The 72089-nt window shown below is 34.3% G+C and overlaps 5 protein-coding genes across 6 annotated transcripts in view; 2 read left to right on the top strand and 3 right to left on the bottom strand.

The window, feature by feature from the left end:
- Nucleotides 1-2921, top strand: part of LOC132700080 (putative inorganic phosphate cotransporter) — an 18789-nt gene extending 15868 nt beyond the window's left edge. Inside the window, 2 exon segments of the mRNA XM_060667199.1 lie at nucleotides 2441-2685; nucleotides 2740-2921. Of these exon segments, the coding sequence (XP_060523182.1) occupies nucleotides 2441-2685; nucleotides 2740-2913 (419 nt within the window). The 3' untranslated portion in view covers nucleotides 2914-2921.
- Nucleotides 2922-23471: 20550 nt separating this feature from the next.
- Nucleotides 23472-32509, bottom strand: LOC132699665 (putative inorganic phosphate cotransporter). 2 transcript variants are annotated; one of them, XM_060666509.1, is made up of 9 exons: nucleotides 32401-32509; nucleotides 28100-28189; nucleotides 27906-28045; nucleotides 25365-25677; nucleotides 25095-25315; nucleotides 24894-25043; nucleotides 24704-24836; nucleotides 23761-24005; nucleotides 23472-23698 (listed from the first exon to the last, which is right to left on the bottom strand). In XM_060666509.1, the coding sequence occupies exons 2-9, from the start codon at nucleotides 28128-28130 to the stop codon at nucleotides 23519-23521; spliced, it is 1413 nt and encodes a 470-aa protein (XP_060522492.1). In that variant the 5' UTR covers nucleotides 28131-28189; nucleotides 32401-32509; the 3' UTR covers nucleotides 23472-23518. The 2 variants fall into 2 exon arrangements, with proteins under 2 accessions (XP_060522492.1, XP_060522493.1); XM_060666510.1 differs by lacking the exon at nucleotides 32401-32509 and having other exon boundaries at nucleotides 28100-28288.
- Nucleotides 32510-35218: 2709 nt separating this feature from the next.
- On the bottom strand, nucleotides 35219-41618 carry LOC132700079 (putative inorganic phosphate cotransporter). Its single transcript, XM_060667198.1, has 8 exons — nucleotides 41481-41618; nucleotides 41286-41422; nucleotides 40213-40525; nucleotides 39940-40160; nucleotides 39742-39891; nucleotides 39561-39693; nucleotides 35897-36141; nucleotides 35219-35368 (listed from the first exon to the last, which is right to left on the bottom strand). Exons 1-8 carry the CDS (start codon nucleotides 41536-41538, stop codon nucleotides 35219-35221), a joined length of 1407 nt encoding a protein of 468 aa, XP_060523181.1. The 5' UTR covers nucleotides 41539-41618.
- A 2370-nt stretch (nucleotides 41619-43988) lies between these two features.
- Nucleotides 43989-47056, bottom strand: LOC132699666 (putative inorganic phosphate cotransporter). The gene is made up of 8 exons (XM_060666511.1): nucleotides 46999-47056; nucleotides 46804-46940; nucleotides 45978-46290; nucleotides 45705-45925; nucleotides 45507-45656; nucleotides 45319-45451; nucleotides 44557-44801; nucleotides 43989-44203 (listed from the first exon to the last, which is right to left on the bottom strand). The coding sequence occupies exons 1-8, from the start codon at nucleotides 47054-47056 to the stop codon at nucleotides 44054-44056; spliced, it is 1407 nt and encodes a 468-aa protein (XP_060522494.1). The 3' UTR covers nucleotides 43989-44053.
- A 1951-nt stretch (nucleotides 47057-49007) lies between these two features.
- LOC132700078 (uncharacterized) lies at nucleotides 49008-65789 on the top strand. Its single transcript, XM_060667197.1, has 17 exons — nucleotides 49008-49193; nucleotides 50792-50931; nucleotides 55086-55398; nucleotides 55455-55675; nucleotides 55732-55881; nucleotides 55952-56084; nucleotides 56193-56437; nucleotides 56500-56672; nucleotides 60276-60364; nucleotides 62737-62876; nucleotides 63081-63198; nucleotides 63258-63452; nucleotides 63512-63732; nucleotides 63788-63937; nucleotides 63991-64123; nucleotides 65233-65477; nucleotides 65529-65789. The coding sequence occupies exons 1-17, from the start codon at nucleotides 49130-49132 to the stop codon at nucleotides 65727-65729; spliced, it is 2931 nt and encodes a 976-aa protein (XP_060523180.1). The 5' UTR covers nucleotides 49008-49129; the 3' UTR covers nucleotides 65730-65789.
- Nucleotides 65790-72089: the final 6300 nt, after the last annotated feature.

Here is a 72089-nt window from a genome sequence, read left to right as displayed (position 1 = left end):
ACATTAATATCACAATATAAAGTAACTTTTATTTTATCACTTGCATCAAAATCCTGGACGCTAAACTACAAACAAAAATAGTCTCATTATCTAATCTAACATTTGAAAATCGAAGAAAATATAATTGAAACTGACCTGCAAGTTAAAATCAGGGCAAATATTTCAAATCAAAAATATAAGCTCGCAAGTGCTAGAAACTCCCCGATATAAGAACATTGATTCAAAAGTAGATATTAATTTCAGGCAAAAGTTTTTGTGCGATGTTTCAAAAATCGTTAAATAGAAAAAAAGTGCAGAATATTTGCTTATAGTTGAAATAACGTATTGTACACATTTTCAAAAATGTATTTTGGTATTGCCGTCTTTTTTTACTTTACTAACCATATAAAAAAGAAATAAAATAAAAAGCCATAATTTGTTTTTATTTAAAATTGTTTAAGTTATTTTAAAATATTAAAAAGGATATTTTAATTGTTGCACCTCGTAACATCAGGGTTAATTAAATATAATGTAAACATAATTATTTTCCTCGAATTATTGTTAAACAAATATTTCACTACTAATGTTATTCGATTTTAAAAAAATCCGGTTTTTAACAAAAAAATTTAATTTTATTAAAATAAAATCATTAATTTTAGCAATTTTAGCATATTAAAATATTTTGTGACCTCTCTTATATTTCGAGCGTTAATGAATGAATATTTCTTTCGTTGAACAGTTGTTGAGAGATAAAATTTCATTCACAAACTACATGCAAATAAAACAAAAACAATATACATTAAATGCAGATATACGCACGCTTATGATAAAAATTCATTATTTATAATTTTTTCTTTCATTTGCTTGAAAGGGCTAAAGGACTACAGAAATAACTACGACTAATATGCATATTGTAATAAACAAATACTTAAATTGATCCTTATAAATGTACACTCAGAAAAAAATGGGTTTTGAAATGCACAAGAAATCACCTTGTAATAAATCAATTGTTGACAATTTAACTAATCAAGATATAACATTTTAGGTACATTTGAAAATATTTTGTATTTATTTGTTTATAAATTATTAATTTAGTCACTTCGAAGCATCATGGATTTTCTTCTTTCCTATATTGTATTGTTTGTATTGTTTTAAACGGAGTTATGTTTAAAAAAAATGATTACTTGCTGACTACAAAAGGACGTTTTTTCGTTCTCTTATAACAATAAGATGACAGCATTAGTCAAACTTGAACGTTTATATTTTAAGGGCTGTCGGTTGTTACTTCTGAAAGATTTATTTAACATTGTAAAAAGAAAAGAGGGTCTGCTGTCATGTGACTTTTAGCAGCCAATGGAACAACGCCATTAGCGTCGTCGGCACCTTCTCAGTAGTCCACTTCTCTTGTTAGGAAGTGACCGCTATTTGCATTTTCAGTATCTCCAAGTTTTTGTAAACATTTTCTTGTTGGTTATAAAAATAGTTTTTTTTTTAATTGGCGATAAGCAAACACGCAATATAGTATGTAAATATCATATAAGGTCTGTATAAAATTAAGCAGTACAAAATAGTGCAATCAAGAAGGGGTGAAAAATCACAATAAAATATTCTTTATAATTTACTTCCATTTTATTACCAAAACCTTAGTAATAGTAGGATTGAAAAAAACCTGTTCGTTTTATTTTAAGTAAGATATTATTAATTCAAAGCAAATTTAATTGCAATAAAAATATTTTGTTTTACGAGTATAAGAAACCCTGTTACATTAATATTCTATGTGCCTGAAATTAAGAAATTGAACTTTATAGACTAAGGATAGTGTTAAGAGAAAAAATGGACTATCCTTAAAATTCATAATGATCGCCTCTTTGTTTTAAATGTATAATTTGTTTAAATGGTAATTTAAATATTTAAAATAATATTTTGTGATGCTTATTTTATGATCTGTAAATTATATTTGAATGGTTTCCTTTTCAATCCAAATGCAGTCAATGCTTTTGTTCTAATAAGAATAAGTAATCAAAATTTTCATGAAAATTGTCCGCAAATGTGGTACAATTAACCATCTCCCGTCAGAAATATAAAATCACTCCTTAAATTATTCGATATTATACATATCAGTTTTACATATATTTTATATTCAACACTGCGAAACAAAGTTAACTTAAACGCCATCCATCTCCACCGACAACAGAACAGAACGTTTTTTTTCTTTTTCCAGTTTTACAATGCTTTGGTTAGGTTACAGCTACTGTGATGTTCACATTTAATGACTATGAGGAAAGCATTACATATTTACTCTTTAAAAAACAACAAAAACTATTTTCATTCCGTTCTATTCTTCTGATTTTACCCCTCTTGCGCCTAACGTAGCGTTTAATTCATTCAACCACATTGACAGAACACAGACAGAATTATTATTATTATTATACATTGAAAAAGTTCTTGGTTTTGGCTTTAGGTTGTTACGGAATCGCCTTGTGTCTAGTAGGTATGAGTTTCGTGACGGCGGACCACGCCTATATATCCGTAATTCTGCTGGTATTCATTAATATATTCATGGGATCGCTTCAAAATGGTGCCGTGGTAAATCTGATGGACTTGTCGCCGTGATTCTCTGGAATCATGATGGGTTTCACTAATATGGTCGGTCAAGGAATCGCCATTCTCTCCCCAATCTTAGTACAATTTGTGGTGACGGATCAAGTAAACCAGTGTACCATCTTCCACCTAATTGTATTGCAATTTGGATTTTTTTAGAGCAACCTGGCTCAATGGAGGACGGTATTCCTAATTTCAGCCGGCACGTATGTCGTTTCTGCGACCATGTATGGAATATTCGCTTCAGGCGAACGACAGTTGTGGGACGGTCCAAAAGATCCTATCATAGAGAGGCTAAAGAAAGGGTCTATAATAAGTTTAACTTCGAATTAGTGAGAAGATCTGACCGTTACTTGCTTTGTGTTCAAACGTGATAATAAATTATTTTTACTACAACCTTGCCTTTAATATTGCCATAGCTGATTCATCAACTTAGATTGGAAACTGAAACCTGAAAATCCTTGAATAAAGAAAAGGATGACCAAATGAACAATCTTGTGTTGTAGCAATTCTTCTCATGGACCAATGCCACAACTACACACATCAGTTGTTTCCATTCGAGTTATGATTGTAACTACCTACTTTTTGATTTTTTGGATAATATTAGTCAAGTTCTCCACTGCTCCTTTCTGACAATATAAGGCTTAATTCCAACGATCAGTCTAAGACTGAACATGTTAAATTCTACAGGCGTGAAAAATACAATAATGCATTTGTTGAAAGATTACAGATAAGAACTTGTTTTATCGGTATTTTGAACAACGTCAATGCGACAAAGATGTTTGATAAGTTCAAAATTATGACGGCGGCATTTTCATTGTCGCTGAGCTGGTCCACGGAGAGAGATGATAAACTAAAATTCGAAAAACTATAGTAAAAATGACGGTAGTATTATTTGCTGGTTTGCCTTAACATAAGCCCAGTGACACGTCGATTATTCCTTTTTCTAAAGAAATGTAAAGGTTTTTTTCAATTTATCATTTGTAGATTTTGTGATAGATAATCATGTAGGAATAAGCGTAGATAATGATTTCGGAATTTGCCACTCCAAGTTGCGTCAATTTCACATGCGAAAAGGCCTGTAGAATAAAGATAACAAGCTGCGAGTCATAGTAAACATGTTTTGTGCGTTACGGTTGAAATAATTGAGAGAACCAATTCCCTCCCATTGGTCATCGTCTAAGTTTCTCTAGACCATTGCTTTGCGAACTCCCTCATGCCATGTTCTTTTTGGGCGCCCTCTTTTTTTTGGGTGGCGTGGTATCCAATTCATTTTTTGTTTAGGTAATCTGTAGTCGTTCATATGCTGTACGCGGCCGTACCAGATCAGTTGTTTCCATTCGAGTTATGATTGTATCTTAAAGTACCATTTGTTGGTGAATACTTTCATTGCAAACTCTTTCTCGTTCTTGATAATCTTGTTGGTCTTCTAAGTGCATCTATTTCAGTTGATTCTGTTAATCTTTTATGTTTTTCTGTCATTCTCCAAGTTTTTGAACCATACATTAAGTTACTTTTAATTAGAGTGTTATATATATTGTATTTCCTACGTTTCGATATATTTTTACTCCAGAGGATTCCGCTCAGACAGTTAATGCAACCCCTAGGTACTCTTCACAGGCTTCTATGCCTTCTGAGTTTTCCAATTGTAGGTTACCACTTTCCCTTCCTATGCATAGATATTACGTTTTTCCACCATTCATAGTGAGTCCCCAATCTTCATAGGTTTCTTTTAGGTTGCGTACCATTTATCTCCCTGCTATTACTGTCTGATCGTCTGCAAACTGTAGGTTAAATACTGTTCTATCTGTTAGGGATATTCCCATTAAGGAACATTTTTATTTCCATTTTAGTGAGGTTACTTAAACATTTTAAAAAGCGCTGCACTCTCAGCGAAGCCCCTTTGTTACGGAGAAATCTCTGGACAGTTTAAGTGGATTTATTATAAAGGTTTTTGAAAGCAATTATTAGAGTTTGATTAAAGGAGGTACCTTGCATTATTTCCTAGAGCCTACTAGTTGATATGTTATCATAAGCTTTCGAGAGGTCAATGAATAAGATATGCGTTTCTCAATTAACTGCGGACCTTTTCCCTATTATCTGCTTCATGCAGAATAAGTTGTCCGTGTAAAATCTTCCGGCTCTAAATCTACCTTGCTCTTCTTCTATGAACACTGCCTCTATTAAAGCTCTTAATATCCTTCCACATAATATGCTTATTGAACTTGTAACTGATAACCCCCTGTAATTCTGACACTCCGCTTTGTGGCCTTTGTGGACCAGGAACTTCCTGACTATTCAGGCACTTGTTAAAGCTCCATATTAACGCTGTCATTAGTTTCGCAGTGCCGCTTTTTAATAATTCTGAGTATATTCCCTCTGATCCACATGACTTTCCATTTTTCAGTTTGGTATCCGCTCTGCTTACTGTTTCTTCTTCTATTTTTACGTGTTCTGTTTCAATATTAACTAGCATCTCCGAGATGTGATCCATTTCCTTGGCGTTTTGTTTCGGTTAACAATATTATGTCTATTTTTAGTTTGTCGACTTCTGAAACTGTCTCTGGCATTTTCCCCCGATTTCCTTGAACGTTCCATGTACCCCAAATCATATTCCATTCCTTAGTATTGTTTCGTTTTCCATTTAATGCGCCCGAGATTCCGAGACATCGCCTAGATTTTTCGTAATTTGTAATTTTCCTAGTGATAAAGGACCAGTCCATCGCGCCAACCCCGAACCTGGAGGACCAGGTAATTTGTGATCAGAGTTGTCTTCTCCTAGGGTTTAATAAGCCAACATCGATAACTACAACCTAAATAATTGTTATTTTTTAGATTTAAATATTTGTTACCATTTACAAACATTATTAAAAATTAACTTCACCTTACAAAATGTTGTGTGTTATATTCTAAATATTTTAATTACGTAAGAGAATCGAATTATTTACTTTTTTGTTTATAGTTTACTGATTACATATTATCAATTCGACAATCTTCAAACCGCTTTCAAGTTGCAATTGAGTATATCAGATTATTTACTTTGTTACCGGCGGAATTTTGAGAGAATGGTTTGCCAGAAGTCAGAAGATAAGAAATGTCAACGGACAATTGCGTATTTTTTAGATCCAATAATCGACCAATGTCAAACTGATAAAGCACCAAAACAACAATAATGATATAAAAAACAGAAATAGTAAAATATTTCGCTGTCATTTTCCTTCAAGCGTTCTTTATTTTCTCTGCCCACTTCTTTCTTTCTTTCCTTTCGTTCAGTACTTTTAACACCTGCCTTCTTTTTCTTTCATTTCAGTCCATACTTCCTTCTGACCAATACATTTTTGTTCCCCACCGTACTATTGAAAACCATCATTCCATTTTCACGATTTTGTTCGCTTTTTCGGCTTGATTTCACTTGTAAATTTCGGCCTTGAATCAATACGCATATTGAGGACCAGTATATCGTTTTTTTTGTTTTAAAGAAAAAATTTAAAAAAAAAACAAAGTTTTCATGTAATGTAATTATGTAAAAAATGATAACAAAAAACACTTCCTGTCGATACCTGATTCGTATCACTTGTCCTCAAAGGGTAGATAATAACAAATTTGGAAATTTGTCTAAACTAAAAACATTCTAATATGTCAACGATTTTTTAGAAAGTAGTTGCGCCTAGCAGCATACCGTCGGTGGTAAACGAATATTTTCTTTATAAAGGTGTCTTGAAATCCATCCATTCTCCAAGTTTTTGAACCATACATTAAGTTACTTTTAATTAGAGTGTTATATATATTGTATTTCCTACGTTTCGATATATTTTTACTCCAGAGGATTCCGCTCAGACAGTTAATGCAACCCCTAGGTACTCTTCACAGGCTTCTATGCCTTCTGAGTTTTCCAATTGTAGGTTACCACTTTCCCTTCCTATGCATAGATATTACGTTTTTCCACCATTCATAGTGAGTCCCCAATCTTCATAGGTTTCTTTTAGGTTGCGTACCATTTATCTCCCTGCTATTACTGTCTGATCGTCTGCAAACTGTAGGTTAAATACTGTTCTATCTGTTAGGGATATTCCCATTAAGGAACATTTTTATTTCCATTTTAGTGAGGTTACTTAAACATTTTAAAAAGCGCTGCACTCTCAGCGAAGCCCCTTTGTTACGGAGAAATCTCTGGACAGTTTAAGTGGATTTATTATAAAGGTTTTTGAAAGCAATTATTAGAGTTTGATTAAAGGAGGTACCTTGCATTATTTCCTAGAGCCTACTAGTTGATATGTTATCATAAGCTTTCGAGAGGTCAATGAATAAGATATGCGTTTCTCAATTAACTGCGGACCTTTTCCCTATTATCTGCTTCATGCAGAATAAGTTGTCCGTGTAAAATCTTCCGGCTCTAAATCTACCTTGCTCTTCTTCTATGAACACTGCCTCTATTAAAGCTCTTAATATCCTTCCACATAATATGCTTATTGAACTTGTAACTGATAACCCCCTGTAATTCTGACACTCCGCTTTGTGGCCTTTGTGGACCAGGAACTTCCTGACTATTCAGGCACTTGTTAAAGCTCCATATTAACGCTGTCATTAGTTTCGCAGTGCCGCTTTTTAATAATTCTGAGTATATTCCCTCTGATCCACATGACTTTCCATTTTTCAGTTTGGTATCCGCTCTGCTTACTGTTTCTTCTTCTATTTTTACGTGTTCTGTTTCAATATTAACTAGCATCTCCGAGATGTGATCCATTTCCTTGGCGTTTTGTTTCGGTTAACAATATTATGTCTATTTTTAGTTTGTCGACTTCTGAAACTGTCTCTGGCATTTTCCCCCGATTTCCTTAACGTTCCATGTACCCCAAATCATATTCCATTCCTTAGTATTGTTTCGTTTTCCATTTAATGCGCCCGAGATTCCGAGACATCGCCTAGATTTTTCGTAATTTGTAATTTTCCTAGTGATAAAGGACCAGTCCATCGCGCCAACCCCGAACCTGGAGGACCAGGTAATTTGTGATCAGAGTTGTCTTCTCCTAGGGTTTAATAAGCCAACATCGATAACTACAACCTAAATAATTGTTATTTTTTAGATTTAAATATTTGTTACCATTTACAAACATTATTAAAAATTAACTTCACCTTACAAAATGTTGTGTGTTATATTCTAAATATTTTAATTACGTAAGAGAATCGAATTATTTACTTTTTTGTTTATAGTTTACTGATTACATATTATCAATTCGACAATCTTCAAACCGCTTTCAAGTTGCAATTGAGTATATCAGATTATTTACTTTGTTACCGGCGGAATTTTGAGAGAATGGTTTGCCAGAAGTCAGAAGATAAGAAATGTCAACGGACAATTGCGTATTTTTTAGATCCAATAATCGACCAATGTCAAACTGATAAAGCACCAAAACAACAATAATGATATAAAAAACAGAAATAGTAAAATATTTCGCTGTCATTTTCCTTCAAGCGTTCTTTATTTTCTCTGCCCACTTCTTTCTTTCTTTCCTTTCGTTCAGTACTTTTAACACCTGCCTTCTTTTTCTTTCATTTCAGTCCATACTTCCTTCTGACCAATACATTTTTGTTCCCCACCGTACTATTGAAAACCATCATTCCATTTTCACGATTTTGTTCGCTTTTTCGGCTTGATTTCACTTGTAAATTTCGGCCTTGAATCAATACGCATATTGAGGACCAGTATATCGTTTTTTTTGTTTTAAAGAAAAAATTTAAAAAAAAAACAAAGTTTTCATGTAATGTAATTATGTAAAAAATGATAACAAAAAACACTTCCTGTCGATACCTGATTCGTATCACTTGTCCTCAAAGGGTAGATAATAACAAATTTGGAAATTTGTCTAAACTAAAAACATTCTAATATGTCAACGATTTTTTAGAAAGTAGTTGCGCCTAGCAGCATACCGTCGGTGGTAAACGAATATTTTCTTTATAAAGGTGTCTTGAAATCCATAACATTCGTTTCAGTTTATCTATAAGTGGACTCGACAAATATTTAACAACGATGACGAGTAACATAGATCGATAATTAGAACACTAACGTAACAATAATTATCAGCGGACACTTATAAATTGATCCATACTGCAGTTTTGAATCTTTGAATAGATTCAGTCAGCAGAGAACCAATTTTTTAAAAAGCTGGTAACAAAGTAACTGCGGGAAGAAAACATGAACCGCATGAACACCGGCCTGAAAAAGTTAGGCATGAATTATGTCACGACTCATCCCTACACCCATAGGAAGAAGATGCTCAGCCAGATTTTGCCGCGTCAGCTTTTAATCATTTAAAACTGTTGTTGCGCTTATTTGTTAGTTAGTCAGTTGAATACGCTCTTGCGGTAAACAATTAATTTTGTAGTTTTGAAAAATAAAGTTTTTTTAAAAAGCGACTTTCGGTTTCCTGTTAGAAAAGTGGCGCAGTCGGTAGGATATTCCGAAGTTTGTCGAATCGATCGGTAGACTTTTCGTATCTACGATTTATCGGAATATTGGAACTTGTTGAGTGACTGGTGTAGGTGTTTAAGAAGATTTATCGAAAACCTGTCGGAGACATTTCATCAGCAGCTCATCGGAAATTGGTTCTCAAATCGTTCCGGTTTCGCAAGGAGGCAGAAATTTGGTAGGACCACATCGCCAACCTGAGAGACTGTCCCTTATAGAAAATGACCAGAGTCGCATTATTTTTTATGTAAGTGCAATTTTTAATGTCCGTAGAAGACTTAGCCGATATTTTATCTGATTTAAAAATCGTTTCAACTGACTCACATAGTAGTAGTAATCAAAATATTTCTATCGAAAACAGTATAAGAAATAATTTATATACAGATATGGCTAATAATTTTAAACCAGAATATTTAAACTGTGTACCTATTTTTGATGGGAACGCTAATGATTTAAATAGATATCTTGCTACTTGTGATAGCCTTATAACTGCTTTTTACGATCAAACTAATCCAAATAAATTTGAAAATATTTACTTAATTAATTGCCTTATTGGAAAATTAGTTGGTACAGCCAAAGTAGTAGTAAATATACAGAATGTTTCGACTTGGGAAGATCTAAAAGTCACTCTTGTAAGAAATTTCGCGGATCAACGTGATGAGGCTTGCCTCAACCGTGATTTAGTTATGCTACGGCAGCAACCTAACGAATCACCCAACCAATTTTATGATAAAGTATTATATATTCTAAATCTTCTTTGTTCGTACGTTGATAACCATGAACAGACGAACGCTGCGAAAGTTCTTAAAAGAAAGTTATATACAGACCTTGCCTTAAAAACATTTTTATCAGCGCTTAAAGAGCCTCTAGGTACGAATATACGTTGTATGCGTCCATCAAGTCTTGCTGAAGCTTTGCAGTTCGTCAATGACGAATACAACAATCAATACTTCCAAAATTACTCTAAAACACCTAAACCGCCCATACAAAATGTAAGACCTTCAAACCAAATACTACAAGACTCTTTTGTAAGACCAAATTTTAAGCCAAACGTTCTATATAATTTTAATAGTCAAACGCCAAATAATCTCTTTAGAAGTCAACATTATTTTCCGTCGCAACCGATAAACATACAACCAAGACCTAACCCGCAACAACCGAAGTACTTTACAAACTCACAAGTTTTCGGGAAACCCCAAAATCAAAATGTTTTCCACCCTAATCAAAATAAACTGTTGCCAAAACCTACTCCAATGAGTATCACCACAAAAAATACTAGCAATAGTTTTAGAAACCCGTCAAATAACTTTAACCAACCCTCTAATTCAAGAACAGACTATTTTAAATCTTTTCCACAACAACCTAGGAACTTCACCTTTGAAGAATTGCATAACACCGAACAATATGGCGAAAACCCTGAAAAATTTTGCGAATATGTAGAACAAGAAACCGAAAACAATGACCCACCTTACACATTTGACCAAGACCACAATTTTCAAATTGAACAAGAAACAGAACAAAATTTTTCGAAACCGCCTCTACAAGACGACAATCCATAGACGATCGTGTATTTTGCCTTAACAATATAAACATTAGTAAATTACCTTATATCGTACTACCCGAACATAACCTTAAGTTTCTCATTGACTGTGGCTCATCAAGATCTTTTATCTCACCTGAATTAGCATTTAAGTATTACTCGAAAAATATAAAAGAAGATCCATTTATAGTGGCAAGAGGAAATCAGGTTTCAGCACATAAATATAGCACATTGTTACCCTCGTCCAAAATATTTAAATTGCCTAAGCAAAATAATTTAAAATTCTTTTTATTTAAATTTCATGACGTATTTGATGGATTAATTGGTGTAGATAATCTCCAATTTTTAAAAATAAATCTAGACTTTGCTCATGGTTATTTATATACCCCATATACTAAAATTAAACTACTCTATCGAAACACAAACAAAAATCTTAATCAAATCAATATCAGCCCTCGATGCGAACAAATTATCAAAATTAAAACATCTATAAAAAACGGTGAAATTATTATTCCCTATCAAAAAATTGGAAATTGTGAAATCCCCGAAAGTTTATCTATTTCGAAAAATGGTATAGCCTTAACCAGTATTTTAAATAACTCGACAGAAGAAGTTACCATCGATTTTTCTGAACCGTTAGTTGCAGAAAAATTTAACAGGGAATTCTTACAACAAATCGACCTAAATAATATTTGCGAATTTTCCTATAATCACGAACCAAAATTTGATATCTCTGAAACAATCCGTAGTGAGCATATGAATAATGAAGAAAAGTCGGAAATATTGAAACTCTGTAAAGAATACTCTGATATTTTCTACAATGAAAACACACCTTTAACTTTCACAAATGAAATAAAGCACGACATTCGAACATCAGATGAAACACCTATATACACAAAAACCTATAGATATCCGTACATACATAAAGCAGAAGTTGCGCGTCAAATTAAAAAAATGCTCGATCAAAAAATAATAAGGCCCAGTAATTCTCCTTGGTCATCCCCTATTTGGATTGTGCCTAAAAAGTTGGACGCGAGTGGAACCAGAAAATGGCGTATATGTGTGGACTATCGCAAACTTAATGAAAAAACTATTGACGATAAGTATCCTTTGCCAAATATAACCGATTTGTTGGACAAATTGGGTAAATGTCAATATTTTTCTACATTAGATCTCGCCAGCGGATTTCACCAAATCCAAATGAGTGAAAAAGATGTGCCAAAAACAGCTTTTAATTGCGATCAAGGGCATTATGAATATCTGAGAATGCCTTTCGGGCTCAAAAATGCACCTGCAACCTTCCAGCGCGTAATGGACAACGTATTGCGCGGGCTCCAAAACGAACGGTGTGCGGTTTATTTAGACGACATTATTATTTATTCGACATCATTACAAGAACATGTAGAAAAATTACGCGATGTTTTCCAAAGACTCCGAGAAGCGAATTTTAAAATACAGTTGGACAAGTCCGAGTTTTTGCGTAAGGAAGTGGCCTATCTCGGTCATGTAGTTACCCCCTCAGGCGTTCAACCAAATCCCGACAAAATAAAAGCTATTAAGAACTATCCTATTCCTAAAACAACAAAAGAAATTAAAGGTTTTCTAGGTCTCCTAGGTTACTACCGCAGATTTATAAATAATTTCGCTAAGTTAACTAAACCGTTAACAAAATGCTTAAAAAAGGGTGCAAATATTGATCATAATAATGAATTCATTAAGTGTTTCGAAACTTGTAAAAATCTTCTAATAAACCAACCAATTTTACAGTATCCTGATTTCTCGAAGCCGTTTAATTTAACAACCGATGCGAGTAATGTCGCTTTAGGCGCTGTACTTTCACAGGGTCCAATCGGAGCTGATTTACCCGTAGCTTACGCCTCACGCACATTAAACGATAGCGAAACCAATTATTCAACTATCGAAAAAGAGCTTCTGTGTATAGTTTGGGCAACCAAATATTTTCGGCCCTATCTTTTTGGCAGACAGTTTAATATCATTACGGATCACAAGCCCCTCCAATGGCTATTTTCACTAAAAGATCCTAATTCAAAATTATTGCGCTGGCGTATAAAACTAGAAGAATTCAATTATAAAATATTTTATAAGAAGGGTAAGCTCAACACAAATGCGGACGCGTTATCGCGTATCGAAATACATACTAACGAAACAAACGATAGTTTTAATCTAAATCAGTACATGGACGATTTTAATAAAAGCCTCGAAAATAATCAAGTTCCGCCGGACATTAACGACGTTCCAAATAATAATGCTGAAACGTCTTATACAGAAACGAATAAAAATGACCTTGACCTAGACAACATTTCTATGGTTGCGCTGCCTGACACCGACAACGCTACCAATGTCCCAGACGATGACAGTATTACTATACATACGAACGCAGATCAACATCCCGCTGTAGGTATCACGATAACAGAAAGCCCAGTTAACTACGGCGCACATCAAATCATAATTAAGGTATTACATTCCCCAATGAAACCTAAAACGATAATATTATTCGGGAAGAAAAAACGCCTTACAATTCAAATATCTCAAAATAATTTCGAAAAAGATATCTTAGAGTTCGTCAAAGACTATATCATACCCGACGTTCAATACCACCTCTATTTTGAAAATCCCGAAATAAACGAACCTTTTACAGAAGTAGTTCGTAAATATTTTAAATGGCCATCTTTAAAATTAAAACGCTGTACATCAAAACTTGTCGACATTACCAATAAAGACGACATACAAGACATAATTAAAAACTACCACGAAGGAAAATCGAACCACAGAGGTATCGAAGAAACGGAACAAAAAATTAAAAGTAAATATTATTGGCCATATTTAAAAAACTCAATACAAACATATATCAACACTTGCGAAATCTGCCAACAAAGTAAGTATGAGCGGCACCCAGTCAAGGTAAAAATGAATGTTACCCCTACCGCGAGTAGACCTTTCGAAATTATTCATATGGACGTTTTTACTGTCGAAAAATCAAAATTTCTAACCATCATTGATAACTTTTCAAAATACGCGCAAGCCTATCCTATCGAATCCGCAGAATCTGTCGAAGTTGCAGATTGTTTATTAAAATTCTTTTCCCATCACTCAGTCCCTAAACAGGTAATTGTCGATAACGGTCGTGAATTTAGAAATTTGTTAATAACGGAATTGCTTAACTTGCATAAGATAAAACTCCATTTTATAAGCCCTCATCATCCTGATTCAAATGGTATAGTCGAAAGGTTACATTCAACATTACTAGAACATTTTCGCCTCTTAAATACCCAAGGATTCTTAAAATCACCGGCACACTTAAAAATGATATATGCTATTTTAGCATATAACCACTCCATACATTCAGTAACAAAACTTAAGCCAATTGACATAATTAACGGGCATATCTCCGACGATAGTCCCTTCGATATTAATATTGATCAAATATTGATTAATAATTATGTCAATGACCATAAAGAAAGGACCAAAATTTTGTATTCAAATTTAAACAAAAAAATAATCCAAAATAAAGAAATTGTAATAGAAAACTTGAATAAAAATCGCGACAATCCTGAAATATTTCAACCACAGCAAATGGTGTATGTGAAAAAACACATAAGACAAAAAACTGCGAACGAATTTCAAAAACCTACTGTCATCACTAAATTAGATTCCGCTCATAAAACAGTTTCCACGGGAACGGAAGAAAAGATTCATATGAATAACTTAAAACGTCCCAGAAAGAAAAATTACACCTTTAGTAATTAAATACTTTATTATTTTAGATTCCCAGTGATTGTCACGTGCTTCCAAGAAAGCAGCCACATTGCAGTAAGAAACTTGAATACGAACCCCGGCATGATTCTTTTGAAACTAGGGTCTGCAAAAATTCAAGATTCGGCTTTTAATTTAATATATTATTACGATCTTAATCAAATAGTTTTAGAAGTAGATAAGTTAAAAATTAAGTCAACCATTTTAGCGAAAACTATAGAATCCAATCCTGAATATAAAAATGCAAGTATTAATCATTTTAAACTCCTTTTTCTAATAAAAGAAAAAGTAGAAATAAAATTAAAAGAACTAGTTCCCGATATTCAAAGGTCCAAAAGAGGTTTGATTAACGGTCTAGGTTCAATATTTAAATCAATTAGTGGCAATTTAGATGCTTCTGACGGCGAACGTTATGACGCCATTATTAAAATCCTTGAGCAGAATCAAAAAAAATTGGCAAACAGCATAGCTCAGCAAAACTCGGTTTCTATTAATTTGATAACACAATTTAACACAACAATTCGAAAAATAGCTACTAACGAAAAAATCTTAGAAAATAAAATTAATGAAATAATAATTTTTATTAAGGGTACAGAAGGTCATTCACTCTTTATCGTAGATTACTTGAATCAATTAATAAGCCTTTATGAAATAATATACTCAGTGTTACAGGACATTGAAAATTTAATCTCTTTTGCAAGGCTAAATACAGTACATCCAAGTATAATAAAAGCAAGCGATCTATTTGAAGAACTCCTTAGAAAAGACAGTTTCCATTAACAGTAACTCCGGAAAATATCCTTAAATTTCAAAATTTAATCGATATCGAATGTTACATTAACCATAAGAAAATAACATATATTTTAAAGGTCCCGACTACTCAAATCGACATTTTTGATTATTTTCATCTGTATTCAATACCTATTTTTAATGGGAGTCAGTTTAAAGCGATAGTTCCGCGAAATAAATTCTTGTTAAAAAACAAATTGCACTACACATTTAAAAGCGACCCCTGCAAAAAGATTCTACCACAATATTATATCTGCGGAGAAGCCAACCTACAAGAAATCGCTAGAAATAATCCCTGCGAAGTTCAGCTACTTGAAGCTGGTAACACCTCTACATGTCAACAAACTCAAATTACAGTCACTAAGCCAAAATTCCAACGTATGGAAGGTTCCAATCAGTTTATTGGTATCTTCCCTCGCAAAGAAGAAATCAAGTTGGTCTGCAATTATAAAGAAGAGACTCTCATCCTGACTGGTACATATTTGTTTGACGTACCAATCGACTGTAAGGTATCGTCTAGCCAAGGAGTATTCGTAAGCGAAAAATCAACCAGTACTAGCCAGTCGATACTTCTATACAAATTTGGTGATGTCATTAACCAATTACCAGTTCAGTCAGATGTTAACATCGAGCTCCACGACGTCAAGTTGGACGAGCTGCATACAATAAGGGCCCAAATCCTGCAGAAACAACCAGAAATCTCCGCTATAAGTCCTTTCGTCGAGTCTCCAAACTTATGGACCTTATCGATTTACGGGATAATAATTATCGCCTGCTGCTACGCTTGCTATAAGAAGTTCCTCAACATTAGCAATATCAAAAAAGCTGAAAGAAGACCAGAACCAGTTATCGAGCTAGCCAATGTTCAACTTCCACGCTAACCCTTAAAGTTGAATCTAAGGAGGGAGGAATTATGTCACGACTCATCCCTACACCCATAGGAAGAAGATGCTCAGCCAGATTTTGCCGCGTCAGCTTTTAATCATTTAAAACTGTTGTTGCGCTTATTTGTTAGTTAGTCAGTTGAATACGCTCTTGCGGTAAACAATTAATTTTGTAGTTTTGAAAAATAAAGTTTTTTTAAAAAGCGACTTTCGGTTTCCTGTTAGAAAAGTCATGCGAGCGTTTACTATCAGGAAAGCAAAGGTAAAATATTTCCTTCAACGATATATAAAGAATGTAGAATAATGAATATAATAATATATCAGCTATATTATATCCCTTTAAGAATTTTGAAAACTGATGTATTCCTTTTTTATGGCTTTTTAAAATTGTTACTGCAATATCTTTTTTAGCAAGTTTTTTATTAATTTATTATTATTACCAGAAATAGTTGAAAAAGTCGATTTTCAAACAAGATTGGATTTTCTTTTAAGCGTCATTAATAAAGTTTGTAACAAAAATTTAAATAATGTAATGGAATAACAGAAAACGGAATTTTTAATTCAATTTGAGGTATTTTTTGTAAAAGTATTTGTGATGAATAACTTCGTCCTTTGTGTCGTCTAATGTGATCTGCATTACGTGTATGAAATTCCCTTCTAGAAAGTTCTGCTAATTTAATTTAAAAGGTACAAATTTCAGGTTTTTATTAGAAAACGTTTTTTGTTTTTCAAGAAAAATTTTAAAATTGGTACTCTGTAATTCTGGCGGGTTTAACCCTCATTTTAGGGCCAGCAATCGGAGCACGACATGTGACAATTGTCTTAATCTTCATTGGCATGACAATTGGAATCGGAATGAGAACCGGCTTATCCATAGCCATTGTTGCTATGACCGACAAAACAGCCAGCTCAAATTCAGACGTAAAGGTAAACGAATTCGTTCAGAATATAGTTACTTACATTAACTGAAAAACTTTTGAATCAAATCACATTTTAAGAAATATTATTGAATTCGTTGTTGTTATCACTTGTTTTTTATAACTAGCAAACGGGGACTATACCAAATAGGAAATTCTAGCACATGCAGTGTCGCGAGAACAATAAATCATGTTTATCAACAAACATTTTAAGGATATCTACACATACAAAAGAAGGTCCTTTGTATTCTACAAGTTTCTCGAAAACCCGTCAACTACAGGCTACAAATCAAAGTCTTTGATTTTTGTAATCCGTGTTGGTAGATTTAAATCACGTATAGCAAAATTTAGCAACAAATATTTGCAAAATAAAAGATTATTATGTAGCCACATCTAATATTTAAAGCGACTATGTGTTTCTAATGGTTGTTTGACGGATTTAAGCTAAGATTTGTTTAAACTATTCACTTGTCATTGCATTTATTTTTGCATTCAACATCAACATCCCTTGGCAGCCCACAAGAGCATTTTTAACCAATCATCACTTTATGGTTTTACAGGTTTATGATTGGGACAACACAAGCATTATACTGTCGTCATTCTTCTGGGGTTACCTGTGGCTGCAAGTCTTGGCTGGATACCTGGGGAAGAAATACGGTGCAAAATATTTCCTCGCCGTCACATTTTTCCTAAACACCGTGGCATTCACAATGATACCGTTTGCCGCTGACTGGTTGGGATCTGCAGGCGTCATAATCTGCAGAGTCATACAAGGACTGATGCAAGGATTTCTATTCCCTTCGTCACATAATTTGCTGGGTAGGTGGGCACCAGCTGAAGAAAGAACTTTCTTGTCTGCCGTAGTTTATGCAGGTGAGTCATTAATACCAATTCGTATACACGGTCAGGTTATAAATTTGAATTTTAGGAGTATCCTTGGGTACTATAATAGCGTCGATTTTAATTGGATATACAGCTTCGTCGGCTGTGGGTTGGCCCTTATATTTCTACGTATTCGGCGGTCTGGGGGCGGCTTGGTGCGTCGTTTGGTTAATATTCGCCCACAGCAGCCCCGAACAACATCCAAGTATCACAATAGAGGAAAAGAAATACATAGAAGTGTCCCTCGGACAGCAGAAACAGACAGAGGTAAACTAGTTAGACCGTCAGGCTAGCAAATTTTGGATTTAATTAAGATGTCGCGATGATTTCAGAAAATTCCCACTCCCTGGGTGAAAATTTTCACCAATATTCATTTCTGGGCGGTCGTTTTCGCTTACACGGGAACTGTTTGGGGTTATGCATTGACGATGACAGAGACACCCACATATTTGAGATACGCAATGGAATTTGACATTCAATCGGTAAGTAGTTTTTTATTTTGATCCTGTATACAGAGTAGCCACATCCAAAGTGGTTCGAAAAATAAAGTCCCTTTTACATTACAGTATACAGGAACCAGTATATTCATATATCTAAGGGACAATAATGCTTCTGTCCTATTAATGTCCTTAATGACCTATTAGACGTTTATGTAGAATGACTGAAACTGACTGAATGATGGTTACATGCGGTGTTGCCAGATATACTTGTAACGTATATCAACTTTCGTTTCGCCATACCTATCATGAACATTTTCTGAGATAAAAAATACTTTTTAAAAAATTTGACAACAAAAAACCGATATAAAATAATAATTTGCTTCGCAAGTACAGCTAAACTCTTGCATTTTTGATTGCGCTTGTCAATTAAACTGCTTTATCATAATATAGTATGAGAATTAACTTATCGCGTACAGAGCGTTCGTAAGATAAGGCCCAATTAGCAAGATATAAAAATCCATTCAAGACTAATATTATGCTTGAATTGACTTCATAACATTGGAAACTGTTGCCCTTCTTTGAATTTCGTTTGAATTGATTTGTTGAAAAGCCTGTCTGACACGGCATTCCAAATCTTCTAATTGAAGTTTTATATACTCTTTCTTTAATATCTCCCCAAAGGTAGGCATCAACCGGTGGCAATTCCGTGGACCTAAACTCGTTATCCATGAGTTTTCAAACATGTACTGTAAGTTCTCGACTTACTCTATTTGTGCTATGAGCCTGAGCTCCATCACGTTGGTACTGCGATGTAACCCTAATGGCAAATTGTCTACTGTCTATTGTCTATTTTATTATCCATAATCAAACAAAACACGTTAAAACTAAATGGATGTTGGAATCGCCTTTCCTGTATAAATTTTGGATTTTCTGATGACAAAAAAATGATTTTTCCTTCTGTTCAAAATACCCTCACGTGAAAATTAAAAAAATATGTATCATCTCACAAAACTCTACAAGTCAGGAAGACGAGATTGTAAAGTAATTATTTTCTAATTATGCATACTATGTTAATTCAATATCCAATGAATGGAGCAATAAGATATTACAAAATCGTATTTAATGTTCGGAATGGTTGGTTTCATTTTCTTCTGAGTTTGTAACAGGTTTAGGAGGTTGCGTTCTTTGCAGGTTTCGAAAATTTGGCTTTAATTTATTTAAACTGTCTCTCATACATTGAGACAATTGAAACAATTCTTTGACACTCACCACAAGTATAAAACAAATTCAAAATATCTGCGTTTGCATAGTTATGTGCCATCTCGCTTTCTCAAATAAATGGCCGGTCAGAGCCTGATGCCCAGAGGAAATGTGATTACTTTAATTAGCTTTAATTGCACAAATTTGGCTTTTCGCTCATAACTTGAAAACCAGTAAAAATAGATATACCATAGTTCGCTACTTATAGACGAAAAGTTAATTGCTCATTTTCAATATGGTGTGTTCCATTTAAAATTTCCACGTAACATATCTTGAAAATTCGGCTCTATCTTATGAACGCCCTATACGAGATAAGTAAAGTCTCGGACTATATTATAATAAAGGAATTTAATATAGAACTGCAACCAAAAATACAAGTGTTTCGCTGTACGAATTGTGAAAGAATGTATTATTTTATATCAGGTCGTTTGTTTGCCAAATTTCTTATCTCCGAAAATGGTTATGATTAAAATGTAATAATATACGGGGTTATTCATTTCAAAAACGAAAGTCGATGTACGTTTCGAGTATAATATAATACGTAGCTCATATTGGCTAACATAAGTAAACAATATTTCAGGTTTTTACCGCAAGTCACTCACCATTAACGTCTAATACGACACTCAAAGTGAATAACCCTGTTTAGAGTGTAAATTCTCTTGATTTTTCCTTCTTTCACACATTTATCGAAACTTCCACTATGAAACACTTATTGGCAAGTGGATTTCCTCGCCATTTTTTTACATCAAACGTAAGAAATGACAAATATTAAAAGAAAAGAAAGGAAAATAGACAAGATCTCTGGGAGCCAGAAATTATTCATTTTTACTCAATTTAGAACGGATTAACCAATGCTCTTCCAACAGTCGGAAACGTAGCCAGCGTTTTCCTATGTGGTGCCCTTTCAGACTACCTAATTAAGAAAAAGATACTATCAAGGGTGAATACAAGGAGATTATTCCAATTGACCGGTGAGTAATAATTTATTGGAATTAGTAGTTAAGCAAGTTTTTTGATTCCCATTTGACACTCTTTATTTTTTATTTAAATTGAAAAGTTTGAAATTTTTCTCCACCCTCACCATTTTGAATGCGATGTTTTTTTTATTCCTTTAAAATTTTGTTGTAACTCACACATATTTTATGATCTTGTGTCATTATCGTACTTTTTATTTAGTGCAAACATGTTATTTGCCTTTTTTTATCTAACGATGCAGTATTGTAGGTCTGAAAGTCTGCTGCTTTTTGCGTTTTGTGCATTTAGTTGTTCATAATTTAAATATTGTTGATATCAAATCCTTTGACGTTAGGTTGTTACGGAATCGCCGTGTGCCTGATAATTATGAGCTTCGTTACCAAGGACTACGCCTATATATCCGTAATCATGCTGGTATTCATGAATATATTCACTGGATCGATTCAAAACGGCGCCACGGTCAATTTAATGGACCTGTCGCCGAGATTCTCTGGAATCATGATGGGCTTCACTAATGGAACCGGTCAAGGCATAGGCATTCTCTCTCCTCTCTTAGTACAGCTAATGGTGACGGATCAAGTAAAATAGCTTTCCGTATTCCGCCTACGCGAATTTCAATTTGGATATTTTTTTAGAGCAGCTTGGCTCAATGGAGGACCATATTCCTCATATCAGCGGGAGCGTATATTGTATCTGCGACTTTGTATGGAATATTTGCTTCGGGCAAACGGGAGTCATGGGACGGTCCGAAAGACCCAAACCTGGAGAGGATAAAAAAAGTATCTGTGATAAGCTTAACTGCAAATTAGTGAGAAGATCTGACTGTTACGTGTTGTGTTCAATCGTGATAATAAATTATTTTCAATACAACCTTTAAGATTTTTGCTAGTACCCACGAACTAAACTGACAGGAGCATATAGTTCTATAATAGAGGATAATTTTATTGAATTTTGATTGAAGATACATAAACAGTAACTTCTGTCAACCCCAAAATTAATTATAAATCGTACGAAATACCTAATGAACGATCTGCACAAACTGACAGGTTCATTATATAAATAGAAAACGACTTAGGCACAGAAAAATCCTGTAGTATGGTAGGTCGCAGTGAAGGCGTTGAAGTCGTCACTGTGCTGCTCCAAGCCCCTAAGAAGTTGTCCAGAGGCACTATCACTATTAGGGTGTCCAAAATAAGGTGGCCTATGGCCTAAAGGACAACGCAAGAACCTTCTAGGAAGAAAGAGTGCAGGGGACACAACTGACTATCTCTGGCAATCGCTTGGAGAGAAAATATTTAATGACATATTAGGCACGAGCAATACAAACCTTATTTGTGTATGTCTAGTGGACAATTCAATCTCAGAGACATCATGGAGGTTGATAATCTGAAGGGCATATTCCACCAACCAAATAAAGGACTTGATACTAGAGCTGAACTTGACAGGACAGGTGTGCCGCAACAGACTGACTGGTCACAGCACAAAATCACACACAAGAACCTATAAATATATAGATAGAAAATACTACGGCTAAATATTTGTTTACTTAGTATCAAATAAATCATAGATGATCTGGAAGATAGAAAACAGCAAAGGATTGCTATACGAGGGGGTACCCATAAAAAAACGGAATTGAATTGCCGCGCGCAGAGCTCGTATAGTACACCTTTCTGCCGCTGGGTTGTGGATAGTACAACTTATTGCGAGTTCAACGCCACCTTCGTTTTAAATTTAACTTGTTTTGTTCACTTGCAGTGCCATTTTTTGCCATTATTTCGTTTTTTTCGATGTCAATTTTAAAAGAACAAAGTGCAGCTGTGAAATTTTGTTTTCTGCTCGGTAAAAGTGCTGCTGAAACTGTTTCAATGCTAAAAACAGCTTATAAAGACGATGCGATGGGAAAAACTCAAGTGCACCAGTGGTTTGTTCAATTCAAAAATGGCGACGAGTCAATTGATGACCGACCTCGTTCTGGACGTCCATCAACTGCTCGAATCGACGAAAGTATTTAAAAGGTTCGAGAGTTTGTGCTCACAGACCGTCGACAGACAATTGAACAATTATCAAAGATTAGTGGGTTGTCTTGGAGCACGGTTCAGCGAATTTTAACCGAAGATTTGGGAATGAAAAGAGTTGCTGCCAAGTTTGTTCCTCGTGTTCTGACTGACATGCAAAAAGAACATCGAGTTGCAACATGTCGTGCTTTGATTCAACAGCTTGAAACGGATCCAGATTTTCATTTTCATTTTTCATTACTGGTGACGAGTCATGGTGCTATGGTTACGATCCAGAAACGAAGCAATAGTCCAGCCAATGGAAGACGTCACTGTCTCCCCGTTCAAAAATATCAACGGCGTAGTTCATGCAGAGTTCGTTCCACCAGGTGAGACCGTTAATCAAGCTTTTTATCTGGAAGTTTTAAGAAGATTGCGCAACAGTATTCGACAAAAAAGACCCCATTTTTTGGCGGACAGAGGACTAGTTTTTTCCCCACGATAATGCACCTGCATACACAGCCATTTCTGTTAAGCAGTTTTTGGCTAAAAATGGCATGGTTCCTCTGCCTCATGCACCTTACTCGCCTGATCTCGCTCCGTGTGACTTTTTCTTATTTCCACGTATGAAAAGGGACATGAAAGGACAGCGATTTGACAACATTGAAGAGGTCAAGAAGAAAACGAGGGATGAGCTGTCGAATGTTTCGAACAGTGGAAGCACCGCTGGGACAAATGTATTAGTTGTAATAGACAGTATTTTGAAGGGGATAAGGTCGTTCTGTGATTTTCAAAACAATATATGGTTTATAAAAAATGATTCCGGTTTTTTTTTGGGTACCCCCTCGTACTTTCAAGTTCATCAGAGTTGATCGGCTCAAATAGTAGAAACAAGAATCCCTTGGAAATATTCCCAGCAATCAACTTTTACTTACAAAGCTAAAAAATAAAATTCTTTGAAAATGACGGTTTATTTTACAACAAATAAAAACTTTCAACTTTAACACTTAAAATAACTTATATCACATTCTCAAGATCTATAATCTCCGCAGGCTTGTCGGTAGTTTCCGATTGATCTTTGGGCCCGGCATCCCACCATTGTCTGTCGCCGGATGCGAAAAACCCAAAGAACGTCGACGTCACCGCATATCCCAGAGAAGCCACTAAGAAAGGTATTCTCCATTGGGTTGGATCAGACTGAAATTCGTAAACAGAAATTCTCTTAGATGTGGTTCGTAATATCTAACGTTGGAACTTACCATGTCGGTTACGGTATATTGCACTACGATGGGTGCGAGCATGGCGATGGCGGACGACAACGTGTTGGAAAATCCGTGAGTTACCCCCGCGAACCTCGGAGATAAATCGATGAGATTAACATCGCTGCCGTATAGAATGCCACCGATCGCTGCATTTCCTATTATGGGCAAGACTATGGCCAAGGCAACCTGCGATTCGTTCAGGAATGCCATCCAAGCTAATACTATGGCTTGTACGTAGCTGCCTGCAATTGAAAAACATTATTTGAAGTACTCTTAACCAAAACCCAACTTTTAAACTGTGATGAATTATCGCCATATATGAGTTGTACTTTTCAAAGAGATCAGAATGGAACTCCTTTTATTTAAATTTCTTCATTTACCAGAGGAAGTTTGAGATTCGTCTTAACAATAGAGACAGTATTTTCAAATGCAGAATTGCTTTCAAAAAGGATGGATGGAGAAAAAGCACTATGATACCATCCATAACTTTATTTATTGGAGAAGAACACTGAGGGAATTTAGTGTAAGTAAATTGTATTTAAGTAGTGGATGGATGCTGAGATTATACTGGGCTTATCTAATCAAGAACCTTTCAAACAACGATGAAATACAGTGGGGAACGACTTTACTTTGACTCTTATTCTCTAGAGTAAAATTACAATTTACAATGAAACTAATAAAAGCGTTTTGTGAAAAATAGGAATAAGATAAGACACTTCAAGTCAAAAGAAATTGAAACTATCATGCGTTAGGAGCAAAAGTTGGAGTGACGTAAGAATCATGCTTTTTAAGTTTCTCAAGTTCTGCGAACGTCATTGAAAAATACGATAATGCACTCGTTGAGAGTCTACAGATAATTCTGATGGTCCGTTTTTATCAGCCATTCGACAACCATTATCTGATGAGATTACATTATAATTAAAATAAATTATTTGCTCACCGTAGAGTTGAAAGAAGCGCCTTGCGTTTACGCGCGTCAACCATTGCCTTTCGATAATCTTATCCGAGGCGTATCCGTAAAGAGGTAGAGTTACAATGGCCGCTATATGGGGTAGCGCGTTCACCAACCCATTCTGAAACGAAATTGCGTGAACCCCCACACCCGGAGCAAATATTTCCTTCACACTTACCCATTCGACGCTTAAATTCATCACGTTCACTAAATATTGAGACGTCTCGGTGGTGATGAAGATGTTACCGTACGCTGACCCCAGAAAAGCGACTACAACCGCCCAGTAATGAATCGACGTGAAAATCGCTTTCCACGGTGTGGGGATCGACTAAAGTGACAAAACCTAACGTAAAAATCACTTTCTGCTTTTACCTCTTACCCCTTTGTCTTCGTGTTGGCCCAACGACTCCTCGATGTACTTTCTTTCCGAAGGACTAATCGTTGGGTGGGTTGCTGGGCTGTCGTAACCCGCCCAACTCCATGCGAGGCACCACAGTAGCCCCATAGCGCCGAAAACGTAAAATACCGAAGGCCATCCCCACGACGAGCCGCTCAGGTATCCCGTAATGGGTCCCGATATCACCCCACCAACTCCGACTCCTAAAACATCTCTTCATTAAGGAGCCAACAATGTGGAAAGCCGATTTACCGATGTAAACGAACGTGGTCATACGACTTCTTTCATTTTCCGGTGCCCATTTACCTATCATAAGATGAGCGATGGGAAAGAAGAAACCCTGAGCCATTCCTTGGACCACGCGCGTACCCATGACTCCAGCGGAACCCCATTGGGACGCTAAGAATGGTATTAAGCAAGACGCAACGGAATTGACCCCCATTGCAGCGCAAACCACCCACTTGTAGCCGTGGCTTATGCCCATTTGGCCGGCCAACACTTGGAGGATTATGTATCCCCATGAAAACGAGGATAATATAATATTGGTGTCGTCCCAATCGTAAGTCTGGAAAATATTATAACAGCATATAAACACGTGGAAGCAAAGTTTGAGTGGTGTGTACTATCTTCACTTGGAGACGTTTCTCCATTTAATATAAATCTTTATAGTCTGTGCTACTAAAATTCCACCATGCCAGTTTCATATTTTCCTGGTGTTATTCTTTTTTTTTTTAATACTTGCCGGTTGTAATAATATTACATTCATTTTATTCATTTAGTTTAGATCTTGCACATACAGATTGTTTGTGATTTCTACGCAATATGAAAACTTTTTCAAAATTTCAGATTACACCCATACCCAAATTAATCAAAATAAGTAAATTAACGAAATAATAAAATAAAGACTAGAAGTATATTTTGCAATAAGTAAGTGAATTTTTTCATTAGTGTAAGGGTCCAAATCAATTCAACAACGATAACGATCCGACAATTTATAATTCGTTTTAATTAGTTTACACGTCGTGATATGTTAGTTGTTTTCCTTTCGCTTATGGAGCGATAACAATCTAACAAATAAATTAAAAATTTGTTTGCTTCATAATTTCGCATTGCGACAAACCCATTGTCGGGTACATCTGTTATTTCATAATTGTGACTTTTAAAAATACTAGTTAGTTTAAACAAAACCCCAACTATGATAGACCAAATGTAACTAAATTAAATTCAGACCACATCTAAATCACTTTTAATTAGCTAAAATAATTTTTTTTTTCGGTAGATGACCTCATGGATTTTGATTTTTTTTTTCATTATACCGTCAAAAGGGGATCAAAATTGTATATATTGAAATCTTAAAAAATATATCGTAAGTGACTTTGTCCTGAAGGTATTTTCGAAACCATTTGATTGAGAACTGGAAAGTTCTATAGTCTAATTTAAATTGATAGTTTTTTGTTTCTTTTTACGTGTATGTTATCAAAATTGGAGAGAAGGAATCTAACCTTAGTTATAATAGTTCAATAATTAACTTAATTTAGATCTTGCAGATACAGATTGTTTGTCATATCGACACAATATCAAAACTTTTTCAATTCAAAATTTCAAATGCCACGCATACCCAAATTAATCAAACTAAATAATAAAGTAAGTGACTTTTTACATTAGTGTAACGGCCCAAGCTGATCAATTCAACAACGATAACGATCAAAGTCCTACAACTTAACATTCGTTTCAATTAGTCGTGATATGTTAATTGTTTTCTTTTCTGTATAAATGCGTAAATAACGCTAAAGATAAATTTTCAATGCCTATGCCAAAACGTATATCACACGCCTTATTATTATTTACCTTCGGTTGGTTGGTAATAAATCTAATACAATTAATGCTTATGCAGTGATAGCGATCTACATGGAAAAATACTTATAATTCTCGATAAAAAAAATTAGTTGCCAAACCGCGGACTATCCAGAATTTTTTTTTATTATCTAGACCGAATATTATGTCCAAAAAATTTCTCAATATAGTTTTCAAGTTTTCTCTTACCAAATAAAGAGAAATTCTATTTCTTACAATTACAAAACTTTTACTTAAGTTGTAAATCTAAGGCAAGGCAATTCTCTTGTTCCGAATAAGACTCATTCAATTTGGAATAAGTTTACTCCAAACTAGTGTCAAATTTAAATCGAAGTGAGTTTTGCCGAAACGAGTTCCGTTAACTTCGAGTTATCTACACTTGGCAATATATGCGCAGCATCTTGCACATTGTTTTTTAAACCATTGAAGCAACGCATGCGGTTTCCAAAAGAAAATTTTAAAAGATTTTATTTTTTATACTGATAAGTACTGTAAAATCTTATCATTGTGCTTCTGTGCGTTCAATAAAGTTGAAGAAAAGCTCTTTTGGATATCGGGAAAAACATTTTTACATTGTAGAAAAAAAAAAACAAGTGTTTGGTTCAAATAGCAAATGATTTTAATGAAAATAACAGTAATCATATGTAGAGAGAGGTCTAAACAACATTTCATTAAAATCTTCATTTGAGGTAAACTTATCTAAATCCATCTGGAAATGTATTTAAAATAAAGATTCCACAAAAAACTATGTACACCAAGGGCGCACTAACTAACCAATTTTTAATCCAAGGTTAATGATTCAACAATTTCTTCTCGCTAAAGTTTGGTTATCTTTTGATCAAGGTTAAGATACAACAGGGCAATAAGAAGGCACAAAGAGGTATAAATGAACTGGGGCTCACAAATAAGAGTTTATTTCGGTCAAAAAGATTAACTTACGGGTACGTCTGGATTGGACGAAGCATCAGGATCGGTCATGGATACTATAGCAACGTTAAGGATATTTCTCGAAGCGAACTCTATCGTTATGCAGAAAAACATCAAGATCGCCTGTATGTGCCGTTTTCCGAATTGGGCGCCTACGAAACAAGTCTCCTCAAAACGTCCGTTTTAAATTACTGACAACTACTTACTCAACGGTTTCCCTTTCGCACTTTTCTCCATGTCGAAGTCGTAAACGGAGACGATTTGGTGGAATTCGACGCGTAACGTTTGATGGTTAGCTGAAACAAACCGAAGCACTTGTGGTCCCAACTAGGAAACGAGATGTACTTATATATGAACGAGTTTCGGATTTCCAGATGAACACGAACGATCTATAGACAGTGACTTACAGATTTTCTTAATTCATATCGAAGCTTATCGGTAAACGGAAATAAGTGGAACACGTAATAATTGGCGGCAAAATCATTGTTTTGCAGAATATTGTTGTGTAGATACTATTGTCTCGATATTATGTTGATGCTGCCCCGACAACAAAATCATTTCTCATCGTATACTGATCCAATAACATTTCAAATCGGCTGATATGGAAAAATTTTAGTACCGGTATTGTCAATTATTTTCTTCTATTTAGGAGGGTGTTCAGAACGTCTAATGTCAGTTCTTTGATATAATGCTTACATTATCATTACATTATTATTGTGTAGTATAGTATAGTAAAGCGTCCTAGTGAGTAGAAATAATAGTTCTATTAACACGTCTGTATATAGGAAACCTAATCACACAAGACAATATCTAAATTTTGAGTCTAACCATTCTGAAGTCACCAAACTAGGAACAATTAAAACACTGTGCAAAACAGCAATCACAATATGTAGCGACCAAGCATCTCTCGATACCGAATTAAATAATATTAAAAAGGATTTGCTTCAGAACGGTTACTCCGAAAAATCTATAAACAAAATAATAACAAACTGTAAGCGGAAAACAACACCGAAACCATGTGAGGTAGATACTCTTTCCCTCTTGACGATCCCATACGTGAAAGGAATATCAGAAAAGATTAGGCGGATAGCTAAACAATATCAAAAACAAAGCGTGAAACGTCGACTCAAGAGAAAGAGTGTATCTACCAGATACCCTGTGAACGCGGAGAGTCATATATTCGCGACACCAAGCGACCTCTAAGAATAAGAGTTGAAGAACTTAAGAAATATACAATGAAGGGTGAAACGCAAAAATTAGGTAACGCAGAACATGTGTGGACCAAACAACACAACATAAAATGGTCCAGAGCGCGGGTTGTTCACAGAGAGCGCAAATTTAAAGAAGCAGTTTTCATTAGAAATAATGAAAACATCTTCAGCAATCCAAGCGTGGATATATCAACAATTTGCAACCTCTAATAATACGCACCAATGCTGGCATTCTAGTTTAACAACTTCACGCTTGACTGCACACGACTCAGTCATGGATGAGCGCCGTCGCCTAGTATGTACAACTATCCGAAACGTTGTGTAAGTTAAAAATGAAGACAATGAAAGTTTCACATCCTTTTAGTATTTCTACTGAATCAGTGCCTACCACCTTCAAGCAACCATTACGTAGTATCGATAGAACAAAATTTGTTCCAATTCAGGCTGCACTGTTACTACTACATGTACTTATAAAATCCCCTATTATTTTTTCTTAAAACGGGATAAACAGGAGATAAAATCAAAAATTTTAAGAAAATTTTAGAGAAATAGAAGACACAATTAAATTAGAACAAAAAATGTTCAGATTTTCACAGTTATTTATTACTTTATGACAACTCTTTCGACAATACCGTGACTTTATCTAATACAAAATATGGCAATATACCGGTGTAGAGTTATAAATTTAAATTTAACAACGGAGACGCCTTTAAATACAATTGGTCATTAAGTAATAGATTCGAGTGTCTCAAATGTAGGTTTTTTGCTTTTTGTTTCATTAAATTAAATGAATGGCATGGTCAGAATCCGAATTTTTATTTTTATACTCTCTTTTATGTTCAGATATAAATTTTGGGACATGATCCATACTTCAACTTGTAGACTCCGGACATTTGAGTTTTTCGTGATTTAGTTTTATTGTTTTTTAAAAAATTTCCAATAGTGTTTTCAGTTTTGAAAAGCAATCTTAAGACCAAATTTAGATAGATGTTTCGAAACATTTCTACCTGATTGTGTACATAGATGTCGGGATATTCTCATAGTATGCATATGGTAAAGGCACGGCGTAGTCGAATAAGCTGTCATAAGGTAATGAATAACGGTGAAAATCTGAAAATTTTTTGTTCTAATTTAATTGTGAGAAATGGATTTTCATCAAGTAAAAGCCACCTCAGTTCAAAAAATAGAAAAACTAATATTAATAGAAAAATAGAAAGGTATTTTCAATAAAATCATATTATTACTATTAACGTTACATGTTTCCAGATCTCTATACAAGTTTAGAGAGATATTTTTTGACGGCCATGTCAATTTTACATTCAAATATCAATAAAAAATATCAGTAAACTAATACATTCAGTGACTTGGTTAGTTACTATCATTTCAACACTCCTTATATTCAATTTTTGCTTTGCATTCAATATTCCATTGTTATTTGATTGGTTAGATTAAAAATGTCTCCTTTTACATCTATCTATCTATCTATACATCTATACATCTATCTATACATCTATTTCTACTATAATTGCTTCGGATGTTTTGGACACTATTTTTTTTAAGTTTAAGGCAATCGTTCCAGAATATCGGTTTGGTTGCCATGGAGAAAAAAAGATGACGAAACCAGTACAGGATATTAATGCACCAACGGAGAAGTTTGTACAGGGATTGTAAAAAGTTATTAAGTAAAATAAACCGAGATAAAAGGTTATGAATAATTTTATATCCAGTGCTAATCATTAAACCGTACGGTAGTCCCGCATGAAAATAATCCTTTTCACCCAGACCTTGTGTTTTGATAGTGAGCTGTTTTGGCGGAATATTTTTAAACAAAAAAAAATAATTAGCGCTTTTCAGCGATTAAAATATCTTATCGTGTTTAACTCTCGAAGTCCATAATTCCAACACCCTTCGGAATACGTTTCGTTGATTAGCAATTTTTTGGAGGTCAAGACGCTTGTCGCAATTAACAGCAATCGACAAAACTTATTATTTTTTTATCTCGCAACTGCGTCGACCGTAGGGATGGAAATTGACAGATAATTTTTAATTAATTTTTATTTTTAATGCTCTCGAGATAGTGGCAAACAAATTCAGACGGACTGTAAAAATTTTTCTAATTGAACAGATCTAGCTTCCTCAGATCTGTTAAACTATTTGGGAAATATTTACAGTTGATTCACATTAATATCACAATATAAAGTAACTTTTATTTTATCACTTGCATCAAAATCCTGGACGCTAAACTACAAACAAAAATAGTCTCATTATCTAATCTAACATTTGAAAATCGAAGAAAATATAATTGAAACTGACCTGCAAGTTAAAATCAGGGCAAATATTTCAAATCAAAAATATAAGCTCGCAAGTGCTAGAAACTCCCCGATACAAGAACATTGATTCAAAAGTAGATATTAATTTCAGGCAAAAGTTTTTGTGCGATGTTTCAAAAATCGTTAAATAGAAAAAAAGTGCAGAATATTTGCTTATAGTTGAAATAACGTATTGTACACATTTTCAAAAATGTATTTTGGTATTGCCGTCTTTTTTTACTTTACTAACTATATAAAAAAGAAATAAAATAAAAAACCCTAATTTGTTTTTATTTAAAATTGTTTAAGATATTTTAAAATATTAAAAAGGATATTTTAATTGTTACACCTCGTAACATCAGGGTTAATTAAATATAATGTAAACATAATTATTTTCCACGAATTGTTGTTAAACAAATATTTCACTACTAATGTTATTCGATTTTAAAAAAATCCGGTTTTTAAGAAAAAAAGTTTAATTTTATTAAAATAAAATCATCAATTTTAGTAATTTTAGCATATTAAAATATTTTGTGACCTCTCTTATATTTCGAGCGTTAATGAATGAATATTTCTTTCGTTGAACAGTTGTTGAGAGATAAAATTTCATTCACAAACTACATGCAAATAAAACAAAAACAACATACATTAAATGCAGATATACGCACGCTTATGATAAAAATTCATCGGATCGGTGGTAAAATTAATTAAATGAAATCCCAGGCATAATAAAATTTTGCAAAAAAAAACAATTTTACTCAAGTCCGGAACAACTATTCAAGATCCGAAAAATAAGCTTTTTTCGGTGAAAGCGGTGGATTTCTTACTGCCATTTATTAATAATTTCTAGCGGTGATCTTTTCTTCGAATTTACTGGTAAAAATCGAACTTCTGCAACATTTCAGTTCAGTTTTTTATAGTAATAAATATTGGTATAAAATTTTAATATCAATAATGAAAGAAAAGGAAAATCGAGAATATACTCACATTTTCGAAAATCGCGTCGGTTGCGTCAACGCATGCAGGTCAAGAAACATGAGACAAAGTCGACGGCATCAATAAAAAAATGCCAAAATAACATGCATAAAGCTATTAAGAGGCGACAACAGATTGCGAATCCATTGATAACGGCACTTATATATATTCTAAATTTTTTATGATACATAACAAAATGGCTTAGATATTTATATACGAGGGCTGCACCGAAGATTATGAGACCAATGAGAGGTGATGAATATTTTGGATCAGATCCAGCAAAGTTGGACTTTTACTTGAAAACAACGGATTTTGCGATTTTGAAAATTGATCGGGCTTCAAATTTCTCTTTTATCTTTTTGAGTAATCCAAAATTAAGTTATTAAGTTCCAAGAAACAGTACCACTTAATTTTGTACGTTTTTGTTTAACACTTACAGCAAGTGATAATTTCGTAATAACTTGGTTGTAGCGAAACTAGGATTACATTTAATCCAGTTTTATTCTTGTTTCTCTCAACATGTCAATTTGTGTTTTGCTTTGGCAAATGATGCAGAAATTCCTCATTTGCATACAAACAAATATAAAATGTCTTATTTTATGTGTGTAGTTTAATTTTATTATTTATAAATAGCATTTCTCAGCGAAATGATTTTATGCGGACTGTTCAATTTTCTCAAAAATTTAATCCAGCAAAGCAGAAAAGGTTTTAGTTTGACAGTTTGACAAGGATGTTCTTGTTTTGAGCACCTGAGTATGATGATTTTAAGAGCCAATTTGCATGTCTCGCATCAATGAAATACTTGTAAAAAAAACTCAAATAAAATAATTCGTTTATGGAGCGATAACAATCTAACAACTAAATTAAAAATTTGTTTGCTTCATAATTTCGCATGGCGACAAACTCATTATCTGGCACATCTGTTATTTCATAATTATGTCTGTTTTAAAAATACTAAAAAAAAATAAAAAAGTTAAAATTTTTATTGACGTATTTAGCATTTACAATATAGTTTAACCTAAGAAAACTAAGAAAAATAGCACCCACCCATGTCAATCGAGTAATAATACTTCATCCAAACAACACTTACAATTAATAAACTACAAAGATTACAAGGCGGTCGGTTGATTAAAAACAGTCGTCTTTACTTTACAATTAAAACTACTGAGAGAGTCAGAAAATAAATCAATACGCTCGTTATTTGACAGTAAAATATTTGTCAGCTTGCACATTCGATTCATAGGCGAGTTAACACCATAGTTGGTCCTATGCAAATCGATATTGCATTAATAGGAGAAATCTGAAATCCAACAGATGCCAGAAGATCTGGTGCATCCGTCAACTTATTAAGGATTTTGTACAATGTAGAGATGTCAAAAAATATGCGCCTACTCTCCAAAGATGTCAGATTCAAAAGCTTCATAATCTCCTCGTTGTTTATTTCCTCAAATGACATTCCCAATTTAAAACCTATCCCTCTAAGGAAGTTCCGCTGCACACGCTCTATTTTTTCCTTGTGAATTGCATATTATGGTTGCCAGACACAGCTAGCATACTCTAAAATTGAACGCACAAGCGGACAGCACAGCTCCCTATGCGTAAAGATGTTCTCAAAACCCTTCAAAGTCCGAAAAACAAACCCAAGCAATCGAATAGCTCTGTTAGTGATAAAATCGATGTGATATGTAAATGTGAGCTCCGAATCGAGCCAAACTTCAAGATCTTTAACTAGGTTCTGTCTTTCGAGCGATCCAGAGTTCAAATGATAGGAGAAAGTTACTGGATTTTTGGATCTGCCAAAGCTTACAATTTTGTACTTGTTTGTATTAAGAGTTAAATTTTTCTGTCTGCACCACAAAGAAAACCTATCAAAATCCTCCTGTAATCGATGACAGTCAAGAGGTGATGCTACAACCTTAAAGCGAAAAGCGAAAAATATTTTTTAAGTCATTAATGAAAACATTGAAAAGAAATGTCCAAAGACGTCTCCCTTGTGGGACACCAGACGTCACAACAGTCTCTAATGAAATGCAATTTTTAACTTTAACTGATTGCTTTCGGTTACTGCGAAACCAATTTAGGTCTCCAAAGATTCCAATCCCTGAGAGCTTCCCTCCCAGAATGCCATGGTCAACCCTGTCGAAGGCCTTGGAGAAGTCAGTATATATAGCATCTCCCTGATACCCATTCTCAAAGGCTCCCAACAGTGAACGCTCATAGCTAGTTAGTTAAAACAAAATTACTCATACATTAGTTCAACTATGATAAACCAAATGTAACTAAATTATATCCTCATCGATTTTGATTATTTTTTTTATTATACCATCAAAAGGGGATCAAAAATGTATATATTGAAATTTTAAAAAATATATCGTAAGAGATCTTGTCTTCAAGGTATTTTCCATACCTTTTGATTGAGAACTGAGAAGTTCTATAGATATTCTAATTTAAATTGACAGTTTTTTGTTTCTTTTTATATGTAGAATAATGTTAGTTATGATAGTTCAATAAGGAAATTTTTATTTTGAATCTGTTTTAGATTTATGGATTTTACTGTTGCTAAAGCAATGCAAATTTCTTCAATGCAAAATCGAAACAAAATCTGTCTTTCTATATGGCTCACTGTCAAATAAACATTCATTCCATTCCAGATAGTGCTAAAACCAAGGTGCAACCGGCTGACGGAACTTGAATTCAACACATTTTATGAGGCAAAATCTGTTGTGGGAGAACCATAAGGAACTATAAAACAAATTGACGAAAAATTAATATATTTACAAATCACAGAAAAATCTAACTTATTGCATATCGATAGAAGCACAGTAGGTTTTCAAACCTTCTCGGTGTCACTGGTGATTTTGATCGGTCCACTGTCCCACCACTGCTTATTACCGGATGCGAAAATTGCAAAAAATGTCGCCGACACTCCATATGCAGCGGCGCATATCAGAAATGGAAGTCTCCATTCCTCTGGATCGTCCTGCAATCATGGTTTTAGAATTAATTTATTTTACTTAGTAAAAATTTGCTAATTAGGTGATTTTTTTTTAATCATTTACAAACCCTCCTCGAATTGCTCAAAAAGGACTTGCAGAATTTATTTAGGTCTGGAAAAAAGAGATAGAACTCACACAACCTAGAGATAGCCATAAATCGAAGGTCTAATTAATTTGAGTTGTTTTAGTTTGTTATATATATATGATCTCAAATGGCCACTTTAAGGGATTTTAATTAAGAGTCTTCGCTCTACTGCTTTAATGACTTTCATAACACTAAAATAATTTTGTCTAACTGCCTGGAATTGAAAAAATTATTTTCAAATTATTACGTCACCTTAAAATTATTTTGCCATTTAACTAAAGACCGTTAAGATTGATCGTTATTCTGTAATGCAATTTATACTTTTCCAATCATAAAAGTGACCTTTTGCTTGGTTTAAGAATCGTGTGAGACGAGTTTCAGTTTTGACAGCAAACGAAAACTATGTTTGGCAAGCTTTTCGGCTTACCATATGGGGTACTGTGTACTGAACCACTAACGGAGCCACTAATCCAAAAGCGGAGCCTAGGGTATTGGCAAAGCCTTGAGTAACTCCGGAGAACCTCGACGACAAGTCGAGAATATTAACGTTTAATCCGAAAACGATACCGCCTAGCGCACTAAATGACAGCACAGGCAACGCAGCTGCTAAAATTCCCTGCGATTTTGTTAAGAACGCCATCCAAATTAGAATTATGGTTTGGGGATAGCACGCTGAAACAATAAAGAGGTCCCTTTTACATTTTTCCAGTCACCGATGTAGCATTAATTCTATTACGCATTTTATCGGAGCCTGAAAATATTATCAGTTGGAGCAGATAATATTTACGTAAATACTTTTATAGTCCACATTATACTAATTTGTAATAACGTCATATTAGCGGAAAAAAACTGATGGTTTTGATTTTACACCAAATCATTTAGCGATTTTATACACAAATACAATATTTAACAGTCACGTTAAGCAGGTTTTACACTACAGCAGCAATTTTCAACATGTAGCACGCAACAGTCTTTTGAGAATCTCTTCAGTTGCACAAACCAGTTTGGTGTGACTTTGTAGCATGCGAGCCAAAACTTTTTTTTCTTGTTTTGGCCCAACAAGTAAAAAGGCGAAAAAGCGAAGGTAGTGAAATAAACAATTATTTGCACCACGCAAAGTTATCCGAAGACAGTTTTTGTTGTCAGTTGAATGCAAATGACGGAGACATTTTCAACAATTTTACATGAACGGGATTAACGGATTTCCACTATTCTTTAACTAAATTAGATACTCATAAAACCAAACCAGACACGAATTATAGCAATAGTGTACCTGCGTGAGTGAGATTATTGACAATTTTAAGTTTTACTTTACTTACTTTTTTAACAGATCGCAAAAGGCAATATCAAGATCGTACCAGGATCGCAGGTGTCGTTGGAAGAAACATGCTGAATGCTGCATGCACATATTTCCAATGGTTGCTTTCAAGTAAAGTCGGCTTAAGGACCACGCAGAAAAGAATTTCTCACCTTGTTATGGGACTGAAGTTAGAAAACTATAACCCTAAATTATCGGAATTGTTCCCTATTCAGTTTTTTGTGGTATGTGTTTTTGAGGTTTGACAGGCAAAGATAAACAAAAATCACGTCGGTATGAGTACGACCATACATATGTTCATTTGTAAAAAATGTATCAAAACTACCTTGTGGTTTATTTGGCTCCGATTAAATAAATTATTATATTAAATACACAGGGTTATTCACGGTGAGTATCCTATTAGATATTTACAGAGAATGACTTAAGTCAAAAATCTGAAATGTTGGTTAGTTATGTGAGCGAAAATCAGCTACCTAAGTAAAATACTTTTGGTCGTACGGTGTTGCCAGGCTTACTCGTAACGTATATCAACTTTCGTTTTTTAAATAGAACACCCTGTATATTATTACATTTTTAAATTCTGCAAAATTTTCTGGAACTTTTTTATGTACCTATCTTGAGCATTTGGCAACAAACAATGAGAATTAACTTATCGCGTACAGGGCCTTCATAAGATAGGGACCAACTGCCAAGTTATAAAAATCTATGTTACGTGGGAATTTCAAATGGAACACCACATATTTTATATTGCCACCTAAATGAGCAATTAGCCATCTAAAAGTACCAAACGATGATATATCTATTTTCACTGATGTGGGCAAAAAAATCGACTCATTTAATCGCATTTTCATAGTTAAATATGGCGTTTATTTGAGAAAGCAAGATGGCACATAATTACGCAAAGGCAGATATTTTCAATTTGTTTTACATTTATGGTCAGTATCAAAAAATTGTTTCAAGAACGCATAGACGATTTAATGAACAATATTGGCAAAGTTTAAAACAACAAGGAACTGGCAAAAAATGCTATAAACTCAGAAGATCAACGTTTTAGCATATTTTCACGCATTTCCACATGCGTCTGTTCCGAACACCAAAGAAGATTTTAGCATATCTTAGTCATCCATTCAACGGATACTGAACAAACATAACAAGCATAATTACAAAATAATTAAATTACAATCTCTTCTCCTCAGTGCTGCATTTATTACGCCTAGACATGCTATTGAAGAAGAAGAAGAAGAATTATTTGAATCGACGAGTCAAAATTATCACGGGAGGGTATTTTTAACAGGACTAATCATTTTTGGTCATCAGAAAATCCAAAATTTTTACGAGAAAAGCGATTTTGTTTGATAACGGATAATAAAATAGATTTTAGAATTAAAGAAAGAGTGTATAAAACTCCAGTTTCAAATCAATCCATGGATGTCTTAGAACAAATAGAGGTAATTTCAAGCATAACATCTTATTGTATGTAATTAAAATTAAAAAAAAAATTAAAACCGTGTATTGGTCTTTAACACTTGTTTTGTGTATAACAGTTGCTATGAATATTAAATTTTTGTTGGCTGATGTATTTCCTTGCAGTTTCACTGTTACAATTACTCATTTCCACACGCTTATAACGGAATATTAAGCCGATTTATGCCAAAGACAAATTTGTTTATAGAAAACGTCACCATGGCGGGCCAAAGCCTGCTACCTAAATGAAATGTGATTTTTGTAATTCGCTTTTATTGCCGTATTTTGGCTTTTTCTTTATGACTTGAAAAATCTTTTTTTTTTTCGTTATTATAATTATAAATTATTTATATATTTTTAGCCCTTCCAATTCCATATTATTATCTTATAAATACGAATAACAAATTTTTGTAATAGATAGAAAAATAGTTAGTAAGCAGTAATGTTTTCTTTTAATTAAATACGTTTTAATAAATAATTATAATTGTTATATGTAACATTGTAAATTGGTGAGAGTGAGGCACAAGGGCCAGAAGCTTCGCCAAAATTTGGGCAAATTTAGTTATAGTTAGTCAAAAATAAATCGACTTGATGGTTAAAAGTCACAAAAGATAAAAAACTTAACAGGAGCCGCGTTGACCCACCGTCGCCTATGTGCTAATATAAAATATGAAATTCCACGTTATATGGATTTTCATATCTTACCAATTGGGCCTTATCTTATGAACGCCCTGTACGCGATAAGTTAATTCTCATACTATACTATGATAGGGAACTGCAGGCAAAAATTCAAGTGTTTAGCTGTACGGATTGCGAAAAAAATAATATTTTATATCGGGATGTTTGCTGCCAAATTTTTTGAAAAGCATTTTTTTAACACCGAAAATTTTCGCAGAATCCTAGTAATATACGGGGTGTTCCATTTAAAAAACGAAAATTGATATACGTTAGGAGTATATCTGGCAAAACTGATTGACTAAAAATATTTTACATAGCTGGTTCATATACGCATACTAACAAACTATCCAACATTTTAGATATTTACCGCAAGTCATTCTCAATGAACGTCTAATAGAACACTGGCCGTGAATAACCCAGTATAATCTGAAAATCACGTTGTTAAACTTAAAAGAACATATTTTACCTCAATCAGTTCAAACAAATTTTTCGGGCGGGAGCCTTTAGACGTAATATGTTTAGGTGGCTCATTGATTCAAGCAGTAGAAAATTTGTTAAACATGTGAAAAAAAATCATACTTTTTAAGGTTAATTTTCGGGTGTGTGGGGTTGTGGTTAAAATCCAACGTACCATAAAGTTGAAACAGTCGTCGCGAATTCAACCGCGATAGCCATTTTTTCTTGTTGATAAGGTCGGATATGAATCCGTAAAATGGTGTTGTCACTATAGCCGCAACCGCCGGCATAGCAGTTGCCACCCCACTCTAAAATTAACTGATGTAACAGTGTGATGTACGTCATTCCCGTAGTACCGATTCAACGTTGAATTTCATAGCCTTAACTAAGTACTGATTCATCTCTGTCGAGAGGAAAGTAGCGCCATAAGAAGTACCAATTGAAGCGACCACAATAGCCCAAAAATGAATCGACGTGAATATAGCCTTCCACGGTGTTGGAACTACCTAAAGAGCAGAAATTACTCCAACAACGCGGAGTTCATCATATCTTACCTCCGCGGCTTCATGATGTCCCAGCGATTCTTCGATATATTTTCTTTCCTGGGGACTGATCGTGGGATGTACAGCAGGACTGTCGTAACCCATGAACAGCCATAAGAGGCACCACAAGAGACCGACGCTTCCAAACACGTAAAACCCTACTGGCCAACCGACCGAAGATGCACATATGTAGCCAGTAACCGGACCTGTTATTATTCCCGCTACAAGAATACCTACAAGCCGACTTATTAAAGTAAGTAGTACCATTTGATCTCTAAATTCCACCTGAGTAAACGAATGTCATCATACGACTTCTTTCTTCTTCCGGTGCCCATTTGCTCAACATAAGATAGGCTATAGGGAAAAAGAAGCCTTGAGCAAGGCCTTGAACCACCCTGCACCCCATAACTCCGTAAGAGCCTAGATAAGCAGCTGCCAGAGGTATTAATAAGCAGGCTAGGGAATTGACTGCCATTGCTGTGAAAGCTAGCCATTTGTAACCGTGGCTACCGCCAACCTGGCCAGCCAGGACTTGCAGAACTAGGTAGCCCCATGTAAATGAAGAGAGCACTATGTTGCTGTTGTCCCAATCGTACGTCTGCAATTGAGCACTACATTCATTATGATCACATGTCAGCAATTAGGTCTAACCACTGGTGCACTGCTGGTCTTCTTAGCACAAAAACGTGCTATTCGTTACATGAGGCGCGCAACTAGTAAACATTCATGTAGGGATTTATTTAGGGATTTACGTCAAAGGTAACATGACAAGATGGAATAGTAGATGTGACTTGCACGAACATATCGGGCAACAAAACCAACCAAAAAACAAGTGAGTTTTAAATTTTCATAAATGCTTCGAAGAAACTGATAGTTTATCTGTGTTTAAGAAAAGAATTAAGATATTTTAACTGGTAGGGGTCTCTACTCAATAGATGATTTTTTTAAATGTATTGTTTAAACACTGTATTTCAATGCGATGTGACGTGCTCAATATGACCCATATATGTGTTATATGTACTATCGAAAAGCGAAATAAATATCTATCTATCTATCTATTACAAGAATTTTGCGAATAATATAACAATTATTTATGCTATTTATAGAAGTGGATGGTTCCGCGGCTCTCTAGGCTCTAACGATATTTATGCATAACATTTTTTAAAAAAGTTTGTCTTGTCGCAACCTCAAGTTAATTTTTTATTATAAAAGTATCGATTTGAAAAACATTTTCGTGTCCGGATTTTATTGTTATTGAAGGTGAAGATTTTAATTATTTTACTTTTATTAATGAAATATCAAGCAAAAACATATTTTACGTCTGAGAGGCGTTTAAAGATTATTCTTATTTAATTTACCGGTATGTTTGGATTTGTCTCATTTTGGTTAGTCATAGAGACAATCGCGACGTTGATAGTACCTCTTCCTCCTTGTTCGACCATGAGGCACAAGAACATCAAAAAACCCTGTACGTGTCTTTTGCCAAAAGCAGGAACTGAATAAAAGAAATACTAAAATTACATTACGACAGAGGGAACATTGGAGTAACTTACGACGCAGTTGTTCCTGTTGACATTTTCCAGAGCTTTCAGATTCGCACTTCACTGTCATTACAAATGCTTGAGTGAAAAATTTAAGAGTAAAATTTTAGACGACTTTTATTAAATGTTTTAATGTGATAATATACCTACGCGTCAATTACTAATCAATAATCAAGGTACTTATCTGCCAAAATAAAATCTACAGACGTTTTAAGTGGATGTCACCCTCACCATTACATGAAGAAATCCTAATTATTTTATTCAACCAAAAATTAACAAAAAAAATTAGACACTACAATTAAACTCACTACAATGCCTTTTTTGGAGATGTTATAACGTATTTGATCATGTGTATAGTACAATAAAATGGGGAACTTTCGTCTTGGTTGGCTGAATTTCGCGATGGTCCATAGGCATAGGCGAACTTAACATATTAACATTCAATTCAATTTATCTTCATAACATTATAATTGGCTGTAACTTTTGTTTTTAGAGATATCAGGGTAAACAAAAAAGAAAATGTGTGGTTAGTAGCAAAGTTTTTCCAAGTGACGTATAAAGCAAAACACTATCAATTTTCTGACATATAAGCCTACATCATATTTATTTAGAACATCTTATTCCGATTACAATGATGAAACACACTTTATATTTTAGTCCACTCGTTTTTGACAAATCGGCAAAAATAGGAAATTTTTAAATAACATCAGAGTGCCGTGACTGACTGCAACAATAATTATTTACAAATTAAAGTAGAATAGAAACACTAAAAATGACAAGACACACTAAAGCAAAACAATTCGTTAACTATTTCAAATACTGCTTGATGTGACACATATTTCTTATACACTCTAATTGTATGATGTCTTGCATTTAGTAATATTTCCGGATTGTCTCTTAACTGATTGATTGCCTATGAAATCCTTTGCCGAAGTTCCATAACATTATGACAAGGCCTTCTGTGCACCTGATTTTTTAAGTGTCCCCACAAGAAAAAATCCATTAAAGTTAAGTCCGGGCTGTTGGATGATCAATCCATAGTTCCGGCGTTCCCTATCCAACCCCTGGGATATTCCATGTTAAAAAAAAATTAACTTGCACAACATTGTGAGAAGGGGCACCGTCCTGCTGCCATATAATCAGCGCTGATATATTTAGGGGTTAATCTTGTATATAAATATCGGACCCAAAATATGCTCATCTAGGAGACCACACCATACATTAATTAATTTGTCTAGGATAATTTAAAGGCCAATATCGCGTATTTTGTCTATTACAACCCTTTCTTGTTGTGAACGAAGTTTCATCAGTCTATAAAATGTTTTTCAGAAAATTATTATTTATCGTTTGATATTGTTCTGCACTTAGTTTTCGAGTTTTACGAAATTTAAATGCATTATATTTATATTCTTTCAAAACTGAGTGGATCTGTCTCTTCATATACTCTAGTAATAGAGGAACCTGGTTGTGCTTTATAAAATCCTAATATGTTTGCCTTATTTTTCTCAATTAAAACGTTATAATTCCGGCAAACCTTTTTACAGTTACAGTTTTCTGCAAATTTATTTGCCAGCCTTGGAAATATCTGTTTTGAAATAGCTCGGCGATTTAGATAAAGTCTAATTTCCTGACGATGTGCTGCGGTTGCACTTTTGTTATTTAGAAAGTATATTTGAAGCATATCACTCATTTCACGGGTGCTAAATTAGGGAAAAACCATTTTAACAATAATGACTTGGACAATAATTCAACCATCAACGTTGTTTACTAATATGTCAAACATAAACATATTTTTACTTGTCAGTCATTTTGACGATTTGTCAAAAACAAATGGACTAAAATATAAAGTGTGTTTCATCATTGTAATCAGAATAATCACATATATAATATACAGGGTGTTCCATTTAAAAAAATATGTGTATTATGTTTTGTTTTATACGTAACTTGGAAAAAAAACTTATCTACTAACCATACATTTTGTTTTTTGGTTCACCTTGATCTCTCTAAAGAGAAAAAAGTTACAGTCAATTAAAATGTTATTAATATAAATTGAATGCGCGGTATACATATATACGTAGTACAGATCAATGCAAAAATTATATTAAGCGCGAATAAACTATTTTTAATGACGTATGCACTTCCGAAATCGAAACTTTCATAGTTGTACTGACCACTAAACGTTAAACAAGTGCTTGAATTCGTGGCAATGATACAAATAAATATGTTAAGGTAACGCCGGGTTCTTAATTATCACTTTTCGGAAGGCCAGTTGAAGTTTCCTCTAAGGAAAATTGCAAATCATCGCATTTATGTTAAACCCTTTTCTTTTGATCAAAAAGGGTATTTTTCCCTAAAAATTTTGTTTATGTTTATATTGGCGAAGTGAAGATTTTAAAACCTTATTTCTAATGGCACTACTAAGACACATGACTTAGGCCAGTGTAGGGGAAGAAACAATTTTAGAATGATGTTTTTCTTTTTATTATGTCATTGGGACATACAAAATAAATTGATGAAAAATCGATATGTTTACAGATCACAGAAGAATCAATCGTTTTGATTGTCGTTACAAGCACATAACGTATTTAAACTTTGTCGGTGTCACTGGTGATTTTGATCGGTCCACTGTCCCACCACTGCTTGTCACCCGACACGAAAATTGCAAAAAATGTCGCCGAAACTCCGTACCCTGCGGCGCATATCAGAAATGGAAGTCTCCATTCTTCCGGGTCGTCCTACGATCAATCTTCATTTTAGGTTCAATGTACTTTAACTTACCAAAAGTGTGATATGTTTATTAATGGACTCGGGTTCTTAATTCTTGACAATTCGCAAACTGTCTTGCAATTGGTCAGAGCGATTTGCATAATTTATTCAAGTTTCAGAACTATCCCCAAATGGTTCGAAATTCGTCATAGCTGGTTTATATTTCAAATAATCTTCATATGGGGATTAAGGTTGATAGTGATTCTTCAATGCTAATTACATTATAAAGGGGACTTTTGTTATTAACTAACAGGCGTTTTGGCTTGTTTGAACTTAAACTTCGAGCCAACACAAAGCAATAGTGGTAATTTTTTCGGCTTACCATATGGGGTACTGTGTACTGAACCACTAACGGGGCAAGTAACCCAAAAGCAGAGCCTAGGGTATTCGCAATCCCGTTAGTAACTCCGGCGAACCTCGGCGACAAATCAAGGGTATTCACGTTTACTCCAAAAATAATAGCTCCCAGCGCGCTGAACGACAGCACAGGCAATGCGGCTGCCAAAATTCCCTGCGACTTTGTTAAGAACGCCATCCAAATTAGAATTATAGTTTGGGGATAGCACCCTGAAACAATAAGGGGGACACTCATTTCTGACATCACAAATAAAGAAACACTCGACCAGTGCGAGACCAAACATTACACAACATAATCAGATTCTATCACTGCGTTCGGGCTAGGCACTAGCGCCCCCTATTCGCCAATGTTTTTACCCTTGTCGCAAAAGAAATAAAAAAAAACAGTATACCCTACAGTTGCTATGCAGCAGTGATATGTTATTACATTACTTTTTATTAATAATAATTAACCTGTTAGTCAGCGACCTTAAAAACCAGCGACAACTAAAATTAAGCAAAACATCACGATTCACTGATTACGACGAAATGTATGTATAGTTCGATTAATTAGTGTTTTTCATGAGTTAAATTTTAAAGCTGAAACTAGGACCTATTTTCAAAATCGTCGATTGACATCAAGGCAGCGATATTTACAGGAACTTGTAACACGTAAATATTAGAGGACAATTTATGTTTCGTTTCCTCAATAACAGATGGCACGGTGGTGGTTCAAATTTCCACTTACCGTAAAGTTGAAACAATCGTCTCGAATTCAAGCGCGATAGCCATTTTTTCTTAATGATTAAGTCGGACATGAAGCCATACAATGGTGAGGTTATCATGGCGGCAACGTGCGGCAAGGCAGTTATAACTCCGCTCTACAATTAGTGGGCTATAACAAATACCGGAAGGATGACGTCACTCGCGTCGTACCGATTCGACGTTGAATTTCATGGCGTTAACCAAATACTGGTTCATTTCGGTCGCGAGAAAATTAGCACCGTAAGCGGTACCAATCGAAGCCACCACTATAGCCCAAAAATGAATCGACGTGAGCATAGCTTTCCACGGAGTTTGAATTACCTAAACAGCAGAAATAACTCCAACAGCTCGCAGTTCATCCTATCTTACCTCCGCAGCTTCATGGTGTCCCAGCGATTCTTCGATATATTTTCTTTCCTGGGGACTGATCGTGGGATGTACAGCAGGACTATCGTAACCCATGAACAGCCATAAGACGCACCACAAGAGACCGAGGCCTCCAAACACGTAAAACGCTATCGGCCACCCTAATGAAGAGGCACATATGTAGCCCGTCACCGGTCCTGTTATTATTCCCGCTACCAGAATACCTACAAGAGGACGTATTAAAGTAGGTGGTACCATTTGGTCTCTAAATTCCACCTGAGTAAACGAATGTCGTCATACGACTTCTTTCTTCTTCCGGCGCCCATTTGCTCAACATAAGATAGGCTATAGGGAAAAAGAAGCCTTGAGCAAGGCCTTGAACCACCCTGCACCCCATAACTCCGTAAGAGCCTAGATAAGCAGCTGCCAGAGGTATTAATAAGCAGGCTAGGGAATTGACTGCCATTGCTGTGAAGGCAAGCCATTTGTAACCGTGGTTACCGCCCACTTGACCTGCCAGAACTTGCAGAATCAAATAGCCCCATGTAAATGAGGAGAGCACTACGTTGCTGTTGTCCCAGTTGTAGGTCTGGAAATGTGCAAAATTCCATAAAACTTCTAAAAAGGAAAAATCCCTTCAAAAAGAAACTTTCCAAAAACGTTCTCTGGTCGTTGCTATCATTCACATTTTTTCCCAAATGAATTTTGGTGCATAAAATATATATAATATTCGTCAGTGAAATATATAAAATAGAGGAATTGTAGATTATCTAATCACAACTTCAAGGTAATTTTTAATTTAAAAAAAAATGATTTACGCATTTTTGGCTTCCATTGAGTAAACTAAATAAAATACGAAATTTAGATAATAAATGGAAGGTATTAGAAACTTTGATGTTTAACTTGTTAATCGGAACTTTACTTGTTTACTGCTTCACGATTTTATTTATCACAAAATAAGTTTTAATTAGCTGGAAGAATAAATTCCGTTGGTTATGGGTTGTGATAAAATTTTATTCGACTACCCAAAGTATATTTCGCAACTCCGCCATTACATATTTATTTCAGACTATTGTTTGTATATCACAATAAATCTATTTACCGATATGTCGGGATTTGTTTCATTTTGGTTGGTCATAGAGACAATAGCAACGTTGATCGTGCCTCTTCCTCCTTGTTCGACCATGAGACACAAGAACATCAAAAAACCCTGTACGTGCCTTTTGCCAATAACGGGGACTGAGTGCCAGAATTAAACAATTTTAATTACGGGAAACAGAACAGTAGAATAACTTACGACGGATTTCTTCTTGTTGACATTTTGGAGAGCTTTCGAGTTCACACTTCACGGTCATTACGGCAACATGAGTGAGAAAAATTTGATGGTGAAAATGACTTATATAAATTTTATTGATAATATGGCGGCATATTTTTTACTAATCATTGATCGAGATACTTATCTGTTAAACGACAATCTACAGACTTTTTAAGTGGAAATAATATAACTGTATATAACATGAAAGAATCTGTAGCTGCCTTTACTGCTCAAACTGATTTCGACGAAAATAGAAAACGTAATACCTAAAACTAGAGGTGAACTGCAGGCAAACGACCTGTTAAAGACTGATTTTAAATACTTCTTAACGGTGTCTCAAAGATAATACTATTTGTTGTTCCATCACATTGTAGAAAATGTAATAATATTGACAACATACAAAAGATAATTGTCCAAGGCCCGTGAAGGAAAAATTTAGTATTTTAAATGTACAAGACTGCATAAAACGAGATTTTCGGGTGACTGGAATTTTCAAATTATTGAAGAAAAAAAAGGCACGAGCTAAAAGAAACCTAGAAATGCCAGTAGAAATTTTTGTGCAATTCTAAGAAAAATTCGAAGAACACACTTAAAAAACAGTATATCGGTTTTCGATAAAATGGTGGAGCTGGAACAAATTGATTCCTTTGATAACTAAAAACTGTTATGGGCTATTTCAAAAAATATGTAAAGTAATATTCAAAACTGGAAGTATCAGAGTTTGAATTGTATAAGAATCGATAGTTTTTTTTTCTTCTTGTGCGAATCATTCCCAACGTCCATGAATGGATGAGAAAAAGCAAAATGCAACTCACGCAAAACTTACGGAAAGAAATAATTTTGAAACGAAATAAATATCAAACTATGGAAGCCGGCCTTTTATATAGCTAGTGAGATTTTATTCCCCCGTATTTTTTTTATTAGTCTACAGCTTGTTTTTATATAATGTTGGCATTAATTCTTCTCAAAACTCCTAATGTAATTGTCTACGTCACTGTCGATTTATCAGAGATTACACTCACTCATTGATGAGTGGACGGAGCGTAGAGAGTATACGTCAATGTAAAAAGAGAACGCAGTAATACCATTAAATGCGAATTATTTATCTTTAATTAAGTATTCGCTTCCGAAATTGTTGGCGTGTACACCTTGTCTTCATAGTCACGAAGTGCGTTTTTATTTTTTTTTCAACGCATACTTTGTCCCAACACTGCCAGTTTCTCAGATCGACTGTCATAAAATAAAGGTTTTAGGAATGCTTTATGCATATATGTTTTGTACAATTCGTTTGCTCTTCTCAGTCGATTGATGTGTGTGATTTTAATCTGCCGCTCGCTAATGGTGCTGAGCTGATTAAAAGTTGAATGAAAATTTCCTCCTTTTCTAAACACAATCCCCATTGGTTGTTGTCGACAACCGTTATTATAAGAAGGCACCTTTCTAGATGGCAGTCTCCTGCCAGAGTTCGTAGTCGCGTCCTACTGAGGCTGACAAACATTTTTTTCATAAATAGGATTCTAGGCTGCAGATGCTTTCCAATATACTGTTTGTTATTCTCTTATTCTATTAGCCTTCTCATTACCCTCAACAGACAAAATTGCATTCCTCCAATTTTGTTGTAGTCTAGTAGCAGTAGCGATCTCACCCATTCCGCTTAGAATGCAGTGAGAACTTCAAATACACACCTTTTTGCACCTTGTACCTGTGTACCTTAGGAGAACTTTACCAGTTTACGAGATTAATTTACCAGATTAGCCAACGAGGCACAAGGATATTTCCTCCAGTACCACTCCAGTACGTCCAGTCTGCTGTTTTAAGAGGAAACGGAATATGACATGAAATAACTTAAATTCTTTCTTACACAATCACATCGCAAGTTTTCGAAAATTTGCCATATTATTTTGCGCAACAAAACCAATATCACGCTGTTGAGACTTTTTATCATTTGTCGCACTTCATCATTAAGTGGCGGTAAGAAATTTCAATCGATCTAGATAATTAATTGTTCAGTGGGTGTCGCGAAAACAACACACAAGTCCAATTCAGGTAGAAGAAGAATACTGGCAACTGACCTCTATCTGCCGCGACACCATTGCGATCTACTAACAAAAAGATGGGCGACCTCAAAGGAACCGAGGACGTCGAAGAAGTTCCTAAAGAAGAAATTATAAATAAAGGTATAACTCGCCCGTGTGCAGACTTGCTTATGGTTTATTGTCTCCTTTTTAATTGATGCCATTAAAGAATATGTATTCAAACTTCGCGAAAATGTTTGATGCTAGTAAATTGGATCGGCATTTTCTTAACTTAACTATTTAATATTAGATGAATTCGCCCTTGGAACGTTCGAAAACAATCGACTTGTTATCTCTCGAACCTTTGTTTGAAATAATAGCAGTTTTATCGCAAAAAATATGTTGGCATTTTTCTCGTAAAGCTGTCAATTTTTTCCAAAATATAATGAACCATCGGTATGTTTGAAATATGATATTATTATTTAATAAATAAAAAGTAGCCCAAAAATTTTCTTTTTTTTTTGGCCTAAAATTGATAAAACCCAGCTATAAAATTAATAACAACAATACACAATTCATATATTACACAGGTCTATAAAATTTAACTTTTAAAAAAGTGAAAAAAAAATACTTTTTGAGTTAATTCTTCGTCTTTTTGCCAGAAAGCTGCGTTGTCTCTCTCCCTGTTCATGTGTGACAACAGGAAATGCACTTTCACGCCCATATTACAACCTGAACGATGAAAATGTTGTTTCATATTTTGAACAATAATTTCGTAGTTTTCGATTTTAGAGTTCCCAACAAACTTACCAATTTGTTCTTTAAATGACATTGGTCAATGTGCTTTGAAAATCCTTGTCTTTGCATAATGTTCTTATCTGCGGCCCAACAAAAATACCGTCTTTTATCTTAGCATCTACTTCTTCAAGTCAAACTTGATATAAAGAGCAGGCAGTAAAACTTTTTTGGGGTAAATTAAGTTATCTCATAATACATTTTTGCTACCAGGTGTAAGGCTTGTTCTAGAGGGCCATTCTATTTGAGTGCAATGTCTTCAATTTCTTCTTTCGATACTTATACGTTCTAGAACACTAGAACTACGCATCAATGAAGACCACAGCCACGAAGACTAACACAAGCAAAATTAACATAAAGGGATTACAACGCCGTATTCATTCTGTTGCTTTGCAGAGAAATGTAATATTAATAAAAATCAGTTCATTTAAAAACCATACCTATATTATATACTATATTATATATTATATAATAAAGTATTAAAATATATTTTTTTAATAAATAAAAGCGCTATAAAAGAAATGACGCGATAAAGCAAAAATATGGCTCCCAAAAATATACAAATAAGCAAACAGCTTTCAAACATCAACATCACTGTAGAACTGTATAATTAAGTACCTAAAGCCACACACAAGCACTTTTAATGCTTCCGTGCTTATTACTAACGTGTACATATTTGTAATATTTGTCTAATTTTTATTTTGTTAAATGTTCTTCCAATCTAATCTAATTTGTAAATTATTTCAATTCTTCATTTAGCTTTTAGCAACCTTCACGATGTAGTTAATGTTTTTGCTTTTTTTTTTTTTATTAACAGTAGAATTTTTTCTTTATTTTGTCTGCAATTTAAGCGGAAAGTGCTAACAAAATTAAATCTTGACTCCGCTCGTTGAAATATTAACAATAAAACAATATTAAACCTAATTTTTAAGATATTGAAAAATTCACTCATTACATTTTCTCAGGACCTCGCTATGGAGTTAGATACACCCAGGCACTGATGATGTTTTTGTTACTTTCCATCGGCTACGCGATGAGGGTGAATTTGTCGGTGGGAATAGTCGCTATGACCAAAAACGACACTAGTCCAAATCCTGATGTCCCGGTAAGTCCTTTCATATGGTCGTCTAAATTCTATGCATCGTGATTAAACCAGCATTATGATGTTCCAAATATTTGTCGATATTAATTATCGAATATAGTGGAAATACCGATATCGAAAATTTAAATATGTTTTAAACACTTATGCATTCAAGTGGTTGCGCATGATATGAATCGAATTCTTTAATTATTCCGTGTTAGAACAGATGATTTTGTTCGCTCAACTGGTTCGATTTTTTTTATCATATGATAAATTTTGTCGCATCTATTCCTGAAACTTATGGATTTAATGAAGCTTCTTTTTCTATGTTTCACCCAAATGCTCGGCCCTAGCTCCAAACACAACGAGCAACCCTAAACCACAAAATTACGAAAACCACTCGTCCCCAATTTGGCTATTCAACAAACATAAACAGCCTCAAATTCCAAATTGTAGTTTCAAATAATTTAAAAATGAATTTCAGTAATGAATATCTATTAATTAAATTAATACTTGAAGCAAATATATTTCTATTTTTAAAAAATATGGTGGTGTCTGATAATTTTTGGACCGGACCCCGTATATTGATTCTGAATACAAAACTAAGTTACGCAAAAAATTATTTGGAGAGATTGTACCTTCAAATGTATCGTTTCCAAAAAGAACCCATATCTCAAAATGGGAAAGGGCTAGGGAGAAAAGCCCGTTTGTGCTATACCGGGTGGCACAAGAAAATGGGAACACTCTATAACTTTAAAACGGCTTGAAATAGCGATACGAAATTTACAAGAGTTAATATAGGCCGAAACGACAGTAACTTTCAAATTTTAAATGGCACAACCTGTATTTTTTTGCATTTTTGGATTCAGGATTTTGGATACAAGATGACAGATGTACTTTAATATAAAAGGGCAACAAAAAATGATAAAGTTAATATGGATTCCGTCAGGACCAACCGCTCTAGTTTTAATTTGAGTGGGAAAGTGTGCAATTTTCGATTCTGAAACTCCAGAAAACTGAAATTTATCTTAAGGATAAGGAGAGTTCTCATAATAGTCGATCATTGGCGATGTTGAATTTGAAATTGGAATAGAGTTAATAAAAGACTTCTTTCCAGTGTTTTTTATACTTTTTATCACATTTAAAATTTTTTATTTATTGTTTAGAGAATGGATTACTTCGTTAGTAAAGTTTCTAAGCTAACGGGCCTGATATTCAGGTGTTTCTTTATTTTTGCACTTAAATTTGCCTTTATTTCTTAATTTTATTAGAAACTTAGTGTTTTCTGTGATTCAAGGCGTTTTTAATGAAGAAAGATACTTTTTCACCAATATAATTTAAGTCAAACACATTACGCCAAGATATTTTAGGGAATTATCCAAAGAAATAATATCTACATTTTTAAAGTCTCCTGGCTGGCTCCACTCGATATGTCCGCGCACTCAACTCAACATCCGCAAAAGCGAATTTGTGATCCGAAATATTGTTAGTGCTCGACCTAATGACTTTTATCTATTTTGAAAGTAATAGGTGACCTATTAACTTTTTACTGGTACATGTTTCTCTAGTCGGCCCATCGATGATCTGCTCTAGCTCCAACATATCTAAGAGATCCAGGTATTAAATTATCAGTTTGTGGAAGAAGGTGTAGACATAAACTTTCCAATTCATCAACAGATATATTTGGACTAAAATTTGGGGGCCTATAGACACCTAATGGTTAAATTTTTTGATTAATTTTGTTTCTTTGTTACTAAGGATGAACGTCTTTTCAGTTTTTTTTGTTTTATAAAAAAACATATTGAAAATTTTTGAAAATTGTGAGGTTCTGACCATCATAAATACTATTTAGCGGGTCACCTCATCATAAGAAAAAAAGAATTCTTTACTTGTCTAATGGCAAATAGCATTTAATCTAATGAACTACTAATTTTTTACGCCCTAGTGGGAACAAAAGCTTTTTAAAACCGGTACTTTTTCTGCAATATTTTGACACCAAAATTTTCAAAATCCGTTCAAAAATAAGCTCACAGGAAGGAAAAACCCAGATAAATAAATGCTTTTTTTATAAAAACAAAATATTACTTAGGTGGCTTTGCTTCTATTCAATACTAATTGTCAAGCCGGTAAGATTAAAAATGCAAAAGAAACTGTCGACAAGCTCATGCAGTGGAAAAAAACTGATTAGTATTTAAAAAAAAAGTAAAAGCGAAATGGGGAGTTTCTTCTGATATTAAACGATTAGAATTTTTCGTTGAAAGTGTTTTATTAGGGTAAAAAGTTGATATGCTTTTGGAATATATATATATATATATATATATATATATTATATATATATATATATATATATATATATATATATATATATATATATATATATATATATATATATATATATATATATATATATATATATATATATATATATATATATATATATATATATATATATATATATATATATATATATATATATATATATATATATATATATATATATATATATATATATATATATATATATATATATAGTAGTCAAAAACTAACATAGGTATTGTATGTGTTCGTACGTCATTTGGTACAAGCACTTTTTACCGGAAACTTAGAAGAACAAGAGAATAGAAATTTTTTTTCTTTTCAAATTTTTGGAATAATTCAATATTTTGAAAATCTGTTAGAAAATAAAATCTCAACAATGTCGGTAGAATCGATTTGAAAGTGGCATATCAACGTGTGTTACTTTGACACAAAACATCGAATTAATTTATTTTGGAGCTTTGTATTTATATAATTATAATTTATTTTGGAGTTTTGTATTTTATTTATTTGTTTTTATTAAAATTAAATAAATAATTAATTTGTTTCAAGATGACACTTTCATAGAATGTTTTTGAAATGTCCTACTTCTTGTATACGACACTCCCTGGCTCTATATTACATTCGTTGCAATTCTTCCTAACATTTCTGGAATTATACTATCAAAGGCAGCGGATAGTGTACTCCGCAATTTTTGTAGGTCGAACACTGGACTTACACAAATAGTGTTTTTCACGTACCTACAAACAAAAAAATCTTACGGTGTCAAGTCCGGTGATCGTGGGGACCAATTGACTGGACCGTGTGACCATGACGTAGGTGTTCAGTGACATCTCCAAAATTATGGGGAGGAGCATCATTCTGCTGAAAATACATATTTAATTTAATTGTAAACATCGTGCACCAGTGAAGGCACCATGAAAAAAAACTGGTCCAATAATTCGCCTTCCTATATCTCCTGTCCAAACATTGATTCCGAATAATTCTTTGATTATTTAAAGACCAGTATCTGTTGTTGGTTAAACATAAATAATGATTTAATAATCGTGAACAAAATTAAGTTAACGAAATTATTATTCTCGTCATGTTTATTTAACAGCCAATTACAACATTCTTCTTACAAAGTCGGCTACATAAAGATGTTGATGAAGGTTATACTTAAAAGAATGATAGTTGTTTTTTTTATTTAAATTCTCCTCACAGATTCTAATACCACTTCTCTTAGCGACGCAGCTGGATTTATGTTGACGTGTCCCAAAACATTGATTTCCATTTCCTCACTTATAAGAAAATCATCATGTTATTTCGATTATTTTGTGGATTTCTCATTTTCAATTCCAGCTTTCTAAAGAAAAAATGTGCAGGAAGGCGACGTCCCGCATGGCGGGCTGCATACAATGCACGAGCATCTCGAGAGTTTTTTATGCATTCCCCGTATATCAGAAACATATCAACTTTTTCTCCATTTGTAAATTGGTTATTGTTTTCCATGATAAACCAAATCGGTAACAAGACACAATCGATAATCAGAGAAAAATATCCAAACTGTCAGATTTTTCAAACATGCCGATGATGAATAGAAGCAAAACTACATAAATAATATTTTGTTTTTATATAAGTGTATTTACTTATCTGGTTTTTTCCTTCCTGCGAGCTTATCTCAAGCCGTTTAAAAGTTATATAGTGTAGTGTCACCCGGTATATTCTATTTTTAAAGATAAGTAAATTACCAAGTGGCCGAAGGTAAGGTTTCCTTAGGATATAACGAAAATTTACACCTAAGGTTGGAAAATTACATATATGAAATAGCTCAAAGGTACCTCGAAGAAACTGGATATCTTTAAACCGGATTAAAATTGCAGACATACGACTGGGACAATAAGAGCGTAGTCCTCTCTTCCTTCTTCATGGGTTACATCATCCTCCAGGTGGGAGCTGGCGAGCTTGGGAAAAAGTACGGTGTCAAATGGTTCGTCGTTGTGGCAATGTTGATGAATTCCGTCGCTTGCATTTTGACCCCGAAAATGGCTGACGTGTTCGGTTCGTACGGTGTGATGGCCTGCAGGATAGTCCAAGGATTGTTTCAAGGATTTTTCTTTCCGTCCGTGCACAATATTCTAGGGAAATGGGCGCCGCAGAACGAGCGGTCCACCATCGGAAATATCGTATTTACTGGTAAAGGGTGCAAACGAGAGCTGCTTTCCCTTGGACACCACGATTTAATATTTCAGGAGTAGCATTTGGTACTATAATAGCTACACCCGCTACGGGCTTGATTTCGCAATCGTGGGTCGGCTGGCCGGTAGCATTCTATCTTTTCGGGGGACTAGGTATAGCTTGGAGTGCACTGTGGGCGATAATAGGAGCAAATAACCCTAGGGAGCACAAGTCAATTACCCCCGAAGAAAGGAACTACATCGAACGTTCCATCGGAACAATCGAGAATGAAAATGTAGGCACGCTCAGGTTTTTTGTATGCACTTAATGAGGTCATATTTCATTATATAGAAACATCAAACCCCATGGAAAGCAATCTTCACTTCCATGCCAGTGTGGGCTATAGTTGTAGCCAATTTCGGGCAAAATTGGGGGTACGCCACATTGCTGACTGAAATTCCGAACTATCTCGACAAAGTCTGCGGAATGGAAATGTCTAAGGTGAGCTGAGATTTTGAAGTGATAACTTTAATTTCTTCTAGGATGCAGCTAAGTCATTTTCAACTTTTAGAATACCTGGCTATCTGCAGCGCCATACGCGGCGTATTTTATACTGGGCTTAGGATTTGGGCCACTAGCTGACTATTGGATTGTACACAAGTATTTCTCAGCTGGAACTACGAGAAAAATCATGAATTCCATCGGTAAGAATTTTCAGTAGCTGGTCGTAAATTAATCTCACGGTTACATTGCTTCTGGAGAACAATGACAATTTAACTACATTTTAGTTTTTGATCATAAATTATTTTTAGGCGTCGTTGTGCCTGGTATAGCTTTGGTAGTGTTGGGTTTTATACCAGAAGATCAAGTGGCTTTATCCGTCGTCCTTCTCATCATAGCGGTTGGCGCAAACTCAGCAGTCCTATGCGGCTTTCAAGTAAATCACGTGGATCTTTCTCCGAAATATGCCGGTACATTAATGGGATTAGGAAACGGTTCATCAAATATATTTTCGATTATATCCCCGTTGGTGGTGCAAGCTGTAGTTACAGATGAGGTAAGAACCGCACTGACAGGGTAAGGAGAAATTTGTCTATAATCGCGACTGTTTAATCACAGAGTGACAAATCATTATGGAGAATAGTTTTTATCATCGCGGCCGGATGGTATGTAGTGTCGGACATATTCTTCCTCATTTATGCGTCTGGCGAAAGGCAATGGTGGGATAATATAGAAAACACGAGCTCGGATGCTGATACAGTGGTCGTGGAAAATCTTTCCAAGGGAAATAAGTAAATCTCATCTAGAATGTAGGTCGCGCATTAAAATTGTACATATGTAAGAGAATAAATAAATGACAGCTGTTACTTTTACATTTCTTTTAAGTAAATTGATATCTTTTGGGTTCTGAATACGATGTTCGGTCCACTTGATCAAGAAACTAGGTGGATATTGTACAAAATACACCAATACGTGATTTTTTTATTTGAAAGTTATATATCTACTAAAATAGCTCTATATAACGCAAATTTTGCATAAAATCCAGCTTGTGTACTAACTATTGGAGATTTGAGTGCAAAACACAAAAAATAGGAACAGTATCGGTTCTGTGTAGATTGCAAAATAGTATAGCAACTTGCTAGCAATTCAAATAAATCTCTTCGCCGAGTATTGGTACTATTTGGCTAACACATTTTCCAAGCACCATGGATGTTTTGCAAACTAAGCAAAAGCGCAGAGTAACATGCATAATTTGAAAACTTTTGTGATAATACTTATACAGACGACGATTTTCTATAGAACTGACCAGATAGATAGTTTTCAAATCGTGGTTGCTTTAGAACTAGTCCATTAACCATTTTAACAGTAACTTCAATTTTGTGAACTTTAAGAAATGTAGATAGTTTGCTGTTAGGTATTCTGAAGAACTGTAAGAACGTCGATAATTTAATCGATCTGCTGTATAAGTTTCTGCACAACTCATCAATCTGATGTGTCAAAGAGAGATTAGTTGGAGCAATCTTTTTGAATGAGAGAGTAAATTTTTATAAGAGTTTCCCTTGCGCATCCGGCAAAGAAAAGGGACTATCGTTAATGTAAACGTCATAAAGGCTCGAGAACCGACCCCTGTGGAACACTATGCCCCATTTGCAATACACTGTCAGTTATTGATGCCATTCCATTAGATCTATTGAAAATGGTAAGCTAGGTAAGTCTTCAGGAGTTTAAGTGGAGTGCCTCGAACCTCATACCACAACAACTTATGAATCAACACGTGGTCCACACAGGAGTAATTGCCATATATTAAAAACTCGAACTTCCCCATCTACTGTGGCTACAATTTAATTTCAAATATTGTAATTTTTAGATTTTTTGATAACTGTTATTATCTGCGGAACTCTCGTAAAAAATTAAGTACTAATGCGATTCCGCGCTTATTGTGTAACACCTTTAACAGTGGTACAGGTACGGTCGTAAAAAGTTCGCATAAACTGGAGATTTGAGTGGCGGGAAAACGAAACTGAAATTTTACAGCGTTAACGTTATTAACGGAAACCGCAGCAACGCATTATATCAATTTTTACAAACGTGACGCATACGTGTGAAAATCACCTTCTGTTTATCCGATTTGAATATCGGATGGGTGTTTAATTTCCCCCGTACGTTTGTAAATCGCGTTGAATAAACATTCCTTTAAGGAACTGAAATTCAAATATTGTCATAGGAGAATCATAACTATTTGATTTTCCCGGATGAGTGTTACAATTTTTTTTATATTAATTTACGTTATCGATTGTACAGGGCGAACGAAGCTCCAAGTCGCGAATATATTATCAGGAGAGATAATAGAAAATATTTTTTGAACTTTTTTTTAATCAAGTTGCAACTATATTTATCTTTGATTTGGATTTTTCTTGCAGACGAGTATTACTTTTTTTTTATCTTAATTAACGTTGTTAAAGGATTACAACACGGTAAGTAATCACAGAAAAAAGAAGGAAACGATAAGTGATATTTTTATTAATTAATTTATTAATTTAAAACTAAACGAATTGGAAACAAAATTCTCAATATTTCTCAAAACGTACTGGAACGATTAAGTATCTCCAAAACTCCGAAAGCTGAAGCAAAAAAAAATCAGTGAACATAGGAAACATTTTTTTATTTCTTACTCCAAAAAAGTCAATTATCAAGATTATATTAAATGACACTTTATCTCAGAACGTGTAAAAAATATAAAGAAATAATAAGCCAAAATTGTTCTTATTTTATTTTTTCAAATATTATTTGTTTTTTTTTATTTTTCGGTACGTCCTAGACCATATTTCAGTAAAAAGTACTAGAATGATAAAATATCTAAAAAAATTCCATAAGCTGGAGCGATAAAATTCAGTGACGATTATGAAAATAGGAAACTTGAGAGTTGTATCAGTGAAAGGTTGGCAAAATATGATCGCAAAATCTGACAACATTGCTCCCAGGTATTAAATTTAATCGTTATCATGAGATATTTAAGCGTACCGATACTTTTTACTAACCTTATACTAATATTATCCTTCAAAACTGAAAAAGAAGGAACAAAATGTATTATAATATAATTTAACGTGACCATTTATTCCATTTTAACCTTGTTTCTCTTACTGACATGTTGTATCGTTTCTCTAGATGAATCGTGGCAAGCTTTACCAGACATTTTCTTTTAAATAATCAAACAATTACATTAAAGAGTAAAACTTAAGACGTCATATGACATATTGTTATAAACACTTTGAAACAATTTTTGCTACGTGCTAAATCTTTACTGGTCTTATCGCAAGGAAGCATGAAAATATGCGCCGTAAGAAATGGAAGAATGGGTGGGAAACATCACGTTTATTTATAGTCCATTACTCAAGAAGTGTCGTATGACAAAAACAGAGTTGATCGCTACTTTCTAGACCTGCATATTTTTTCTACAGTTTCCTAAGCGCTCCGCATACTACGCCCTACAATTAAACGTTAACGTCAGACTATTTTTTCAATTTATGTTTTATATAATACAAAATCTGGATTGCATTATTTGCCAAGTTAGCAAATTTCCCTATCGAACACACACTATTTGCACATCCCAATCAACGTTTAATTCACCCCATAGCCGGTTCCATGAAAGTCAAAAAGGCGAGGAAATGCAGTACAACAAACAAATTGATAAGAACATTTTAAAAATTTCCTTATATCTCTTCAAAGTGTTAAAAACATTCAATTTATTTCTTTTATTCCGATGTTTTTGGCACTTACGATAACAATAATGCAATTAAAGCAGTCAAATTTTTTTTTAAAAAGTCAAAAGCTTATCTACCACACGTCCAAACCTAATTTTGTTTTTTTACTGTTATAGGATGGACGGCAATTTTCGATATCGCGACAAAATACTATCGCCTAAATTTTTAAATGGACCTATTAAAACCATCAAACAGACATCGTTCTGATACAGGATGGAAAGAAATAGTGCCTAACGAGTAGCTAATTATCTTTTTCCTGCTAATTAGAGTCGAAAAATATGAACGAGAAAGTAATGAAAAGATATTGGAAAAGCGGTAAATTTTTTGTGCCTGCAAAATTCACACAGTTAACTTTGACTCTCCATTTGCGTTGCTCAATTGTTAATGCATAACTACTCACCCTGTAAAAAAGCGTCCATCTAAATTTCCGTATAAATCGGTGGAAATCATCTTGAACGTTTTACTATCGCCGCTGACCGATTCAAACTTGCCATTGTTGTACATATTTTATTAGTCGCCGATAACTGCAAAATTCCGTTGCTTGCAAAAAATTTAGTACAACTTTTTGACCCCGTGAGTTGCGAATATGTCGTTGACAGTTTTCGTTAGTTTTGGTTATTTTTTGTGAGACAGTGAGTTAGTTGATGGTGGCGGTGAGATGACCACTGGTGAAAACGTTCGTGAAGAAGTGAAAAGGGATATTGGGAAAATTATGGAAAAAGGTAACTTTCCTATTGACTGCAGTCGAAACTTCAATTCATTAACTTATCATCATCTCTAAAAATCGGGGAGTATATAACCGAAACAACTTCGAATGAACAATTTTCTAAGCACGGAATATAATTATTTTAATTTAATACAAAATTAAATTTAATAACAATTTTTTTGATATACAATTTCCTTTTTCTGCGAAATTCCCGAATCGTAAATAAATTCGAGGTTTATCAATAAACTCGTTCTGTTCCGTCATGGTACGCATGTTTACAAACAGTTAGTTGCTACTTACATTAAAAAAAAAACTGGGGTTTAAAATCTTGGCCCATACAGTTAACAAAAGCTTTCCATTCTTTCTGATTTCATTAATGTGAATCAAATCTCCAAATTTATACTCGAGAAAAATAAAAATGTCTCTTATTTAATTGTATTTATCAAGTTTGATGTGGCTACACTCACGTTCAAACAGATTTTTATAAATAGCCTCTGCCTTTAATAAATTGTTTGTTGAGGGGTCCTTATTAAACCCTTATTAAATATACGGAGATTACTTATAAAACTATTCAAATAGTATTTAATTATATTATAATAAAAATAAGATTCGCTATAATTAAAAAAAATATTTTTCACGATTCTAATTCTAAATAACATTTATAGTAGGAGTCAGGATGATGATGATAGATACTGAAAATAATAATCTGAAATATTTTTCGACGAATAAAAAATATAAATCTTTTTCAGTTTTCACACTAGATACTTATATATACATTTCCCATTAATGGAAATTTTACAGAGAAACTTTTCCCATAAAAATACCATAAGATTCTTGGACGCCTAGTTAGAAAATTAATACAAATACAAAGAGGCCGTACACCTAAAATAATGCTATATTTTTTATACTATTACTATAATTTTTTTAATTTTTTATTTAATTACATCCAATTAAACACTATTATTGAACCCTGCGCAGATAACTTATATAGTATATTTTGCTCACAGTTGGAGGACAGACTAAATGTTTTCGTTGTTAAAACATTATTTTTATTTTAATAATAATCAAAATAACGTTTGTTATTTAACGTAAAAACACAAAATCTGCATATGGTCAAAGTTTCGAAGGAAGTATAAATAAACGAGAGTATATATAAAAAAAAGATATATGGAAGTTTACTTCAATAACTTAAATAGTTACACAATGCACGAAAAGAAAATAATTTTCATAATGGACTGCTGAGCACCCATAGAAGAAATAAAAAAAAAGATCCTATTTTTTGATCCAACTACTTACGCAAAAAATCATTAAAATTAATATCATGACAATTGTTATTCGAGAATTAATTAAAAAAAAATTGTTTTGCTATTGTTATTGCGCTTTTTGTTATAAAACCAAGAAGGATGCCGGTATTAAGAAATTTTGAGCAATTTTCTTCTGTTGGACATATTAAGCCAAGTTCATTAAGTTGTGGAATAGCCGACTCCGTCGTTTCATACCAAAAGAAAAATCTAATGGGCGAATTCTTCATTTTCAAAATTCAACTCTATAAGAATCTCGACAGTCTAGGCAAGGTCACTTTTGGTTTAAATATAATAAAATAAGAGAGTCGCTTCGTATTTCAAACAAGATAATGCATGCCGAGATAGATAGCTCACATCTGCTCGCCGAGTGCCCTGCCTTGACATGGGCAAGATTGGGAGTCTTCGGAACGGCCCTGATCGATCCGGACTCAGTGCACGGTATTGGGCTAAAGGAGTAGCTGACCTTCTACAGGAGGGGCGGCATTCTGGACGCCCTCTAGAGCGGCCTGGGGGCACAACGGGCCAATCTGGTGGCCTAAGTGCTTGGACGCCCGCGAGGGCGCCCCCCTTTAATATCAATACCAATACCAATAGATAGCTCTTAAAGAACAACAAAATATTTTAGAACTATGTGACATATGGCTGGAAAAGCAATGACTAGGCCAACGATTACTGAAAAAAAATCCATATTTCGTTAACGCTACTTTTGTTTTTAAAAAAATAATAATTTTGATGATGATTTGATTTCGAAGGAATAAGTTTCAACAGTGTTAAAATAACTTTCATAAATAAACGATGTAACACACTGTATAAAATTTCTCACGTTTAGCATCGTGGACTTGATATCGCCTATTTTACGAGCGCAGCAAAATCCATAAAACAACGATAAATCCTATAAATAAAACTCTGTATCTCTTCTTAAAAAAAATGTTTTCGCCGATAACAGCCGAGGAATATGGGTCGACCCCCTCATTGAAACCGCCAACGATCCGTTATTTTTATTTTATTCTTACGAAATTCCCAAAATCGACTCATTTCCGTAAACACAGATAACGATAAATCTCTAATGGTTACTTTGGTTCAGGACCACGACTGGGATGTAGACACGTGCAGATGATTTTGTATTTTCTGCTAATGTGCAACACTTATTGCATGAGGTCCGCGCTGTCAGTCGCCATCGTTGCCATGAACGACAATTCCACCAGCGAAAATCAAGATATCCCCGTAAGTGTTCAACTTCATTCGGAATTAAAATTAAAAACCCTCCAAGCCCGAACTGTTTTGATTGTGGCAGATGCGCCGGGACAATGTTATATCAGCCTATCGTTAAATATTCCCAATAAATTATTGTTCCATAATGCCAAACATCAAAATAAGATTACTTTCCAAAGTAGGCCAATTAATGTTTACCCAAATTTAAACTTTCAGACGTACCATTGGACCGATCAAAGTATTGTACTCTCAGCCTTCTTCTGGGGTTACATAATTTTCCAAATTCCCGCTGCCCATTTTGGAAAAAAATACGGGATCAAGTGGATTTTGGTGGGTGAGTTGCCTTAACGTACCTTCCAGAGTTTCATACATTATCATCTGTTGTCATTTAAGGCAGCACAACACTGGACTCTATAGCGTGCATATTGATTCCAACCATGGCACATGCATTTGGATCTCAAGGCGTTATGCTGTGCAGATTTTTCCAGGGAGTTTCTCAAGGCTTCGTGTTGCCACTAGTAAACACATTACTAGGGCATTGGGCACCTCCTTCGGAAAGGTCTAGGATCGGAACGTTTTCTTATGCAGGTTCCACGATCAAACAACCCGTAACATTAATTCAATAACCATTTATTATCAATTCGTAGGATCGGTGTTCGGAAATATCGTATCGCTCCCGATAACCGGAGTGATATGCTCGAGCTGGTTGGGCTGGCCATTTTGCTTTTATCTGTGGGGAGCGTTCGGATTAAGCTGGGTATTCTTGTGGATGTTCTTTGGCTTCGACCGTCCAAGGAGTCACAACTCCATCAGCAAAGCTGAAATGGCCTACATCGAACACAGCTTAGGCCAGCAGCGTAATCAAAAGGCACTGAAAATTGTATGTACTCCATCGCTTATTATAATGTTTGAGTTTCTTGCAGATATACAAGATTCCGTGGAAGGAAATCTTTAAATCCGTGCCAGTATGGGCGTTAGTGGTATCCAATTTAGGGGTTAATTGGGGTAGTTCAGTATTCCTAACTCAGACGCCAACATTTTTGAATAAAATTCTGAAGTTCGATATCAAACAAGTAAGTCCTTGAAATAGTTAAATTTTTCCAGTGCTAAGCTCACTTGGTTCTAGAACGCTTTGCTCTCAGCAGCGCCATATTTGGCAATGTGGATATTTTCCTTTATATTCAGCTTCATCTGTGATATTAGCATTAATAGGAAGTGGATCGGTAGGGGAGCGGCAAGAAAGATCTTCAACACTATAGGTAATAGCAACTGAACTCTTCTCAACTGCTAATGTTCAAAGGGAGAAACACCAAAATAATACATTAGATTATTTCGAAAAGTTGGACTTGTATTAAGAAATCTGAAAGCCCATAGGAGATACGAAAAAAAGTTTCAAGACCCTGTATATTTTGAATCCTTGGTTTAAATAATATCTATTGATCCAGATATGGCAACGAAAATTTAACCACAAACTAAGGAGATGATGCACTACTCAATCGGTTTGAAAAAGACGCCTCAGCTTATACATTGAAAATACATATTTACAAAAATCGATAATTAAAGTTTATAGGCTACCTAACTAAGGTAACAAATTTTAACAAATAAATCTATAAAAAAAATAACTGAAAAGGGTTAATTCGGTACATAAAGTTGAGTTTAGAATGTTCCTCTTAAAATGCTCATTCCATCTGGCATCAAAACAACGAAGAAATATCAAAAAATTAAAATGTAGTTGGCTATGACATCACAATCTTTTTTTTTACGCATTAAGGTATAAACAAACTTTGTCATTCGTGTTTGTTTTTGTTGTTTTTCATATTCCTATTCAAAAATTTCATAGTTGTCAAGTTTTTTTTAGAATGTATTTTATTTGTTTTAAGTTATAGCTTTTTGGTTAACCTATAAACTTTAATTATTTATTTTTGTTATTAGGTATTTTCAATCAAGCTAGATAATTGACACTTTTGGGACATCCTGTACCAACAAAATTATATTTTTTTGAATCTTCAGTAGAATCCAAGAAACCTTTATAAGAAAATTTTTTTTATTTTCAATCAAGCTAGATAATTGACACTTTTGGGACATCCTGTACCAACAAAATTATAATTTTTTGAATCTTCAGTAGAATCCAAGAAACCTTTATAAGAAATTTTTTTTTCGAATCTCCGTTGGAGTTCTAGATCATATAGTGGATCGTTTTATTTGGCACTCGGTGTACACCACAAACCACAAAATGGATCATTCGCTTGTTTGCTCATATATTAGTATTTCAGTTCTGGGTCTCTGAATCTAGATTTGAGTTGGTGTTTTTGCCATCTCCTTTAACGAAAAAGCTGCTTTATGGGACCCAAAAATGATATCTTTCCAGGATCAGTGTGTCCGGCAATAGGTCTGCTAGCGGTAGGGTTCCTAAATAATCAACAGAAAGGGCTGTCCGTAACCATGTTAATCGTGGTCGGAGGTAGTACGGCCGGCGGATTCTGCGGTTTCCAAGTAAACCACCTAGATCTATCTCCCAATCACTCGGGGATCCTGATGGGTCTGAGCAACGGTTTAACCAGTATATTTTCTGTGATATCCCCCGTGATAGTGCACTACATAGTTACGGACCAAGTAATCAATAGAAATTTCTTCGTGGACAATCACTATATATTTCTGTTTTAGGAAAATCCCATTCAATGGAGGACAATATTTATTATCGCTGGGGTGGTTTACGTGATTACGGATATTTTTTACGTGATCTTCGCTTCCGGCAAAGTGCAACCTTGGAATGACAAATTCGATGAAGTTAAACAGCCGGTACCGGACAAGAAAAACCTTTCCTACACAAATTCACTCTTCTTCGTTGAGCTTGCAGACGATTGAAGGCAAATTTGATATTTATATGTATTTATTTATTTATTGTAAATATGTGATTATATCGATTTTAGAGCACGTGTTGTTTATTACTAGTGATATGAAAGAAAAATGGTGCAAAGATGATATATGCTAGGTCGCTAGTGACACTTAATAATATAATAATAAATAATTTTTTTATGATATTGTGAAAACCAATGACGAGGTGAGTTTTTATTATATTGTTCAAGGGAAAATTTAGTACAGTTTTATTTGAAATTTTTAAATATTTAATTTTGAAAACTTACAAAAATTGATTATCTCTCTATCTATAAAATGTGACATTGACAAATGACAATGCAACTATTTTAAAACAAAGCAATGAGAAAAACACTCCTTAAGGTTAGCTTATTGCAGACAATGACTTTAATTGTATCATTGAAGCCCGAATGAAAGCTCGATAAACGCCATAAGTTTATCAACGTAATGCGGACTATAGTTTTTCTAGGACCATTTGCCTCGTTCCTTAATTTGAATGTATGTATTTATTTATTTTTAAAACATCGACACCAAACACGAAAGTAGACCCCTTCCATAAGGCTGTAACACCAAATACATCGGTCTGGCAAGTTATATATTTGAACTTGCAAACGTCGCTTTTAACATAAAACTCCGAAATATCCGAAACGCTGAGACATTTATACCGAGTTAGTAAGAAGTACCGTAAAGCTTAAATATATCCAAAACTGCCAAAGTTGGAACTATAAAATTCAAGACCTGGGGCTTTTTGATAATAATTCAAAAATTCTAAAAGCAATGTTTTCAGATCTACCGCTTTTTCCTTACACTTCAAAAATTTGTTATTTTAAGTGGAATGGCCTATTTATTTTGGTTCCAATGAATTGCACATGTCGAATTTAGTAAGGTCTCATAATTTCGAAATTTTGTTTCTGCAACATGCAGAATTTGCAGAAATGCCAACAACAATGTTGTCAGATTTCGCAATGATATTTATAATTCCGGCAACCTTGCCTGATATACTTCTAAAGTTTCCTACTCCCAGGTAATGAATTTTTGTCGTTTCAGCTTGGGCAGTTTTGGAGATATTTAAACGTTCCGGTCGTTTTTACTAACCCCGCATATAAATTATGTTATAATACGTACCGAAAAATTTAAAAATTAAAATTAAAAAATAAGGTTTTATTTCCTATGAGCTTAATAATTGGCTATTTTAGAGTAAGAAATAGAAAAAAAAAACAATTGATAGTGGCGATTTTCTGTTGCATTAAAAAATATTCCTATTGTTGGATATAAAAATACTTCCTTTTAGTCACATCGACGAACTTTGTGCATGCCTCTTACCTTATCAATTCACGAACATCAATTCGTACGTGAATATCAGGAGCCAAACGGCATATAAAAATTCGCATATTAAAATCACCACACTTCTTGGTATAGTCTTGGATATAGATAAATATCGATTACATTCCACGTTCGTGTAAATGTCCGACTCCCTAAAACTTATTGTTAAGTGTGCTATTGTGTGGGCTCAGCGACGAAGAATGCACGTTCCGGCACACCTTTTATATTTGGAATTGTTCGCCCATAAATCAAACAATAAACCTACCCAAAGAAAATCATATTAAGCCGTATTAATTATACGCACAATTAAATGGAGATCGTGATTTTCACTTACGGCAAATAATAGACGTTTTATTATTATAATTATAGTGTTTAGGGATACGGTGTCTGATGATAGACACACATGAACCGGTACCTCCGTGTTGTACGAGTGCGAAACATGAAGTATGCAAATTTGCTAACCCGTTTTTATTTATTTTTAATATATTTTTTGGAAAAACGATGGAAGCGTTGAAAATGGAATTACAGCATACGGTTTTTAAAGCTTCGCTCTTTAATGTTTAATTATCCCGACGTAAAATCGATTCATTCAAAATGTAAAATCTCAAAAAGCTAAATCACCTACAACGGAAAATGCTGTGTGGAAATTTTTTGGAACTATATCCTACGTTAATATTTTGATATATATACTAAGAAATTGGGATGGGCACATTGAACGAATTTGCCATTTGGCATGGTTAAAAATTGAATATAATTTAAAAATGAAACCTACCACAGCAACCTACAAGAAATGTATCAAAGTTTTCCTTCAATTCTGCTTTAAGACTAATCAAAAGTCTCCGGCAGTTGATTAATTTGGATTTTAGAGGGCTGCTTCAAACTCAACTTCATAGAATCCTATACGACATTCCTGCGTTCAGGTTAAAAAGTATAATCAATTTCGTAGGTTGACGATGGAAAATGTATTGCGTCGTTCAGGATAAAGAAGGATTATGTGCAAGCGCAATCATTACTCAGTTCGTCTTTTATAGCTTGAACAAAGCATCTTCAATTAGATTTGAATTGTTAGATTTTGTCGTGTCGATGTAATCATTAAATTCCTTATGAACATCCCGTTATTCCAATTATTGTAGTATGATATTCCAAATTCCTCAGCCATTGTGACTAATTTAATAAATTTTCCGGATTATGCTGGAAAGGCCCCAAAAACCCATCACATATAGTGAGAAAACAAATAGACCACAACAACGCCAACATGAAATACATGAAAAGAGCTGGAAGTGTAGAGGAAGCATGGAAATCATTCCGTGAGCAAAGTTTGAGCAAGGGTACATAGAACATAAAATTACAACTGGACAAAAACAACAATGGATGATGGAAGAAATATTGGACCTCATGGAACAGAGAAGGCAATTTAAGGGCAAAATAGGGGAAAACAGAGGATAGAGATGTAAAACAAAAGATTCGAGCTGCTAAGGAGAAGTGGATGAAAGATGCTGAAAATGGATTAACTCGAAAGGAATTCAGCCCGGTAAAGGAGGTCGCTGAACTGTATGGGAAAACAAATTACTGATGAACAAGAAATCCTTCAAGTATAGAAGAGCTACGTGGAAGAATTGTTTGAGAACGACAGACCAAATGCTCGGAATAACCCAAACTAAACTGTGTCCTGGTCCAGTTTTTTAACGATGTTTGCATCACTGGGGAAACTCTGCTTTTATATCATTGCCTAAGAAGCAACGGGCAAAATGCTTGGCTCTGATGAGCCACAAATTAAACATTTTACTCATTATAATACATGGAAGAATAAGAAGTCGGTCTGATAGGGACCTGGCTGAAAGGCAGTTAGACTTTAGGAATGCATTGGGCACCCACTAGGTACTTTTTGCCTTAAATATACTTATAAAGAAATGTTGAGACCGACGTAAAGACAAAAATGTGTGTCATAAGGAGTCAGCATGTAGTATTCAACGAAGCGTCCGGCAGGATGCTTTCTATCCCCGCTACTATCCAACATCTACTGAAATATAATTTTCAAACAGGCCCTGCAAGATAAAGAGTTACGAGTGAAGGCCAACGGCGAGGTGATATCCGATAGCCCGAAGACGCAGCCATCCTGTGTGATAGTATTCAGGGACTCCAAGAGTTGTTGGATGGTGTGACACGGCTGGTGGAGCCTAAAAATGAATATTACTAAGTCAAAATTTATGATATTCAGTAGACAACTACGAGGAGGTACTTCAATACAAATAAAACAACCAAACATTAAGAAATTTACCCGTTTCAAATATCTTGGATGCTACATCACAGACAATTAGACCGAGAAAAATAGATCAAGTGCACAATAGAATCAGCAACTTTTCTAAAATGAGATCACTGTTATCTAACGATAAATTAAATCTAAAATTTCGGCAAATAATTATTAAGTGTTTTAGTTGGCCTATATTGTTATATGGGGCTTAAAGACCGCTACATAGGAGAATGCTCCGAATACTGTGGAACTTTGCGTGATCTGTGTTCAAAACGATCAAGATAACAAAGATCTGGGGCACGTTCTTAGTGGAGACCAAAATAGAAGAGGCCAAAACCGTGAACAACTCGCCATTGTAATTGCGAACGTTTCTTGATGCAAAGTGAACTTACACACAATCATAGTGCTCATAAGGAGTTATGAGTGTCGGACACTAACTAGCTAGATTATTTTGTCTATCTTTTTTGTAACTTTGTCTTTGTCATAAATTGTGTCGTCTTTATTGTTAAATAATGCCAATAATTATTATTATGTAGTGGTTATAACAGATTGGAGAATGGGACGACGAAACGAACGATTAATTTTCCAACCGCTACTTTGTCACTGTAACAGCTAACACATCAATTAACAGGTGAACATGTGGCACAAAAATCGCCAAACAATACGCACGCCGAGTTAATAAGTTGTGAAACGATTTCTTGGGGCTATAAAGAGAAACCTCTTCGGGAATTTTTCGTTGCATAACAAGGTACGTTTCGCGCCTGTTAGTAGAACGTAAAAACTTCATTTTCCGTTCTTTAGTTTTGTGTGATTTATTGACCAAACATCCTGCGCTAAACCAATTTTTTAATGCTTCATTGTGTTCGGTCGACGAAATTGTGTCATTTTTTTGACTAATTATGCGATCCGACTTAGACCTATACAGTTTTACATTTAAATTTTGAAATTTTGAAATGACCCCCGTTTCAATTGATAGTTGATTCAAAACATCAACGATAAACTAACTTAGATTTAATGCAGAAGACGTTTTTAAAGTTTTTCAAAATTTCCAATATTTATTGTTATTTGGGAATCCCCACAAAAATAAGCCAAGAGAGGTCAAATCTGAGCTATTCAGGTTTCATATCTCTCATTTTAAAAGTTCTTTATAGGTTAAACGTTGGGTGGTGTGGCAGTTTTCAAGTAAATTTCCAAACTTATTTGTCAATATTTTCTGGTATCTTTCGCCATTCCCGGTCTTATCATAGAAGACTGAGGCAGAAATATTCACAAGCAATAATTCCTTTAAAATATTAATATTTTTAAACTTTCATGGCCAATTTTTCAAAAACGGCTTATCGAGACATGGACAAACTACATATTTTGGTAATCATAGAAACATACTCTTTAAATACTAGAGTTTATCATTAACAACAATGACTTTATTCAAAAATATTACATTTCCAAGGTTGAGTTACATTTTATGACAACGAAATCTAAAAATTCAGAGTAAACCGCAACTCTGTTGTTTGTACTTTAAAAATTTTTTAAAAATGCAATAGAAACTTAACATAATTAAAGCCAGTATGTGAAAAGGTCTCACAACTTATATTTTTGATCGATTTTTTTAAAGGAATGTATTTTTTACCGAACCTGCGAAGTCACTTTCCTCAAAATGGCAATAATAAAAATAAGATTTTTGATGTAACTTGCATATTCTTAAGTGTAAGAACTAAATAAAGTAAAGTAAAGATTTTTTTTTATTTTAATAAATATGCATTGCAATTTCATCAATTCATATTGCCTTTTTTCGAAATTTGGAAACAACCATCTCTTTCGAAACCGCGTTTTGAGTGTATAAAGGATTGTGATTTGATTTTTTTAAATTTTAAATGCATATGGTACCGTTTTCAAAAATAAAAATCGAATCAAGGGTCATAAAAAAGAAGAAAATCGAAAAACATGTTTTGCAAGACAATCATGAGGTTCAGTGATTCATCTGTTCATTCACAATTCATCGCGATCAGTTTTTCACCTCTAGATGTCGAGAAACAAAAAGGTAGTCATCTCCACCAAAATGGCGGCAGCGCGAGGTTGCGTTCCGTGATGCCATAAAGAAAGAATTTAATCTAAATTACTAGTACTAATTTCGCAAATAAAAACATCGGGGCGTATTTGAATCGCCCACACTGTCTTCGTGCCTCTAATGGAACGATGAAGCAACTGCCCGGATACATGGGCGTGCCACGTTTGAAATAAAACAGACGGTTTTACAGGGGTTGTTAATTTCGTATTGTGTGTCTGTAATAAAGACGAAAGCAGTTCCCATCATTCTCCGCCAGGTTTTAACCAACATTGGCATTTTGAAGTAGTATTTGAGCGTTTAGTGTTTGGTGTCCGTACTAGCATCAATTTCCGTAGGTAGAAAAAATGATTTATGAACATTGACTTGAGATGTCTTATTTGCGATATATATGGGGTGTTTAAATATGATAAATGAACCTATTACCATCTTTTTAAATACCAGTATATCGTAAATATTCTTCATTTTTACGATATTTACATCAATGCTTAATTTTGCAAGAGAAATGGCTATTATCAGTTTATGCATTTTCAAATATTTCCAAATTTGAGTTAATAAATAATTGTTCCGAAAAAAAACTATTTTGCTTTAGTGAAAGATAGTGAATTATTATATATTAAATTATATTATTATCACTACAGTCAAAGAAAAAAGGTAATAGTTTACACCTTCGCGAATCACCCGATTTTTCAAATAACACTATTTATTCACTTGA

This window comes from Cylas formicarius, unplaced genomic scaffold (genome assembly GCF_029955315.1).
Source record: "Cylas formicarius isolate icCylForm1 unplaced genomic scaffold, icCylForm1.1 PGA_scaffold_3__17_contigs__length_32017465, whole genome shotgun sequence".
Lineage (NCBI taxonomy): Eukaryota > Metazoa > Arthropoda > Insecta > Coleoptera > Brentidae > Cylas > Cylas formicarius.
Note: the sequence above shows the minus strand (reverse complement) of the source record. Positions and strands in the feature narration are given on the sequence as shown.

Excerpts from the sequence above, each read along its gene's own strand:
- LOC132699666 (XM_060666511.1), bottom strand. The coding sequence starts at position 47,056 with ATGACCGTGAAGTGTGAACTCGAAAGCTCTCCAAAATGTCAACAAGAA. Across the intron at positions 46,291-46,803 it reads AAACAAATCCCGACATATCG|ACCTACAACTGGGACAACAG; the intron begins GTAAATAGATTT and ends GCACATTTCCAG. Across the intron at positions 45,926-45,977 it reads GACGACATTCGTTTACTCAG|GTATTCTGGTAGCGGGAATA; the intron begins GTGGAATTTAGA and ends GTCCTCTTGTAG.
- LOC132700078 (XM_060667197.1), top strand. The coding sequence starts at position 49,130 with ATGGGCGACCTCAAAGGAACCGAGGACGTCGAAGAAGTTCCTAAAGAA. Across the intron at positions 55,399-55,454 it reads CGGAAATATCGTATTTACTG|GAGTAGCATTTGGTACTATA; the intron begins GTAAAGGGTGCA and ends TTAATATTTCAG. Across the intron at positions 65,478-65,528 it reads ACTACATAGTTACGGACCAA|GAAAATCCCATTCAATGGAG; the intron begins GTAATCAATAGA and ends TTTCTGTTTTAG.
- LOC132700079 (XM_060667198.1), bottom strand. The coding sequence starts at position 41,538 with ATGACAGTGAAGTGCGAATCTGAAAGCTCTGGAAAATGTCAACAGGAA. Across the intron at positions 40,161-40,212 it reads GATGACATTCGTTTACTCAG|GTATTCTTGTAGCGGGAATA; the intron begins GTGGAATTTAGA and ends GTCGGCTTGTAG. Across the intron at positions 36,142-39,560 it reads ACGACTGTTTCAACTTTATG|CGTGCTATCCCCAAACCATA; the intron begins GTACGTTGGATT and ends TTATTGTTTCAG.
- LOC132699665 (XM_060666509.1), bottom strand. The coding sequence starts at position 28,130 with ATGGAGAAAAGTGCGAAAGGGAAACCGTTGA. Across the intron at positions 25,044-25,094 it reads GCCAACACGAAGACAAAGGG|TCGATCCCCACACCGTGGAA; the intron begins GTAAGAGGTAAA and ends TTGTCACTTTAG. Across the intron at positions 24,006-24,703 it reads GCGCTTCTTTCAACTCTACG|GCAGCTACGTACAAGCCATA; the intron begins GTGAGCAAATAA and ends TTTCAATTGCAG.